Genomic DNA, 52978 nt, shown 5'->3' on the forward strand with positions numbered 1-52978 from the left:
TCCTCTCCAGCACTTTCACACTATCACTCTCCTCCCAAGCTCAGAGCCAGCCCTGTGGGCAGGTGGGAGGCCGTGCACCAAGTCTGCGTTCCAGGAAGAGAGTTTGGAAGCCTACACAAATACCTTCATTAAAACAACTCCTATAAACGGGGGAAAGAATAACTTTTCTCCAGCATATAATATCTTTAGAGTACTGTATTCTTCCTTGTACAATGAAGCAACATGGTAGTCTTTATCCTCAGTCAAGTCCTATATGATGCTGTGGTTGTTGCCAAGGTGCTTCATGCGGCTCCTTGGTGCTGCAGGCTGCTTTGGATTCCCCTGCATCTTGTAGTCTCAAGATTACAAAAGGGAAGTCCTCACAAGATGGCTGAAGCAACTGGTGGCTGCTGGTTCACGTATGGCAGAGGGAAAAGCATTCCGCAGCACAAGGGCAACAGCTGCCAGGGCTGGATTGTGAGGGAGAATCATAGAATAGTGGAGTTGGAAGGGGCCTCTAAGGCCATCAAATCCAATCCCCTGCTCAGTGCAGGAATCCAAGTTAAAGCATTCCCGACAAGTGGCTGTCCAGCTGCCTCTTGAATGCCTCCAGTGTTGGACAGCCCACCACCTTCCTGGGTAAGCTGCATTCATATGAATTATACACCAGATATCTGTGCCACTGCAATGTGAAAACTAGCTCAGATTCAATATGGAGGATTGGACTCAATGATCATGAGAGGTGCTCTCTAGCCCTATAATCACAATAGTGTTCTCTTTAAAAGCAGAACAGCAACAGCACTAGTAACAACACCCAGGGTTGATTTAGCAAGGGGAGAAGAGTTTCTCCCGACCCTTGGCTTGGGAACCAACAATGAGGGTTTATCCACATGGGAGCATATCTTCGTGCTAAAGATGCTGTTTTTACCTCCGTTTTCTGTTTGCACCATCTACAATAAGGGATCAATGCCAGCTGCAAACACAGTCTTTTCTAGTCACACTTGAGGGGAAGCATCAATCACACAGTTTCCTAAAAACCATGCCCTCTAATTTAATATTCCCTCTTTCTCTTGTTACCTGGCAACAGAGCATGCTGAGTTTGTTCTACCAGCAAGTTTCATTTAAAAACAAACAAACTGCAAGTGCGATTATTTGTATTTTCACTGGTACAATACAGATAAAATACAAATCTTTGTTTGAGCAGTGTTATGCTTTTGTGCACAAGTTAGGGGGGGAAATAAAATAAAGGCACTATTTGTAGCAACATAAAAGAAGCTTACAGAACGGGAGGGAGAAGCAGAAGTTTCTCTTCATCCCACAGGAAATGAAATGAAAGAAGGGAAGAGGAGGGAGTGGGCATGGAGAGGGGAAAGATTGACACACCCACCTAAAAGCATCGGAGCACAGCATCTGCAAGCCCTAGAGATACGGAGTGGAGATGTTCTTTCCATCCCTTTTCGGATTATCAGAGGATTGGGTTAGTACGGATTTACAGGGGGGAAACTGTGTGATAGCTTCTGTTTGCCAGTAACGTCATGTGAACCATGCAAATGAAAAGGGAATGCAAGTAGCACCAGACACACAGTAAATCACCATTTGGATAAGAGTTTGTGACATGCCGAGAGGATGGAGTGATGTGGCCCTCAAAGACATGCAGCCACCTAGATCAACCTGGCCACTCTAGTTGGATTGGCTTATTTTAATAAATATAACCTTTTCCCCATATACCTTGTCTCACGTCTCCTTTCAGAGGATGTATGAGCAAAACCTTTTACTGTCATTGATCAACAGCAGGGCCAGCGCCAAAAGGCAGCCAGGTCAGGCCCTGGCTGAGGGCCCCTGGGGCCATAGGGGCTCCTGAGGGGGCCCTCAATAGGGTGGGGGAGTAGCGCTCCCCTTCCGTGATCCATGCAGGGAGGGAGCTTCCAAGCTGCTTGCCCATTCGCTGGTTCCACCTACCTGTCTCTCCTGTCTTTTGCGGCTGCGTGTGCAGGGCTGCCATTAACCAAGATGGCAGCCAAGGTTTTCCTAAGGTGCTGATGCCCCTGATGCCATCTTGGTTGATGGCAGGGATGCGCGCGCATACACAAACTCAGCCACCATCTTGGTTAATGGTAGCCCTGTGTGTGTAGTGCAAGCAGTGCACGCAGCCACAAAAGACAGGAGAGACAGGTAGATGGTGTGTGTGTGTGCATGTGTGCATGCATGCCAGGACCAGGGGCAGGCTGGTGCCCAAGGGCCCTGGCATCCCTGGCACTGGCCCCGATCAGCAGCCCTCAAACATCAACGTCTTTGGAGATTTTTTCACAAAGAGCTCAGATCCTGTGATTTGAGCTGCGTTCCTCCAAAAGCACAGGAATGTTTCTATCGGGAAATGCTTTTTGAAAGATCTGCCCTGTTTACTGCAGTACCCAGAAGAACATGCCATTTTTTTTGAGAAATCAACGCTATAGGGCACGTGTGAAATAAACAATTGAAAAAAGATTTTCCTCTGGCCTCAAAATTGACTGTTGGCAGCCCCTCCCCTGATATGACTGGTCTAGTCTGTTCTCAAGCCTTCTGGAGCCAGCATGCATATTCTAATATTTCCAAGTGAAATGATAGAACTGCCTTTACTATGGGTCTTCCCAATCCCATTCAGTGACAGTACAGACTTCCAGGGGACTCAAACACACAGGAGTCTTTGTCTTGTACAAGCACGCCTGACCTACATTCCGAAGTGAAGGCTCTTCGTTTCTACAGCACAAGCTGAGAATCCAGAGGCGAAAAAGAAAGAACAAACAAAAACTCAGAATGAAATAGAACACCAAGATCTGAACGGAATTGCATGGGCGGGCAGCAAAGATAAGCATCGCCAGCTTGGCTGTTACTCCAAAAACATGCTGCATCTTTTCCTTTGGCTTCTGTTATACTCCAGGCGCTTGGCAAATGAACTCATGTGAAGCTACCTTATACCAAGGTCAACCCATTGTAGGGCCTGGCTCCTAGCTCAGTGGCAGTAGAGCATCTGTTCTGCATGCAGACGGCCCCTGGCTTGGTCCCTGGCATCTCCAGATAAAGCTGGGAAAGACCCCTACCTAAAACCCTGGACACCCACTGCTAGTCAGAACACTTCCAAACAACATTCATCCCATTCTTAGGGAGGTTAGATGAGAAGATATTGCAGCAAAGCAAGCACTATCCTACACTTTACAGTGCATTTCCCTGACGCTTTCCTTCTCAAAAAACAGCCAAATCTTTTGAGGAAATGGGCTTTGTTGCGCAAGACCACCCAATCAACTATAATCGCACAATCTGAATTTGCCGGTGTCTGATTGAATCCCACCAGAAAATAGAAACAGTCTGGAAGTTCCTTCAGTGTAGATAAAGATGGAGCAATGTTCTGACTTGGTATCATGCACCTTCCTAAGCATTGGCCCTTCTAGCCCACTATTTCAATGCCAAATCATATGTTAGACATGAAAATGTGTAACAAAACTCCAATGGCCACATTCACACTATACACTTATTCCACTATTATTCCACTTTAGACAGTCAAGGCTTTCCTCCCAAAGAATCCTGGGAAATGTAGTTTGTTAAAAGTGCTGAGAATTGTTAGGTGACCTCTATTCCCCTCAAAGAACCACAATAAGGAGTAAGGACTGACTGCTAAACCACTTTGGGAATTGTTGCTCTGTGAAGGGAATAAGGATTCTCCTAACAACTCTCAGCACCCTTCACAAACTGCCTTTCCCAGGATTCTTTGGGGAAAGCCATGACTGTTTAAAGTGAAATAATAGTGGAATAAGTGTACTGTATGAATGTGGCCACTCTTATTGACAGTTAACTTCCAAGTGACTGGAACCTGAGCCAATCTGAGTCTGCTATCACCCAGACCAATCAGACTGAATTTACCTGATCCAGGAGGGCTGGCCTAATAAACTCTCAAAAAGATCATACCTCTCTTCTCAGAATGTATTAGTAAAAAGCCACTTCTGAGCAGGCTTGTAATATCGTGTTACGCACACCCATCTCTGAGTGGTGTGAGACTTCCAGAAGTTCCTGTGCTTACCCAGGGTTTGGTATCCTTGGAATGAAGGTCATGGAGACTGTGTTATCTTTAGGATAAGATGGAACGGTTCACAATACTAATAGTCCAATAGATTTTGCTTCCCCATTAGGCTTGAAGAGGAGTCTTTCCAGCCATAGCTTGGGGTTAAGCACAGATAGCAAAGCAAGCTTCTCTGTGTCTTTACACACACAAACTACTTCCTTGGGGTGGAGAGAATCACTCCACTGCCACAGTTCCTATAGCATCCTTTGGCATGAAAATCACCCACTTAACAGCCCATTGTCACACAGACTGGCCAGAAACGAAGCAGGAGAAAGACTTATTGAATTCTGTGAAGCCAATAATTTGTTTCTTGCGAACACATTTTTTGAACAACTTTTAAACTCCATCGCGATGAGAAAAGCTTCACCTTTAAAATGGAGTTCAGCTCTAGTATGAACCAGCCCTAAGAAAGGGCAGCTGCCTTTGGAGTTGGTGAGAGTTGGTCCATATCAAAGCAGGGTTGGCAACCCCCTGCCTGGAATGCCCTGCCACTACCTTTTGACATGGCTGCTACAAACCTCTTTACAGATTTGCCTCTTCACTTCAGAAAGAGGTTTGAGAAATTAGTAAGAGTAAGAAGATTCTCTACCCTTTTCTGTCTAACTTGTGGGCTCTACAAACTCACTTTGACCACATTCACGCTGTACATTTATTCCACTATTATTCCACTTTAAGCAACCATGGCTTCCCCTTAAAAATCCTGGGAAGTGTAGTCTGTTTAGGGTGCTGAGAGGTGTTAGGAGACCCCTATTCTCCTCAGAGAGCTACAATTTTCAGAGTGGTTTAATAGCCAATCCCTTGTCCCACTGAACTCTAGCAATTGTAGCTCTATGAGGAGAATTGGAGTCTCCTCTCAGCACCCTTCATATACACTTCCCAAGATTCTTTGGGGGAAGCCATGACTGTTTAAAGTGGAATAATAGTGGAATAAATGTATAGTGTGAATGTGGCCTTTGACAGCCAACTCAATTTCAGTGAGAAATAATTAACAGGGAGAAAACACACATGGTTTGGTCTACCTTCCTAGGCAGCAGCTTAGGAACAACAACAATTGCTGCCACACTTCCCAGTATGTGAATTCTATTTTACCCCTATTGCAACTAACAAGGTGTATCATCAGTGGGTTTAAGGGGGTTGAGCTGAGCGCATGGAACCACTGTTGTTGCTGGATGTAAGGGAGTGAGGTCAAAGCTAAATTAAATGCAAACAGAAAAAGAAAAAGAGTGATGATTTCCTAAATGCAATACCATACCAGCCACAACAAAATTCCTATGAGTAAGGCAGAAAACTCAGCTTCCTACAACCAGTCAGGATTCCTAACCAAAAACCAAAACTAAAAAAATCCTGGCAGCCAATTAGCCAAGGTCACAGAAATTCCCATGCAGCACAATCTGACCCAGGGGTCTGCAGATAGTGCAGAATGCTGTGGCACAATTGTTGACAAGAGTGAGACCCTGTCAGCACATAATACCTCTGCTCTGAAATCTGCACTGGTTGCTGATTTGCTACAAACCTGAAAGGATGTGTAGAGCAGGCAGCTACCAGCTCATTTAACAGAAGTTGTGGGGGCAGTGGCTGACGTTTTGGTGTGTATATCGTGAACCAGACCATCTACAAACTTAATATTTTTTAAAAATGAAAGTTGAGAGCGCAGAGATGAAGGTGACTCACCCAGAGAGCACCCCAAAAATCCAGAGTCTCTGGGTGACAACCGGAGACCTGGCAACCCTACTCCCCATCCCTCTCATGTCCCCCCCTTTTAATTTTAATTTTTTTAATTGGAGTCCCTCCACACTTTTTAATTTCCCCCCACTCTAATCATTATTTTTTGTACTTCTACAAACTGTTCTCCCAAGTCTGCTGAAACTGGCCTCTTGTACCATTTTGGTATACAATGGTGCCATTTTACAAATAAATTTACAAGTTACAAATAAACTTACAGGCTGAAGAGAATCATAGTATAGAAAGGAAACTACTGGAAAATGCCACAAAGAAACATAAAAAGGCTGCGTACACTCCCTACATTTGAAGCAGATTTAAAGCACATCCCCTCCCCCAAAGAATCTGAGGGAATCTATAGTTTGTTATGGGTAAATTACAGCTCCCAAGTTTCTTTTGGAGAAAAAAAAGTGTTTTAAATGTATTGGTTTGTTTATAGCCTAAATGGGATTGGGGGGGGGTCAACAAAGGTGAAGAACAAAGCCTATTAAAATAAGGGAAAGAAGTTAAATTCTTCATTTAGGCCTCATCACCGTATAATCAGCTGTCCTTCAGAAAAACAAGCTTCCTCATACCAGTTGCCTTCTTTCTAGACATACAGCATATTATTTTCAGCGTAACCTACCTGACAGGGTTGTTGTGGAGATAAAAAAGGGGGAAGAACCATGTCCACACTTGTAAGAAATTGTTCTTTTAGTGTGGCAGCACCAGCTCTTTGGAACTCCCTGCCTATTGACATGAGGCAAGCGCCTTTGGTTTATTCTTTTTATTTATTTATATACTGCCCCATAGCCAAAGCTCTCTGGGCTGTTTATAGCAATTAAAAACATTAAAACAAATATACACATTTAAAAACACATTTTTTAAAACACAATTTAAAAAAAATTAAAAACAATTTAAAAACACATGCTAAAATGCGTAGGAGAAGAGGAAAGTCTTGACCTGGCGCCAAAAAGATAACAGTGTTGGCGCCAGGCACACCTCATCAGCAAGATCATTCCATAATTTGAGGCCCCTGCTTAAAACTTATTTTGTTTAGGCAAGCCAATCCAGATGCATTGATGCTGATTACTTTAAATTTTTTTCTGGTGTTTTAAATTTCTTTTAAATGTTTTAATTACTTGTTTTAACTGTTATATTGATGATTTTAATGTCTTTTGTAAACTACTTGCAGGTTTTTTACAATCAAGCGGCATATGCATTTAAATAAGTAAATACTTGTTTAGAATATTTTTATACAGTTTTCAGGCAATTGAGCCTTACAATAAAATAGACACATATGCCTATAAAATAAAATAACAACAAACACTAAAAATATCAGTGTTAACATCATAAAAAGAAACAAATCAGCAGAATAACAGCATAACTGGTGTCTAAGGCCACAATCCTCCTGGTACTTATGCCAGGCCAACGGGATTCAGGATGCGGCGTAGCTGCATAGGAGGAGGGTGGGTGTCGGTGTATTTGGGCTGCACTGGCAAGATCCCCCACCCGTGTGCACCTGGAGAACCCACCACCTGGGTGCAACCAAGGCTTGGCCGGCACAGCCAAGTACAATGCAAGGCCCAAACATAGGGCATTTCAGGGGGTATCAGGGTGGAGGGAGACTTACACGGCATCCTGGCCTCATTCAGCTCTATCCTGCGGCCCCCAGTCCTGGCAGATGCTATGCCAGAAGAAAAGGCAGCGGAAGAAAACATACATTTCTTTTCCTTCCATTAACCTCTGCTGGCACAGCCAGCATGCTCTCCTCTCCAGGGCTCCTGAACAGAGGTAGGACATGGTGGCCCCTTCCACCAGCTCCACTGCCACTGGCCTCCTCCATATTGGATTGCATCCTAACTCATTCCAATAAACTGAGTCTTAATCCTAGCAAGATAGAGGCACTGTGGGTTGGTGGTTCCCGAGTTCGGATAATTGGTCAGTTGCCTGCTTTGGACAGGGTCATACTCCCTCTGAAAGAGCAGGTCCATAGCCTGGGGGTGCTCCTGGATCCATCTTTGTCACTAGAGGCCCAGGTGACCTCAGTGGATAGGAGTGCTTTACCAGCTTTGGTTGGTGAGACAGCTGCAGTCGTTTCTGGACCGGGATAGCCTGACCACTGTTGTCCATGCACTGGAAACCTCCAGGTTGGATTACTGTAATGCGCTCTATGTGGGGCTGCCCTTGAGGTTGGTCCAGGTGCTGCAGCTGGTGCAAAATGCGGCATTGAGACTGGTCACTGGAGCAGGGTATCGCCAACATGTCACCCCGCTGCTGAAAGAATCGCACTGGCTGCCCATTTGCTACTGGGCCAAGTTCAAGGTTTTAGTTTTGGTGTACAAAGCCTATACAGCTCGGGACCAGGTTACCTGAAACCAGAGCCTGGAAAAGTTACTTTTTTGAACTACAACTCCCATCAGCCCAATCCAGTGGCCATGCTGGCTGGGGCTTATGGGAGTCGTAGTTCAAAAAAGTAACTTTTCCAAGCTCTGTGAAAGGCCGTCTTATCCCTTACATACCCAGTCAATCACTGCGCTCTGCAGGTGAGGGCCTCCTGCAGATACCATCTTATCAGGAGGTTCGTTTTGTACAATATAGGAAACGGACCTTTAGTGTGGCAGCACCTACCCTGTGGAACTCCCTCCCTTTGAATATCAGGCAGGCGCCATCTCTGCTGTCTTTTCGGTGCCTTTTGAAGACTTTTCTTTTTCAATAAGCCTTTTAAGTTGAGAGCTTTCCCAGTCTGTCGCTGTGTCAGATTTGCTTAATATGTTTTTAATAATATTTTTAACCTTTTAAAAAGGTTTTTAAATGTTTTTAATGCTGTTTTGTCTTAATGTATTTTAAGATTTGTCTTTATGATGTTTAAAAGTGTTTTTAATGCCTTGTTTGCCACCCTGGGCTCCTGCTGGAAGGGCAGGATACAAATTAATTAAATAAATAAATAATATGTGACAGCTAATTAATCCCCAAAAGCTGCAATAAAAAGCAAGTCTAAGGCACATTTAAAGCTAAGAAGTGGCTTGAATAATCACATTTTTAATGGAGCTCCATAATTGGTGTTATGCATGAACCCAGCATCCTTCCTTAACCATGGTTGGTTTGGCCAGTGTATCCCAGATACCAGGCTACAAAGGCATGAAGCAAGAGCAGCTGGAAAACAAGCCAAAATTTGGAGAAACAAGCTATGGTTTGTCTGATCATGTGGGAGACAACTTGTGGTTTGTTAAACAAACTATCTCTTAGCATTATGTGTGAATCAGACCAGCATCTACCAAAAACTGCAGGCCTTCTGTAGAAATCGCTTCAGGCTTATTGAAGGCGCATCCTACCTCTAAAACCATGTACTGTCTCCTCTAGTTACGTGGGCACACGGAGCAGCGCAGTCACAATGGACTGGGAGATGTTCCAGCTTGCATGCCCAAAGGCCCCAAAGCAGTAGGAATCAAGGCAGCTTCCCGAGCATTCTTTATTTAGGAACACTGCCTCCAGACTGTCACTATTTTGCAGGAGGGATCAAAACACAAACCAGGATTTTAGGTTTGTGCAATTTTATTTTTTAAATTTTATTTAACAACATGTTTATACCATTTGATTGTAAACAGAACCAATAAGCTGTTTACAAAAAACAAAAAACATTAAAATTGACAGTAAAAGACAAAGTTAAAACAGATATTAAAAAAATTCAACTACAGTTTAATCCGATTAAAGTGAATTAAAGCGCTTGTGCAACAAATCCACTTATAAAAGACTTGCTGCAATTAGTAAAGCGCTGGGGAAATGCTCTGAAAAGTGTGGGGTGAAGGAATGATTAACAGGAAGTTACATAAACACTGTACAAGCAAATCAGGATGAATGCTCATTGTCATACAACCACCCCGCAAACAAATCAGACCAAATGTCCAATAAAGACTGGACAGAGCCTGACTTTTGTGCAAGCAATCAAGGCAAATGCTCAATACACGGCTCATCTGGAGGAGCTCATGCACAGACCCAGCAGCTGGGACTTCATAAACAGACTGACACACCCTAGCCAAGTCTAACTGGATTAAGGAGGAAACCACACCAAGGCGGAGGAAAGAGTTGCATTCCAGGCTTGCTCTTAAAGTGGCAGGTCTACCTACTGCAAAGGGAGCCATACCCAGAGTTGCCTTAGGGAACAAACACGCCCCAAAAACAGTGAGTCGCTGCAAGCAGGGACAGGTTGACCCAGTCTCCTGGGTACAAAAAAGAGAGAGTTATACTGAGTAAACAGAGCAGGAACAGAGACGCCTCCGGTAAAATGTAATGAAACAGGATGCCATTAAATGTGAGTGGCACAAAGAGAAACAGAAGAAAGACAAAGGAAATAACAAGAAAACACACTAAAAAGTTCTTGGGCTTTGTTTTTGTAGTGGAAGAAAAATAAGTATGCTTGCCTACCTACATGGTTATTAAGCCAGTTGTAGAGCTAACCATGTTGCCGTTTGTCAGACAAATAAAACTGCAAAGGGAGATCCCCACTACGAAATTGCTGAACTAGAAATTGCCGGTGAGTTTGATTGTGTTTGTCTAGGACTCAATCAAGACAATGTCTCTCTCTCTCTCTCTCTCTCTCTCTCTCTCTCTCTCTCTCTCTCTCTCTCACACACACACACACACACACACACACACACATATATCCACCACTACAACAGGTGTTAACTAAGTACATCAAAGCCAGGAAGATGGCATTATCAGCAATTACTGCTGTTGTGGATCATCACTGCCTTGTATACTTTTGAGCTTTGCCTGGAAATGCCACAGACTCACTGTATATTTTGAATGTCATTGCTGTTTGGGCCCACTGTTCACAATATTATTCAATCTGTGTGTGTCTATATATCATTGAGTATAACACTTTGTGCATGAGAGGAAATGGAATCTAGTCTACAAAAGCTGAAGCTACCATAAATCGCTTACTCCTTGAAGCAGGGGTACGTCCTTTTCACTCTCTCTCTGTTTCTGCCCTCTCCCTTTCTCCCCCACAAGATGTGTTAAACAGCAAAATGAAGAATACTGTGCTATCACCAAGTGCTGTGAATGGTCACTGTGCTTATTTTGTATACATTTTAGGTTTAGGTTTGCACAGAAATGTCATAGTCTTCTTTTACATTTCAAGGCCATTTGGACCCTCGGTTGACATTTTTTCTCCTGCTAGCTGAGGATACCATTGCACAACTCCAATAAAATGGAAATGAAATCTTGATAGCCATTTCATAAATAATTATTTAATTTTCTGTACAAAAAACACAGTATCAAAAATGTATGGAACACTTTCACAAAACTAAGAGAACAGAGGATGCTGCCTTATACCAGGCCAGAATAAACCTACGATGTGTGAGGATCCAAGTACAATAAGAAAAATAAAGACCCACAATATGCAAAAGGTTCTGAATTGAACTCTGCAATAATAATATAAAGATACAAAATACAAAGAAGTCCAAAAGAAATAAAGTCTATAAAGTAGTTATGATTTAATCATGAATGACGGCACTCTAGTAGGGTACAAATCCGTTTTCAAAGACAATACATTCATAACAAGATCTGAGGAAGCCATTTAGTCGAAATGGATTTGTATCTGCTAGTGTGCCTAGTGTGCTATTCATAATTAATTAATGACTCCTTTCCCCTAATAAATGCATTTTTGTAAACATTGCTTGGTTGGAAAACTGCATTGCAAAATTCGGATAAGTGTGAATTTTGAAGGACGGCTGCATTTCGGTTCCCATATTGTTTCAGAAAGTGCAGATTTGATAAATTCTCCTTCAAATGCAAACTGAATCAAGTTTCTTCCTCATCTATACTCTGTATACAATAATGTCATATAATTTCCAGGCAACTTGTGTGCAAACAAGTCAGGATGAATGCTTGATGAACAGGCCATCTGGAGGGACCCACAGATTCCATTTAATCGTTGGAAGTAGCCCTATGAAGGTTTCAGAAGTGGTGAAAATTTTTAGCAAAACTGGAGACAGCAGAAGTGCTACGGTTCTGTTTCCCCAAATCAGCTGGTCCTCTTACACCATGAGTTATGAGATCATCCGTTTGTTCATCCACGCAGATGCGCCAGTAGAGCTGAACACCTTTCCACATGGACCTGATATGATGGGGGACATTCAAAGAGTTTTCTTGTGCTCCTTCATGTTCCTTTGCTTCTAAGCAAGGCTGCTTTGGGGCGCCCACAGAACAAGTGTCCATTCTCCAATGACTTTTTCATTTTCATTCTTGTAAAAAACATCAGCTTAGCCAATTGCCAACAAAGTTCTTCCACTGCTTTTGAGCTAGAAACTCTGCTGTTCCCAGGGTGGAATGTGTAAATTCATAAAGTGGGCTGTCCTACGCTGCATGAGACCTGCCTCCAGCTGCAAGCAAATGCCAGTGTTACAGATGGATGGCGGGGGAGGCAGGGAGGAGAGAGGGTTGCAACGGCAGTGTTCAGGCGATATATCTCATGCAGATTAAAGTCTACTGACTGGGAGCCAAGGGCTTCCTCAGTTCAGCCAGGAGGGGAGGGGAGGGGAGGGAAGTGTGTCAACTTCATCTCATTCTCTGTTGCTCTTTCCTTTTCACCTTCCGTTCAGCAGAGCTTGGACAGAGCCTGCAAGAGGCAGTATACCAGTTGCATCCAGGGTACTGGGGTCTGAAGCCAGATGATCTCAGCCATGCTGGATATGTACACAATTGTTTTGGGGCTCCTGATCCTTCTGCCCCTCCTGGGGAATATTTTCTTCCCCTATCTGTGGCTGGACCTGGTCTCCCTCTTCTCTGTCATGCATGTGGGATACAGATGCCAGAAGTGTCTCCAACGCAATCCTCCCTTCACCTTACTGGACTTCTTCTTGGCCAAAGCCCAGAAGCACCCAGAGAAGCCCCTGGTTCTCTTTGGCGAGGAAATCTATTCCTACAGAGATATTGACAGACACAGCAGTCAGCTGGCCAGAGTGCTCCGGGAACATGTGGGACTGAAAGAAGGGGAAACGGTAGCTGTTTTCTTGAAAAACATCCCTGCCTATCTCTGGGTCTGGATGGGCCTGGAGAAGATTGGCTGTGCCATGGCGTGTGTCAACTATAACATCCGAGCCAAGTCTCTCTTACATGTGCTCAGTTCCTGTGGGGCCAGAGTCCTACTGACAACTCCAGGTGAGCTAGACTGTGTGGATATTTATGCTACATATTTAAGGCCGTTTGGTCACGGATTTCTCCAGTAGAACTGAGGAAGGAATTAAATTCAGTTCGCATTTAAAGGTGAATCTATCAAATTTGCACACTCTCTGAAACAATATGAGAACCAAAACAGCCATCCTTCCAAATTTGCATGTATCCAAATTTTGCGATGCAGTTCTCCATCACAATGTTTCCAAGGTGCCTATAGTAGCAGGAAGTGTGCATAAAAATGAATATATTAGTGAAGATAATGTACAAGAGAGAGAGATTAGGAGAAATTGCTTGCAAAAGTGGGTATCTTAGTCAAAACTGCACACAGACTTGTGTTTTATCTGGAGAAATTTGCACTAAAATGCTGATGAACTTTCATGAGGATTTTTAAAAAAGAATCACACATTGCTGCAGAAATGTGGAGGACTAAATTGAAGATTGAAAAAATGAGAAATTAGAGAAGTGAAATTCAGCTTCTTCCATCCCTCCTGGCCAGTGGAAAGAATAATCGGAAATTATCTTGCACTATTGTTCCCTCCTTTTTAAAATAAACCTAACATGTCTTTTTCAATCTGTGACAAAATACCAGGAGCAGCATGTTCTGTCGCACTTTGACTCCTGATTACATCTCCACACTCGTGTTAGTTAGTAGCATGGCAGGTCTGATCAGCAGGGTTATATAAAGTTACCTAGCAGGGTCATAAACACTAGCCTGCAGCAGAGTTCTTGTCCAAGGGAAAAGAGGGAAAGGGGACTCTGAATTGTATTTAAGTGCAGAGTTATTTCATTGTACTATGATTACAGTGTGATCACAATAGCTGTATTGGGAAAATTGCATAAAGGAATGTGAGTTCATTAATTTCAGTACATCCGCTTTCTGAGGAAGACTTAGGCTGCATACACATGATACATTTAAAGCACATTCTCTTCCCCCCCCCCCAAGTATCTTCGGAACTGTAGTTTGTTAAGGGCACTGGAAATTATAGTTCTATGAGGAGTAGACTACGGTTCTTAGGATTCTTGGGGGTGGGGGAATGTGCTTTAAACGTACTTTAAATGTATGATGTGTACGCAGCCTGTGTTGGATTTCACTCTTGGTTGACAAACCCACCATCTATTAGACTAGTGGCCAGCTCAGGACGGCACCTCCAAAGTTGTGGAATTACTTGCTGAAGCCTGGAGGGTGCATGATCGTAGCCTGTTTAAATGGCACATTTTTATTTAGACAAACTTTCATCAGCTAATCTCTCTCTTTTTTTGTCTCTGACGGTTGCATGGTTTCTGCTCGCATTTTTTTAAAAAAATTGTGTTGTTGACTTGTAAAATCTTTTGCTCCCCCTTCAATTACCATTCCTCAGCACATGACTAATACATCTTGTAAGTTGAAAACAAACACATTTTGCTCAGTCAGTATGAACTTTGAACACGGGGGCGGGAGAAGTGGGTGGAGGATTAGAAAGTGCAGGGTCAACTTCCTGAGAAAACATTATTACTGGAGTAAGTCGAAATCATTGGTGTCACTTTTGCCCTAAAAGAGAAATAAGCAACTCATTTCTTCACTCTGGAGTGTATTTTCCTAGTGGCATCACCCTGAGTGTGTGGCCTCCCAAAATAGGGACAGTTTAGTGATAATAGTGTTAGAACAAGGTAACAGCAATTGTTGCTGATGTTTGTGGGAAAGAAAAGGAGGGAAGAGAAAGTAGTAACCTCTAGTGGGAGGAATATTACAACTTGACTCCAATGGTTACACATTACTTCAGTGCAATTTCCTAGGCAAAGCTGGAGGCACTTTGCAGTTCCAATCTCAATTGTCCTTTGCAACTTTGCAACAACTAGACCACTTGTGTCAGTAAATCAGAGCTTGGAAAAGTTACTTTTTTGAACTACAAATCCCATCAGCCCAATCCAGTGGCCATGCTGGCTGGGGTTGATGGGAGTTGTAGTTTAAAAAAGTAACTTTTCCAAGCTCTATTATGACCCTTTTACAAATGATTCATGGAGGCTGAGAGTGTTTGACTTTCCCAAGGTCAGTGAGTCTGGGATTGAGGTGGGATTTCAATCCATGATATGACCAGAGCCAAAGCAAACACTTCGTGTGCAAATAATTGTTTCGCTGGAGCAAAGAGGAAGAGATTCCCCCTTTAATACTATCAGCATACTATCTGACCCAACACCAGTAACTTGATAACAGTGTAATGGGAGGAGACAAGGAGAAAACCTCACCGCAGGAGGGAAAAGCCTGTTGCAGCTGCTCCCCTGAGACAGACATTAATTGTACCACAATATGAGCACCTACAGATCTAGGCACTTTCACGCCTGTTTGTTTCTTTTAAGGGGAAAATTATGTGGATATGTAGATAACTCCATCCTCTCCCCACATTGTTTCATGCAGTTAAGTGTTTTTTTGTTTTGAAAACTGCTGGGACCCAGGTGGTAGTGGTGGAGAATCATCTGTGTTGAGTGTCATAAGCGTCATAAAACAAGTGGATGCAAAAACTGTGCCAAGCACACACTTCTTTGAGCAATCCTGGCCACAGGTCTGTCGTTTCAGGTTTTCCTAGGTATTGCCCAAATCACTAGGATCATCTGCAAAACCAGTTCGATCAGAAGCCATGGTGTAACCTCCAAACAAGTATGTACCAAAGGCAACATCTAAGGCTGTGCAATAGGGTTGCCAGGTCCATGGCCTGAGACTGATCCTGTATCTTTAGGAGAAGAGAAGATCAGCCAAGTGCAGGTGTTCTTGAAACTCTGAAGTGGGAAAAACCACAAGGTGGAATTCTCCCTCCCCCCTCCACAACTTTTAAAGATACAGAAGACCTCTTGGAGGCCTGGCCTGGCGACCAAGAGATCTTCTGTATCTTTAAAAGTTGTGCAGGGGAAAGGGAGAATTCCACCTTGTGGTTTTTCCCATTACAGAGTTGCAAGAACACCCAGCGGCGTCACTGGTGGGAGTGCGGGGGGGTGCGGACCTCCAGCGCACGCCCTCCCAGGTGCATGGACGGAGGTGGCTGGCCTTGCGTGCGCATGTGCACACTCACCACATGCTCCAGGCTGACAGTGGAAGGCCCGTCCCGGCTTCACCGCCAGCAAGCGGGTGTCTGCTTTTGGTCTCACCCACCCACCTCCGAGGAGGAGTTGGCTGCGCCGACCCGGAGCGCTTCTCGGCTCCTCTGCCAGGCAACGGCGTGGGGCGGGGCAGCTCTAGGTGTCACCCCCCTCATGGTGTCACCCGGGTGCGGTCCGCACCCTCCGCACCCCGGTAGTGACGCCCCTGAGAACACCTGCACTTGGCTGACTTTCTCTTCTCCTAAAGATACAGGATCAGTCTCAGGCCAAGAACCTGGCAACCCTACTGTGCAATCATAGATGAAAACAGGTACAGCATTGAATACCATTTGGCGGAAAGACAGGAAACAAATTTAACAATGTTTTAAAACTTACAAACAGGAGCGGATGCAGGTTTTTCTGCTGTGCGCTAAGCACTGCTTCCCCCTTGCTTTCACTTCTCAAACAATTCAGATCCATACCATACATTTAAAGCACATCCAACTAGAGTTGCCAGGTTTATGGGCTGAGACTGATCCTGTATCTTTAGGAGAAGAGAAAGTCAGCCAATGCAGGTGTTCTTGCAACACTGTAATGAGAAAAATCACAAGGTGGAATTCCCCCTTCCCCCTGCACAACTTTTAAAGACTGCACAACTTTTAAAGATACAGAAGACCCCTTGGAGGCCGGGCCTGGCAACCAAGAGGTCTTCTGTATCTTTAAAAGTTGTGCAGGGGAAAGGGAGAATTCCACCTTGTGGTTTTTCCCATTACAAGAAATTGGTACTTTTTGTTGTTGAAAAGTACAAATCTATCCATTTGTTACTCATGGCGGTGATGGAAAATTAAACCCTATAGGTTCCAAAAGTAATGCAAATGCCTTCCTCAAATGCTACTGTCATTATACATCCTATGCATACCAAACTGCAATGTCTGCTTATTCACAATCAACCCAAATCACTCTCAATTTCAGAATCTGGGCAGAAGTAGGCTGCCTTGCAATAGTGGGATTTCCACAGCTAAGGTGATGAAATGCAGCCCGCTCAAAGGTCTTTCCTCTTTTCTTCCTCTCTTGAAGATTTCAAAGCTGCTATTGAGGATGTCCTTCCTACTCTAAACAATGAAGGGGTACGAGTTTTCTACCTGAGTGATGACTCCCCAACTGAGGGCACAGAAGCTTTGCTGGGACAGATGAAATGCAGCTCAGATGAACCTCTGCCTGCTTCCTTTAGAGCCAATGTAAATTCTAAATCTACATCTTTGTATATTTTCACCTCTGGGACCACAGGTGAGGAGAGAAAATGTCAAAGTGATGGGTGAGGGAGGGGTATGGATGGGGAGAAATTTGATTCAGTTCATTTTTAAAGCTAAATCAATCAAATTTGCATTTTCTATAATCGAAACTTTCTGAAACACAGCCATCCTTCTAAATTCACCTGCTTCTCCTTCTCCCCCCATCCCTGAACTGCATGTTTAGTCAGGTTTTTAAAACCTATTTAAACACTGTGCAAGCCCCTGATTCAGTGTGGGGCCCGGTTTGGGTGGGGTTGGCCCCAGATCATCCTGGGACAGATTGCAGGCACTGCAAAGTGCTGGATCAAGGAGGGGCTGTGCACAGCCCTAGTATATACCCCTTGTGTTCCATCCATACACACTAGTGGATGTGTGAGCTAGCCATGTGGTTGGAGAAGGGGCCTAATGCACCATTTTTAACAATGTCCCTCCCATCAACCTTTTTTAAAAAAAATTAAAATGATCGTGACTGCTTCCAGTCTTTTCTGCAGAACGTGAGAAGGAATTGGTCTGGGGATTAACTGACTTTGAACACTGTTTTCAACTGTTTTTAAAAAGCCAAACTGGCTTTTTAATATTAGGGGGAGGGGAGGAGAGAAGAATCAGGGAACAAGTTTCACAGAGGAGGCTGCAATGGGTTGCTTCCCTTCACTCTCCTAAATTGAGTCTTTTAAACTTTCCACACCCTTTCATCTTTTTTTTAAATTGTACACTTGCATTTTTGCTGAAGTCTTGCCCCCATTCCAAAAGCAAAAGGCTGAGAGAGGCCAAGTCCTGAAAATGGCTGGTGGGGAGAGAACCTTGCCTCTTTTCCAAAAATCTTTAGGGTAGCAGGGGTATTGCTGGGGTGAGGTAAGATTCCTCCACCCCCACTGGCCATTTTTGGGGTGAACAGTTTCTTTTTTCCTCTGTGCAGGTCCAAGGACTGGAGAGATCACTCACTCCATTAACTTCCATAGTGGGAGGGAGAGACAAGCTGAGCCTTTAGAAATGGGGGCTGGTGGTGGTAGGGGGGTACATTACACACACACACACACACACACACACAAGGACCCTGTTACCTCATCATACCACCAGCTTCCATAGTCACTAGCCATCATTGTTCCTAGCAATAGGAGCTCTCCCAGCATTCCAAGCTCCATTTTGCTGTGAATGTTGGAAAGGGACAAGGAGAAGGGGGAGGATAAAAAGTGGCCACCTCCAGAAAAAACAACAGTCAAGCTGTGAGGAAAGAGCTGGGGCATCTCCAGCCCATCATCCCTGCTTTATGGACCACTCCTCTGTTGAGGTGCTTCTATCTCATCTTTTCCTCTCCAGGAGAGATTACACTCTGGTTCCACATTTTCCCCACACTGCATTTTTGTGGTAGGGGAAACAATAGCACAAGCACCTGGAAAAGGAAAAGGTGGGAGGGGAACAAGAGAATCACTGTGTTGTGTGGATGCCTCAAACAGCCTTTCCCAACCAGTGTGCCTCCAGATGTTGTTGGACCACAATTCCCATCTTTCCTGACCATTGGCAATGCTGGCTGAGGCTGATGGGAGTTGTGGTCTAACAGCAGCTGGAGGCACACTGGTTGGGAAAGGCTGCCTCATAACAAGGGTGTGAATGAGGAGTAGCAATTTGACTGTAAATGGCTGGTCTAGAAGCACCCAAGGTGACTGTGATGCTTCCTTCCCTGGCTCTCCCTGTCAGGTTCCTACCTGCTCGTGGTTACTGCCTGTCTCTAGGCACCACCAGGGACTCCACCAGTCCGGACCGCACTCTCTTATGGTTTACCTATCCACTCTAGCACAGATCTCAACAGATCCTCCTGCTAGGCAACCACCAGTAACGTCCCAATACTAGTATTCCCAGAGACTCTGAATACTGGTATTGTTATTCTCTTCACCGCTGCCACCATCTGTTACAGTTCCCCTTCAGCCTTGGTCATTACCTTACCCTCCCTTCTGGTCTGTGAAACCCCAGCCAAGGATCAGGCCTTTGGTAAACCAAATTAAGTATTTATTACAGATAACAAAGCTAACAAGATTAACAAGATTTCTTCTTAAGGCACATAAGCATATGGTTTTACTCAATACTAATCCGAACTCCACCTCCCTCCTGGCAAACAACTCTCTAAACCCCACCAAGCAACCCACTCAGTTCTCTTCTCCCCCCCCCAATTCCACTCTCACTCTTCCTTTTATACATTCAGCCATTTTAAACACTCAGCCAATCATCTCGCATTCTACTGCCCATTCACTCCCCCTCCTCTTTCACTCCACTTACCATGTATCTTCTAAAACAACAACACTTACCACATATACATTAATATAGGAACATCACATTTCCCCCCCCCTTAAACAACAGCAGAGTATTATTCCTGTTCCAGGATTTATACGTCGCGTTAACAAATAAAAGTCTCTATGGGGAAAATGTCTTTCTTTGTTCCTCTGTCTGGGCATGTCACTGCAGTCCCAGCCACTTGCCTGGAAAGTCCATCGGCCAGTACATTGTCCTTGCCTTTTATGAACTGGAAGTCCACTTGATAGTCCTGTAAGGCCCAGGACCACCTCTGCAGCATAGTGTTATGGTTTTTCATAGTCTGCAACCATAACAAGGCCCGATGATCCGTAGTCACTGTGAATCTTCGTCCCCACACGTATGGGCGCAACTTGTTCAGTCCCCACACGACCGCTAGGCACTCCTTCTGGACCGACGAATAGTTTTTCTCCCTCGGCGTCAGCTTGCGACTCAGGTACGCCACTGGATGTCTGGTGCCTTCTCTCTCCTGTAGCAAGACGACTCCCAGCGCCAGGTCCGACGCATCTGTAGCCACAATGAATGGTTTCTCATAGTCTGGTGCTATTAATATGGGTCCTTGGCACAAGGCTTGCTTCAGTAGATCAAAAGCCTTCTGACATTCATCCGTCCATACCACACGCTCAGAACACTTCTTCTTGGTTAATTCATGCAAGGGGTTTGCTATTTCCCCAAAATTTCTCACAAACTTCCTATAAAATCCAGCCACACCCAGAAATGCCCTTACTTGTTTTTTGGTTAAGGGGATCGGCCACGCTTGTATTGCCTCCACCTTGCTCCATAAGGGGGTGATTTTCCCACTCCCCACCTTATGTCCTAAATAGATTACTTCCTTTAGTCCAAACTGGCATTTCTTAGCTTTTATTGTGAGGCCTGCTTTTCTTAAGGCCTCCAATACTGTTGTCAGGTGTTGGACATGCTCAGGCACCGACTTGCTAAAAATGGCCACGTCATCGATATAGGCCACTGCAAAATCTGACATGCCTCGCAACACAGTATTGATTAGCCTCTGAAATGAACTTGGTGAGTTCCTTAGTCCCATGGGTAAGGTCACAAACTCATATAACCCATCTGGTGTACTGAAGGCAGTTTTGGCTCTGGATTGCTCGTCTAGTTCCATTTGCCAAAATCCTTTACAGAGATCTAGTGTAGAGATAATGGTTGCTGTCCCCAATAACTCTAACATAGCGTCTACCCTAGGCATAGGATACGCATCTGGGACAGTAATTTTATTGATTAGCCGATAATCAATGCAAAACCTTGTCGTTCCATCTTTTTTCGAAACCAGGACAATACTTGAGGCCCAGGGACTGATGGATTCCCTGATCACTCCTAATTCCAGCATATCTTCCACCTCCTTTTTGATCTCATTCAAAACTTTCCCATTCACACGGTACGGAACAGATCTGATTGGGGCATGATCTCCAGTATCAATGGAATGTATAACTATACTGGTTCGGCCAGGTTTGTTGCTAAAGAGATTCCTATAGGTTTTCAAAACTCTCAGAATCTCTTCTTTTACTTCCTCCTCTACCTCCTCTGACCATTCCACTTGATCTACCCCTCCTTTGTCTTTGCTTTCCTGTACCAAATCTGGAAGTTCAGGCCCACTTCCCTCAGGGAATAAGGTAACTTGCAACACCTTTGCATCCCTGGTATGGTAAGGCTTTAACATATTTACATGAACCACTTTGCTTTTGTTTAATTGGTCTGTGGTGATTACATATGTCACTGTGTCAAGCCTTTCTCTGATGGTATATGGTCCTTCCCAGTTAGCCTGTAATTTGTCATGTTTCCTGGGTATGAACGCCATAACCATATCTCCCACATCATACACACGTTCTCTGGCTGTTCTGTCATACCAGTAACTTTGCTTCTCCTGTGTATGACTCAAATTCTCTTTCACTACTTCCATCATTGATGTTAATTTATTGTGGAATTCCAATACAAAATCTACTACAGAAGTTTTGTACTCTCCCAGAGTTCCTTCCCATGAATTTTTTAATAGTTCCAAAGGTCCCCTCACTTTTCTAGTGAACATGAGTTCAAAGGGTGAGAAGCCTGTTGACTCCTGAGGGACTTCTCTGTATGCAAACAAGAAGCATCCCATCATGCCCTTCAAAACTCCATTAAATCTGGTTCTGTATTTGCTAGGTACTATCAATTGCTTCTCTGGTTCACATTCATCCTTTCTCTCAGCAGGCATCCACAATCTATATAAAATCCCATTCTCACACACAACTTGATTCCTCAGTTTGTCAGTGAAAGGAATCTGTTGGGTCAGGGCTTGTTCCTTTATCTGCTTCAAACTTATATATTTATGCAGCTCTTCCCTGAATTGCTCTGCTTCTTTCCCAGAGACCACTTGATACAATTTGTCTCCTTCACCAGGCCTGCTAGTGGTTGCTATAGTGACCTGAGGCTGGCTAACAGATTCCACCGTGTTTGTTTCAGCCCCCCTTAATATGGCTTCTTTTTCTCTGCCAATTTGCTGTCTGGTCACTACATAGATCTTTCCTTGGGCGCCCATTACATCCCTTCCCAGTATTACTGGTTCTTGTTGCTGGGCATTAATGCTTACTTTATATCTGCCCTCTCGGCCTCTCCAAGTCATTTCCACCAGGGCCACAGGCAAACTTTCTGGTTGACCCCTCACTCCTTGGATAGTCACAGTTTCCTGAGGTAATATTACCTCAGATTTTATTAAATCTGGCCTCAGTAATGTCTGAGCGGCACCAGTATCAAGCAATGCCCAATAATTTGTCCCTTGTACACTCACTTCCTCTCTCAGACTTGAATCAAGGTCTGTTACTTCTGTCCAGTTTATCTGGCAGAACTGAACCTTTTTCGCTGTTTCTAAAGCCTTGGGCTCTGTTTTCACTGTCCTTGTCTGAGCAGGATTACTAATGGGGTTGGCAACCTCACATTGAAAACGTAGGTGCCCCGGTCTACCACATTTGTAGCATAATTTCTCCTCACTTTTAGGGTACACAGATCCACTCTGGGGTGTCCTGTGCCCTTCAGATTTTAATGGAGGACTCACTCGCTGTGGTACCACATCCCTTCTGCCAGCACTATATGGTCTGGGTTTAAACTCTCTTGATGTTTTCCCCACCCAGCCAGTTCTATTGGAGGCAAAGTGATCCGCCAACTCTGCGGCCTCCTGCACAGATGTTGGGGAACGGTCTTTGACCAGGAGCCTTATTTCTGGTGGTAACTGATGGTATAATTGATCCAGTATCATGAGGCTTTTCACCTCTTCCACTGACTGAGCTTTGGCACTACTCATCCACTTTCCAAATATATCCATCAACTTTGCTCCCAGTTCCACAAAAGACCTCCCTGTCTGTATCTGGCAATTTCTGAAAAGCTTTCTAAAATAATCAGGCCCCAGTCTGAATCTTTTAAACACTGCTTCCTTGAATTCAGCATAGGTGACGGGCCTGTCTGAGGGGAAATATTGGTATACCTCAGCCAATTCCCCTTTAATCAGGTTTGATAAATACTGCATGTATTTATCTTCAGGTAGCCCCCACAACTGAGCTACTTTTTCAAAGGTGCTGAGGTAAATTTGAGGATCTTGACCAGGCTCATAGACAGCAAAGTCCTTTGGAGTAATTTTTATTTTTGCTCCATCTCTGTCCTTTCTTGTTTCATCAGAATGAAACTTCTCTCTTTCAAATTTTAACTTTTCTACTTGTAATTCGGCATCCACTGCTCGTTGCTTCTCCCTCTCCTCAAACTTCAATCTCATTCTCTCAGCTTCAATCTTCAATCTCTCAGCTTCCAACTCTCGCTGTTTATCTTTTTCCTCAGCCTCAAAGACCCGCTGCTTTTCTTTCTCATCAGCCTCCCTCCTCAATCTTTCAGTTTCCAACTCATGCTCCCATCTTAACTTCTCTCTCAAATACTCTATATAAGCGGGATTGGTTGAGTATCCTTCTGGGGTCTCTTCTCTGACAGGTTGTTTTTGCTGGGCAGTTGCAAATCCTATTAGTGCTACCCTCAATTCATCTACCCCTTTACCCTCGTGTGGTAAATTGAATGTTACGCACTTCTCCACCAGCTCCTCTCTTTTCATTTTTATGTATTCAGCCATGGTGTTTGAGTTCACTCACTCTTTGCCACACACTCTTTGCCAGTCACTCTCACAAGAAATCTTGTTTTGTTATTTCTGTTTGCCACACCACTGTTCTGGATTCTCTACTATTCGTATCTGGATTCTCTGTTGTTCGTATACCACCGCTACTGACACCACATGTGACGTAGTCTCCTTTGTCACCACGTGTCTTTGGGATTCTCTTTGGTTCGTATCCCACCGCTACTGCCACCACATGTGATGCTTCCTTCCCTGGCTCTCCCTGTCAGGTTCCTACCTGCTCGTGGTTACTGCCTGTCTCTAGGCACCACCAGGGACTCCACCAGTCCGGACCGCACTCTCTTATGGTTTACCTATCCGCTCTAGCACAGATCTCAACAGATCCCCCTGCTAGGCAACCACCAGTAACGTCCCAATACTAGTATTCCCAGAGACTCTGAATACTGGTATTGTTATTCTCTTCACCGCTGCCACCATTTGTTACAGTTCCCCTTCAGCCTTGGTCATTACCTTACCCTCCCTTCTGGTCTGTGAAACCCCAGCCAAGGATCAGGCCTTTGGTAAACCAAATTAAGTATTTATTACAGATAACAAAGCTAACAAGATTAACAAGATTTCTTCTTAAGGCACATAAGCATATGGTTTTACTCAATACTAATCCGAACTCCACCTCCCTCCTGGCAAACAACTCTCTAAACCCCACCAAGCAAACCACTCAGTTCTCTTCTCCCCCCCAATTCCACTCTCACTCTTCCTTTTATACATTCAGCCATTTTAAACACTCAGCCAATCATCTCGCATTCTACTGCCCATTCACTCCCCCTCCTCTTTCACTCCACTTACCATGTATCTTCTAAAACAACAACACTTACCATATATACATTAATATAGGAACATCACAGTGACCTATGCATCTGTCCAGGCATAGAGATGTGAAGGCCCAGGAAAAAACTGGAAAAATATCCAGGGTTTTTTTGGGGGGCGGTGGTGGAAATAATGTTTTCCCCCCAATTTTCCAGTTTTATTTTTCCAGGCCTTCACATCTCTATCCAGGTGCTCACTATTGATGGGCAACTTCAAAGTCCCTCCTGCTCTCCTTCCTTAGGATTCTTTTGCTTTAAACCAGATTTGAACTGGACAGCCTAATAGAGGACTGTCCCCTGTAAGTTGTCCATATGGGCATCCTATTGCTGTCAAAGTCAGATTTTGAACCTACAGTCAAATATGCCTGCTTTTATCCCACTTATGTCACACAACTAAAAGCCCATCATGTGTCATGTTTCTAGCTCTCTGCTGGCTACCAAATAAGCTGTAGGCTGATAGAAAAAGAATTAGCAGATCTGCTGTGTCTATCCCTCACGACAGTGGCTGAGGACATGGATAGTATTGTATTTGTGGGCTTGGGAATGAAATGTGACCACTGCACATTATTGTTTGAGGGAGTCACTTTGGATCATTACAAACACTCCTTCCCTTCCTTTTACTGCCTCAAGGGCTCCCGAAAGCAGCTATCATCACCCAAAGAAAACTGCTTTTTGTGTCCAACTTGTTCCGCCTGTGTGGAGTCTCTCCCAAGGATATCATCTACATCCCACTCCCACTGTACCACTCAGCTGCCCTTCTTCTGGGGATTGGAGGGTGCTTGGAGGTTGGTATGTATAGAATGTTTTCAGTGAACTGGGAAGTATGTATTCATAAAGTTTGTGGGCAGAATTTACGCTCAGACTGTGAATGTGCATGCAAAAATCCATCATTGCATTTATAGCCCAACTGGTGATTCCATGCAGGCAAGTGGCAGACTGGCATCCCCCCTCTTCACCCACCATACAAACCATGTGGGCTGCCAAATGGGAGGGAAGCCCATTCTTCCTTGCACATCACAGAAATGCAGTGAGCTACTGCATGAGGGCTAGACCTCTCTGCCCTTCCTCTGCCAACCTTTGGCACACTAGTAGAAATGTCTGCAGGCCAGTAACTTTTATGGGCTTATTTACAAGGCTGCACAAACATGGACTTGAACATCTGAAATGTGAAATTTGAATTGAGTGAATTTACGTTGATTTTGTGTGTGCGTGTGCGTGCTGTATGCAAAGTTATGTTATTAGTGCCCCTCTTGTTTTTTTTAAACAAATACATAAGGTTTCTGGAGAAAACTGAATGTTTTCCCCTTAACTTCTAAACCACTCTGTTAGAAATTTTTGAGCTAATTGCTGAAACAGAGAGTGTAAACGCGGGGGGGGGCAAACTGATATTTTATTGCAGGTGTTTCTGCAACATGTTCTTGACACAATTATAGTGCATTAGTAATGGATTTATTCTGTTTTATCAGTTGTTCTGCAATGCTTCCCCTATACTACTATATTATTGCTGTCTTGTGGGGCAATAATGCAATGACAGTAGGCCAAAACCCAACAGTCCCAGAATATTTGTGGATGATATGAAAAGTTTGGATTTTCCCAAGAAGGGTTCTACAGGGCGCACACTGATTGGAAATAAAGTACTGTCCCAAAACTTTTGCAGGCACAAACAGTATTGAAAGTGGGATTGTGTATAATGGTGCCGATACCGTCATGAGCACAAATCACAATGAATATGCAATGAAAAGACATTTAGAGGGGCCCACATTCTGTTAATAGTTTGTTTAATTGATTGATTGGTTTTAAAAAGATTAATAAGGTACTTTTCAAGCAGAAGTCCCCAAATAAAACTGTACAAATATACCAGCTCCACATACAGGTTTTATGCTGGAGGCATTCAAGAGGCAGCTGGACAGCCATCTGTCGGGAATGCTTTGATTTGGATTCCTGCATTGAGCAATGGGTTGGACTTGATGGCCTTATAGGCCCCTTCCAACTCTACTGTTCTATGATTCTATGATTCTATTTACATAGTCTTACTATATAATAAAAATGTAAACAGCACACTGCAATTTGCTTGGCCACAGACAGATGGAGCAGCAAACTAAAGTGTGATGACCTGCAGCATCCCATGGTTGCAGCCAGGCCATGTGTGACAGGAGAGGGAATGTGCAAGGCATGCAACTGACAGGTGTGTGTATGTGCACACCGAAGGATGGTGAAAGAAATGGAAGCATGGTAGAATAAAGAGGGGGTGGGTGGGAAGGTTTAGTGGAGGAGAAACATGGAGACTGGCAGTTGGGGGCAGCAATGGCAGAGGAACAGGTGAGGCAACCAGGCAAGGAGCATGAGCAGGCCCATGGCATCGAAAGAGCACCAATACCTGGAGGCACTGGAAGGTTGGCAAGGGGAGTTGGGAAGGGAATTAGGGTGTCTGGCAGATGGTGGGGATGACATGCAAAGCATACAGGGGTGAAGCCCCTAGTAAACTGAATAAATACATAGCAATGCCCACACACAAACGTTGTCACTGATAATTCTTTGACAGGAAATTAATGATCATCATATGCATCCAAATACAATCAACTATATATGAGTATCGAAAAAGGTTTGGCATTTTTGGCTGAAGCCAGTGCAGAGCCAGCCGCTGATCTGATGATGATGTCCTGCTTTGGACTGGCCAATAAAAAGGCAGTTCTTAGAAAGTTGACCCAATGAGATTGCTGCTCTAGTTGCTGATGGAGAAACTGAAAATGAACAGTGAACATCACATACGTGAGTCGGGCTTTTTGTCCCCAGCACATGCCACGCAAACAGAACCAGGAAGCAAAAGGAATATTTCTCCATCAAGGTTTTGCGCTCTGAGCATTGTATAGTGAAAGTAGACGAAGATCCGCTAGGTATGATTCAAGGTCATGTTTGTATTTAAACTTAGCACATCATGTGGTGATTTACAGTATGAAAATAAAAAAGAGACTGCCATTCCAGTATGGGGGGTAAAAGAGTAGGGGCAAACTGGAGGGCTGAGTTGTGTTTAACATTGTGATCTCACACCTGCCATTTTAGCTGCTATGTTAGACTCATCTCTTGGGTGAGAGACATGCTATGAGCTCCATTTTGCCGTTGCATCTGTCTTCACCCTACCAGCATGCACAATAACCCAGTCCTAAGCAACTTTCTTTCTCTTTCTTTATGTTCCACAAGGAGCCACATTTGCCTTGAGGTCTAAGTTCTCTGTTTCCCATTTCTGGAATGACTGCAAACGCTACCGTGTCTCTGTGATCCAATATGTGGGAGAAGTGATGCGCTACCTCTGTAATGTACCAAAGGTAATTGAGAGAGGCTAGTGGGAAGGGGGAATTTTGCACAGAAGTAAAATGGATAGTTCTATTCAGTACTGAATCCCTTACAGCAGGGGTGGGGAACCTCCGGCTGGAAGGCCAGACTTCACCCACCATGCCTCCCCAATTGGCCCCATTTTCTTGAAACCATGCCCATGTGCCCCACATCATATGTGATGACAGGTGCGGAGCAGGGAGAGACATGTCTGCAAAAAGCAGGACTAAGCAACAGCTGATGAGTGGGAAGCTCAGTCTTGCTTGGTTCGGGCATACCAGCCAGTTCTTGGCTTGGGGACAGGCTAGCATGCCTGAACTCTGCAAAAACCAGGATTGAACTCCTCACACATCAGCTGGTACATGGAGAGTTCAATCTTGCTTGGGCAGTTATCTCTCCCCACCCCCAAGGGCCAACTTTGGCAGGTGAGCAGGACAATCCATCTGTCAATCATGTGACATCAATATGACACCAAATGATTGATAGAGGGTGGTCCCATCCACCTGTCAGAGTTGGACTACTGGAGAAAGGGAAGATAAAGATTTGGTCTGATGGGCCAAAAATGTTCCCCATCCCTGTGTTACAGTGGAGCCCAACCAACACAGATGGGATCTAGAGAACAACAGATCCCAGGTTATATCATGAAGTCATAGGCTCAGTTCAGGGTCAGCACATCATGAATGTGCTTCTTGCTGCTGTGCTCTGAAGGACCATAGCCTGTTGACAGAACACAATCTTTGCATGCAAGAGGCCTCAGGTTCTATTACGATGATGATGATTAGATTTCTTAGACACCTAATGCCGAAGCCTCTGATAGACACAGGGAGGGGGTTCCACAAGTGAGAGGCCATTACCAAGAGAAGGTCCGTTTTCTGGTAGTGCTACCCACCTCGGAAAGTGATGTCCTCCGATGAAGATCATAGAATTTGGGTGAATTCATATGGGAGTAGATGATTCTTCAGATGCTCTATTCTCAGACTGCTTAGGGCTTTATAGGTCTAAAACAACTCTTTGAATTATTCCAGGAAACAAACGGGGAACTAGCAGATTATCTCAACCCATTTCGACCTGGCTCAAGGCTTCTGGAACTGAAATAGCTTTAGTTGTTCTGATGGATGACCTTATTGGGAGGAAGACAGGGGGAGTGCAGCCACGATCTTTGAGCAACTTTTGATACCATACTGGGCATACCATATCTAGGACTGGGGGAATGGATCTGGACAGTGGGCCAGATCCTTAAGTCACCTGTCCCCGGTGGCCAATGATGATAGCTGGGTGGCCCTACCCACCTATTGGTGTTCAAAGGGGCTTGCTGTAACCACCAATCAGCTGACATATGATGTCAGGTGCAGGGAAAGAGAGCATGGTTTGAGGAAAACAACCATGTGGGCCACATTAGGAACTATGCCAGGCCTAATTAGGCCCATGGGCCAGAGATCTCCCGTCCCTGCCATTGATCATAGTATCCTGCTGGAGCAGCTCTGTGGGTTGGGAGTCCGAGGCACAGTGTTTTGATGGTTCTACTCCTACAGGGTCAGTTCTAGAGAGCAGCGTTGGGGGATGCTTGTTGGGACCCATGGCAGTTATGCTGTGGAGGTCCCCTAAGATTCCATTCTGTCCCCTCATGCTCTTTGACATCTATATGAAGCCAATGAGAATGGTCATTAGGAGATTTGAGGAGCGATGTCATCATAATACATGGGTATTAATAAAGCTTATTTCAAACTGCAATGATTTCCTTGCAGACGGGCAACGACCGAGACCACTGTGTGCAAATGGCAATAGGCAACGGCATGCGCATGGAGGTCTGGAAGGAGTTCCTGCGTCGATTTGGACCCATCCAAATCTATGAGTTCTATGGAGCTACAGAAGCGAATGTTGGATTTGTTAACTACACTGGGAAAGTTGGAGCCGTGGGAAGGACAAATTTCCTCCACAAGGTAATGAGGGCTAAACAGGAAGTCCTTAGGATGTGTTGATCATGAATGTCTAAATAATGCCTTATGGAACCCTGTGGTCAGCATGGTTAAACACTTAAGGGATTTTCACTTCAAAAGCTCATTGAAGTAAACCAGCAGGGAGAGGAAATGGAATGGAATATCGTCGAAAAGGGCATGGCTGGCTGGAGTCCTGAACTGGGGCACTTCATGGGTTCACAGTGCAACGTTACTGCTGCTCCCACTTTGTTAAGCTGAAAGGAAAAAGCAGGTTCTGAAGTCCAGGGCAACTGGATGTCAAATATGTTGATATCCACAAGCAACTGTGTAAAGTGAGGGCAGGTTGCATAAGTGTTTTGATCCAGAGCAGAAAGGTTCAGTCAGTCCTGAACTTTGAACTACTATCAGTTGAAAAGTACACATTACTAGCACTGAACAGCAAAAAGCTGTCCACTCTATTGACTTTGTTCATTATCTGCTCCACTAGAGACCCACTGAGGTAAATTGGCTAGACTAGTGCTGAACTTATTCCAGGGCACCTTTGTCCAGCATTGCATAAGTGGCCACCCTCCCACTGGTCTCTCCTGAGAGGAAAGGCTTGTGGCAGAAGTGAGTGTTATGTTCTGCTGGCCAGAAGAGCTCAAGATCCCTTGCTCCAGAGCTCTGAAATCCCCACTTTCTATCGGCGGTGCTGAGGAGAACAGCAGTGCCAAGGAGGAGAGGTGGCCATAAGCCAGGTGAAAGATGCTGCAACCTGGCTCTGACCCACATTACCCATTTCTGTTTAGGGTATTCATAAAATACATTCTGATCCACCGACAATGCAGTTGCCTTAAATTTCTGCCCTAAGGACTCATGTTTCCCTTCCTATCTGTTCTGCTTCAGAAACTGGTAAACTTCAAACTTGTTCAATACAACGTTGACCAGGATGAACCAGTGAGGGACGAGAAAGGGCATTGCATCCCGGTGGCCGTGGGTGAGCTAATAAAATAAGCATTCAGTCACATCCACACTGGACATTTAAAGCACTGTTTATACCACTTTTAACAGTCATGGCTTGCCCCAAAGTATCCTGGGAACTGTAGTTTGTTAAGGGTGCTGGGAATTATAGCTCTGTGTGGGGTCTCCTAACAGCTCTCAGCACCCTTAGCACCATCAGAGTTTTGCTTTCTCACTTTGGAATGTGTGCACTTTCATCTGGCATCACATACATGCACAGATTTTATATGCCAATACCCCAGTCTAAGAAACGCTTGTGCACATCACAGGAAGTGTATTATTTAGTATTGTTTATAGAATATCTGGGGTGACTTTTTTACGGAACTCAAGGTGACTTAGAAATGACTGAATAAATATAAATATCATAAAGCTAATTTTCAAAGCCACAGTCAATTGCCCCCCTAATATAAATCAAATGTTCTGAACCAACTCAGAAATGGCTAAATCAAGAGTAAAAGGGTGTTTTTTTCTTAAACACTTTGAATAATTTATTTTGGTCAAAGACCAGCATAAACAACTATTCAGTTTACTTTAATGCCAACAATGTTCCTAAGGGTAAAATCATATCTGTTAGTCACAATAAAGTGACCTGTGTGGCACAAAAGATTTACAAATTGATTGTGACAGCTGCTGGGGTGTAGTGGTTAGAGTATTTGTTGTAAATTGTGGAGAACCAGGTTTAAATCCATGCTCAGTCATAAGTCTCACTGAGTGGCTTTGGGCTCACTGGTATCTTTTAGTCTCACTTACCTCACAGGGCTGTTGGGAGAAATCTCTTCAGCGGAAGAACTGGATAAAAATGCAATAAATAAATTATGGTATAATCTTTCATGGGCCAGAGACTAATTTGTCAGATGAACCTGAGAAACAAAGCCCTGGACAATAACACTCATGTCACAATACATTTGTAATGCACGAAAGAGCCTTCATATTGCACTGGAAAGAGTTATGAGGGCAAATCTGTACCACATGTTTAAACTGGTGTAATACTAATTTCTCGTAGAAGTCTGGGAACTACCTTTTTTCAGGGTGGAGAGAGGAGGTAGCAATCTCTGACAAGAGAATTCTCAGCACCTTCAACCAAACTACAATTGCCATGATTCTTTGAGGGAAGCCATGACATTGAAAATGGCAAATAATATTCATATAAGTTATGTGTTATAGGTATGCCCCCCCCGCCAAATGAATCCTTTTCCTCTTGCAAATGTCGTGGTCTCAGCTGTATACTTGTGACATTTTGGAGGCTTGGAGGTGATACAGGCTATCCTTGCTGATGAGACATGGCCATTTTTCTGTCCAGCTATGGTCTGCAGTCAAACCAGTTTTGCTGGCTTTTATAGACTATGTCAGGGAAAATATTTCTAAAGCAGCTTCTAGGAGTGCAACCAACATTGACACTGGTGTGCGTGTGTGTGTATCTGAACACACACAGCTCGGGGGTTGGAGGGAGGTGGCACAAACCTACCATCCCACTCAATATTGTTCTTCCCTTCAAGCAATTTATTTATTATTATTTTTAAAAAAATCATTTGTATGCAGCTTTTCCACATAAATGTGCCCAAAGCGGCTCACAGCATAACAGCAAAAACATGCTAATCGCCAGTGGCATCGCTAGCGGGGTGCGGAGAGTGCAGACCGCACCCAGGTGACACTATGAGGGGGGTGACACCCAGAGCCACCCCGTTGCGGGGCAGGGCGCCCGTGCCGTTGCCCGGCAAAGGAGCCGAGAAGCGCTCCGGGTCGGCATCGGAGTGGCCAACTCCTCCTCAGAGGCAGGCAGGCGGGCGGGCGAGACGGGGAGCAGCGTCGGCGGGGTGAGGGAGGCGCGCCGGCATTCCCAGGCCTGCTTCTCCGGCTGGGTGCCCCTCTGGCGCGTGCCCTCCCAGGGGCATGGGTGGCTGGCCTTGTGCGTGCGCGCTCAGCAGGACATTTGGGGGCTCGCCAAGGAGTTACCGCACTGGGTGACACCAACCCTAGTGACGCCACTGCCAATCGCAACATCATTACAATAATGGTCTAAATCAAAACATAATATAACAATCCAGTTTCAAAATATGGATATTATAGTATCAGTCAGTCAGTCAGTTTTATAAACTATCAGTCATTAAAACATATCACATATCACATTAAAACATAACACAGTTGGTTAAAATGTATAAGCCAGAGTTAGCTATCACAAACATTTCCGGTAGAGATATTAACAATAGTAGATTATATTATCCAGTACATAGCAGTACTCTGCCAAATGGTATAAAAACGAATGGATAAAGTGCATAAACTTTTTTCCCTATGGAGGCTAAAAATTAAAGTGCACACAGATCCTAGCAGCTTGACAATCCACTATAAAATGCTCAAAAATCAACTGTCATTAATCCTGAAAAGTCACCACTCTTTGGGTGACAATAGATAGCTTCAGTCACCTCCTTCAGCCTGACCTCTCACCCCAGAATCCAATTAAAGCCATCAATAACCACAAAATCTTGGAATGTACATATGAAACCAAGTTGCCTCTCACATGGAGAGGTTGTACCCAACAACCCTACCTCTGGCTCTCAGCCAGAGCAGGGGTTCCATAACTAATTCAATAAACACAGTGTCTCCCACCCCATGTTCCTCTCCTAAAGGGATGACCCAAAGGAAGAATCCTCATTGGGGTTGCTCCTTTGAAGTCTTCTCCTGCTGGGGTCACCCCACCACTCACAGGTGTACATCCTTTTATCCCTGACCCAAGGAAGTGCTCAGAGTGGTTGGTGGGCAGCACAGTGTATATGTGTGTTGTTCATAATAATCTATTTTTATACAAAAGAAAGTCGGGGTCCTGAAGAGCCCTTTGGGAGAAGAGATAATAACGATAATGCAATAATAACAAAAAAGTTTCGTAATATATAATGGACAAATGGAAATCCTGTGGCTGACATACATCTTAATTAAGGAAAAAATTACGTAAAATAGGGGGAGGATTTCAGGGGGGGAAATCTTGCCGATTGTAGTCGCAGCCACAAAATCCGTGCTGATCCGTGACCTGCCGCAAGAGATCGGTGCCATACCGAAGGAATAGCAACCTAGCGAATTCAGTCAGGATCCAGTACCAGGTTTGATTTTTTCAAATATTCTTCCCCATCCCTAGTAGACACCATGCATTGAAAGCACATGGCTTCCCCCAGAGAATCCTGGGAACTCTAGCGCTACAATATCCAGCCCCTTTAACAAACTACAGTTCCCAGGACTCTTTGGGGGAAGTCCTTTGCTGTAAATATATGGTGTGCACTGCACACAGCCTTAGTCGTACACAGGTCTCCTTCCATTCCAAGCTAAAGAATGAGGCCATTGCAAATGCATATGTACCCAAAGGGTATAAAGGGGAGACTCCAAAGATGTGGCAAGGTTAGGGGCTTAGGGCCAACCTCTTGCTTGCCATTCAGATGCTGGAGGAAGAACCCTTCCATTTGTGTGTGTCTTAATTGATAAAAATAAGTAAAATGATAGTCCTGCTTGTTTGTTTGATTGATTATTTATTGACACCATACTCCACTTTTCCTGTAAGAGCAGACCACATCAAAACAGTTTACAATTAAAACAACTAAATGCAGTCATATAAAATTGTGCCAAAGCACAATAGAAACTCCTATAACGAGGATGGGGAATTTGTGGTCTTCCCAGATGTTGTTGGATTCCAACTCCCATCACCCCAGCCAGTATGGCCAGTGGTCAGGGATGCCAGGGGGTGACTTTCATATGCACAAAGCTTTTTAGACAAGCTAATGTTACTATGTTGGAGTTTATGGTGCAGATCCCCCCCCCAGCACCTAAATGCATGCTACTGATTTGTTATGTCTTAAAATCTTTACAACTATTCTGGTAAAAATAATTTCTAAGGAAAACTCTGAACTTGTTTGAACATAATATTTAAACCATAATAACTGTGCTTTTTTATCCCCCCCCCTTCAGTGTAATCAAATACTTCAATTCCACTATAATTTCACTATTGGCAAACACACACACACAACCAAACAACCTTTTCAGATATTTACAGTGCAATCATATGTGTCTACTCAGAGTTCAGTGGGGTTACTCTCAGGGAAATGAGTACAGGATTATACAGGATGTGAAATAAACATCACAGACTTTTTAAGGCTTTGCTTACTAAATGCATGTTAATTCAGACCTCCATTGAATTCTCCAGAATATTTTAAAGAAAACACCATAGGAGGTGATAGCCTTGTCCTTGCTTCTTTGGCTGAGGATGAACGTTAATAGATTCCATTTTCACTTCCCAGGTGAGACAGGTTTACTAGTGGCCAAGATCACAAAGAATACCCCATTCAATGGCTATGCAGGAGACTGCCAGAAAACACAGAAGAAGATTCTCCGGGATGTCCTGATGAAAGGAGACTGCTACTTCAACAGCGGTGACCTCCTGATGCAAGACCACCAAGGGTTTTTGTATTTCCAGGATCGGATAGGAGATACTTTCCGGTGAGTCTCACCATACTAGGTGATTTGCTGCCTTGTCCTTTGGGAGTCTGATGCTGCAGTGGCAGCTGATATACATGTAGCTGTGTGGTTGGTGTTATGAGATGTATAATAATAATAACCAAATGCCACATTCACCATACATTTATTCCACATTAAATGGTCATGGCTTCCCGCAAAGAATCCTGGGAATTGTAGCTTGTGAAGGGTTCAGAGAATTGTTAGGAAACTCCTAGTCTCCTCACAGGGCTACAATTCCAGGAGTGGTTTCACAACCCCTCTTCCCAGAAAACTCTAGGAATTGCAGGTCTGTGAGGGGAATAAGGGTCTTCTAATAATTCTCAGCACCCTTTACAAACTATGCTTCCCAGGATTCTTTGAAGAAAACCATGACAGTTTAAAGTGGAATAATAGTTGAATAAATGTACAGTCTGAATGTGTTATGTTAAGGTTTATTTCTAGGCCGCCTTTTGGCCAAAAAGCCTCCCAAGGAGGCTTACACACAAATAGAAAAACACAAATACAAAATACAAATAAAAACAATACAATTTACAAAAATTTAAGCCAACAAAATCCTAGCATTTCTAAAAAGCAATGACAGCTAAAAACCAAAAGCATTCACCTTCCTGGTAAAGGACAGTCCCCAGAAAATTGTCACTAAGAGTAGGGGTGAGGGGGCAAGGCAGGTGGAAAACTCTTGGTCGAAAAGCTTGCCCCTCGATGTTCCCAGCACAGTCTCACCCCTGCAGAAGCACATCTCAGTCTGCAGCTCCTCCTTAGAAAGGTCCAGGCAGAGGGGTGGGGCAAGGCAGGTGGAAAACGCTTGATGGAAAATGTGATCAAAATGACATGCACAGTGCAATCCTATGCATTTGGGGCACAGGCCTACATGACACAGATCTGCATAAAATCAGCGTATGCTAATTCATATAGAGAGAGATATACATTTAAGTTTGGCTGGGGTCTCACTATACTTTGTAGATGTGCAGCAGCCCACTAATCAAACATTTTTTTAAAGGAGAGTAAAAGGGACAGAAGACCCCAGAACATCTGGGGGCCAATGCAAAAGACCCAGAGTTCAGACCCCTCCCTGCCACCCTTTAACAATATCCATGCTTGGAAGTAAGTCCCACTGTGTTCAACTGAATTTTCTCCTCTATAAGTGTGGACAGGATTGCAGCCAGAGTCAGGAATCTGAGTTCTGTTGGATTGGGGTAATATACACAAATGTAGAAGGCTGATGTAAGAGGACTGGGGAAGCATGGATGCTTTGAAGAGACGTGGTATCCCTTGTTACCTATGCCATAGATGAGAAACCTTTTTCAGTCCAAGGGGCACATTCCCTTCTGGACAGCCTTTTGGGGGGGGGCACATGCCAGTGGTGGGTGGGTCAAAGACAAAAGTGGACGGAGCAACAAATGTAGATTTGCCTGTTGTGCAGTAGGCTGGTTTCTCTGTCCTCTATCCAGACAAGCAAGAAGCATGATCTGAGTTCAGGGACACCTCCCAGCCCAGCATAAACATTCAAGGAGGGTGCAAAGCAGTGCTGGGGAGAGGGTGTGGCCTGGGGAGAGTCCTGAGGGCCACAGAAAGAGAGGCGGAGAAACCAGGAGGGTCGCATGTGGCCCCCAAGCCTGAGGTTCCCCATCCCTGACCTGTGAACAGAACTTTCAGCCTGTGAACTCCCCATGGCAAGACTAAAGTGATGTTCTGACAAGGTCCCTGCAGAGGAGAAAGAGAACAGAAACAGAGGTATTGTTAATATTGCATGCGGCATGACATGAGAATGCTGTTATAGACTTTTGTTGTTAAAACTAATTAAAAAAAGTAAAAGAGAGAAAATAAGCTACCAATCAGGAAGCCTCTGGTTTGAATCTGCTGTGATGCAGCACCGGCGTCACCGGCTGGCATTGTCAGATGCCTGCTGAGGTCCATGCCCTTGTAAGGAGTCTGCTTCCAATCCCTGGAGCCTCCCGGCTCCTCCTCCTTGCTCTCGCTACCTGTTCACTTGCCCACTCTGAGCGAGCAAGCAAGCAAGTGGTGGGTGTAGGAAGAACCAGTAATCTGTGCAAGCCTCCGTCTCTTCAATCTTTTATAATGGAGCTTCAATAAACACACACAGAGGGGAGAGCATGCATGAGTGAGCTAGCTCGGCTCCCCTTTCCTGTTGTCCTCAGCATGTTGAAGTACAACTGTCCGCCATGGAGAAGCCTCCTACGCTCATAGGGCTCTTGCATGCAGGAGCCTCCGCAAGTGTGAGGCTCCCCTGCTGCTCATATAGGAAGCTGCCTTATACCTGGTCAGACCACTGGTCCATCTAGGTCACTATTGTCTACCCTGACTGGCAACAGCTCTCCAGGGTTTCGGAGAGTTTTCCCAGACCTACATGGAGATGCCATGGATTGAACCTGGGATCTTCTGCATGCACAGTAGATGCTCTACCGCTGAGCTATGGCCCTTCCCCTGTAGCCAGCCTTGAACATATAGAGGATGCTGGGCACAGAGTGGTGGGGGGCAGAGCAGTGTGCTCATGCGTGCTGTCTCCTCCTTCTGAGTTTATTGAAGCCATATTTTGAATGCCCGAACAGGACTTTTTTCTTCTCTTTTTTCGGGGAAGTGGTGCCAACTGAACCTAAAGGTAGCAGCAAGTGAATGGGCAGGGATGACAGCAGCAGAGGAGGAGGTGGACACCCTCAAGGAGAAGGCCCATCTTGGTCAAACCCCCTGCCCCCCAAATCTGGAACCAACACTTCATGAATTTAGTAGGGGCTCCTCTAGACAACTTGTTTATTGAGCATTCCTCCTTTGCTTACACAAAGCTTATGCAGGGGTTATACCACCTCTGCTCTTTATTGAGTATTTGTTCTGATTTGTTTATGGGAAGGTTATATGACACAGTGAGCACTTGCTTGCCCAGAGGTTATACATCTTCCAATCAGAGCTTGGAAGTAATTCGTTACCAGTAACATATTACTTGCAATTCGTTACTTTTTTGAGGAACGAGTGGGTAATTCCTTTACATTTTGATTGTAATAGAACTAGGAGTAATTTTATTACTTTTGTGGTGTAATTGTAATGTTTCCAGCATTACTTTTGGGCATTACTTTGGGGGGGAAGCAAGGGAAGTCTTCTGCTCCTCTGATTTGTAGATGAAAATCATGTGCCTCAAACTGGGCTTCTGTGCAGCGTCGCTCTTCCCTCATGCTCTGTGGGTGGGGAGGAGGCGATGAGGGAGGAGGCAGAGAGTGAGACGGGGTGGAGTGGAGAAAGCAATTGTTTAAAAAGATGGATGGTGGTGGTGAAGAATGGAGTGGAGGGAATAAGGAGCCGGACGGCAAGAACATGGATAAAGGAGGAGAAGGAGGCAGCAGCAGAATGGAGATAAAGAACTGTGGAGGTGAAAGATGATAACATGTATGTGTGAATACTGTGTTTCCACTTGGCATACAAAGTGGCCACCACCACCCTCTCTGGCTACTGTGCTGCATTTGCAGTATTTTAACTTTTTTGCATCTCAGGGGAAAATGTTGCTTGGGTGAGTGTCCCTTAGCTGGTGACAGGGCAGGGTCCAGGAGGTGGTTAAGTGAGAGAGATTATGCTTGCTGGCTGAGTGTGTGTGTGTGTGTGTGTGGCACTTGGTTTGACGTGCAAAGATCTGAGTAGTGGCCTCTGCCTCCCTCCCCACCCCCCTTACTAGCAGAGAGACCAACATTGCTATCTTATGGATAAAAAGAATTATTCTACTACCTCTGTATGTGTGTGTTTATTTTTAATGTTGTTTCAGATGTGCAGAAGCCAAGGCCAGCACCTTGTAGGCCTTTTTTTTAAAAAAAGTAATTGAAATGTAATTGTAGTGATTGCTTTTGAGGAAAAGTAATCAGTTACTTTCAGAGCAATTGTAAGGGCAATCACTACTTTTTGGGGCCATGTAATTGTAACTGTAATTTATTACTTTTTAAAAGTAATCTTCCAAGCTCTGCTTCCAATCAATCAGTCATTAACCCCAAACACATTTCCCAGTCACTTTCCTAATCAGAAAGTCTGTCTGTATTTTGTTTTTTTAAGTGAATTCGTTGTGCCAGAATGGTGGTCATTTGCCTCTATCAAATCCAGCTCAAAGGTTAATGATCCCCTTTTTGTTGCAGCTGGAAAGGGGAGAATGTAGCAACTACGGAGGTTGAGACAATCCTGGCAATGCTGGAGCTGATTCAGGAAGTCACTGTCTATGGGGTACCGGTCCCAGGTAGATCTGAAACATCATTCTTAATCTTAGATTTGTGAAGTCACACTTAACATCTGAAGAATTTGCTCATCAGGATCTACTCTGTGGTAGCATGGTAAGGGAAGAGGTTAGGATGGTCATTGTTACCTGCTATCTTTTGGCACACTAGTCATCTGCTATGCCATTTCCAGTCACAGTTCAAAGTGCTTGTGACACCAGTTCCCATTAGCCCCAGCCAGTACAGCCAATAGTGAGAGATAATGGGAGCTGTAGTCCAGCAACATCTAGAGGGCCACAGGTTCCCCATCCCTCATCTGAAGGATTACTTGCTCCCGTATAGGGATGCCAAAGAGCAGGCTACTTACCTCCAAAATAATTTGGGGACCCGTCAATGGCTGAATGTAACACTTAAACTGCACAAGGGTGATTTTGATGTTCAGTTGGGCCACTTGAGGAGCGTCTGCTTAATCATAGGGACAGCCCTTACACATGAGCTGTGTGACAACGCTGGGTCCGTTGACACATGCTGTGTCCTCACCGCTTGGCCGAGGCCTGGACTTTTGGGGTTGGCATTCTTGAGGACTGGGGAAGTGGTAACTCCACTTCCTCCTCTACAGCTCCAAAGGTTCTTTAGGAGGCCTCTGCCTGGAGGGCCCCATCAGGGGATCCTCAGCACTGGTTCCAGGGGACCCTGCTTGCTCTTCAAAGTCCTTAACCTGTGGGGTGTCTGGTTCATCATCTGAAGACTCTGCCTGGTACCAGGGCCACAATTCACACCATACATTTAAAGCACTGTTATACCACTTTAACCAGTCATGGTTTTCCTCAAAGAATCCTGGGAACTAGCTTGTTGAGGGTGCTGAGAGGAGACCCCGATTTCCCTCAGAGCTACAATTCTCAGAGCTCCCCGGGGAGAGGGATTGATTGCTAAGCCGCTCTGGGAACCACAGCTTTGTGAGGGGAATAGGGGTCTCCAAAAACCTCTCAGCATCCTTAACAAACTACAGTCCCCAGGATTCTTTGGGGTAAACTCTGACTGTTTAAAGTGGTATAGTAGTGCTTTAAATGTATGGCGTGAATGTGGCTCAGGTCAGAGCTTGGCATAACAGTTTACTCAAACCATTTCCTTCCCTTTGGGCTGTCTCTCCTGTCTAGGAATTAACTTCTATTATTTTAACACTTGGAAGGAGAGCCTGCAGCCCTCCAGATGTTCTTGGACTCCCACCAGCCCCTGCCAGCTTGGCCAGGCTGACAGGAATTGTAAGCTCAACAATATTTAGACGGCTGCAGGTCCCTCATCCCTGCTTTAGCCCTCCTCTTTCCAAGAAGCATTGCCTCCAGATCCTCTTCTTTTCTCTCTCCCCCCCCCCTCCGCAAATTGCAGTGGTGGTGGTGGTGAAACCATGATCAGGAATGCAGTGGGGAGTGCAGGAATGCAGTGTTTAATTCTTTCCCCACACCCAGTGGTCCTGACAAAAATCCCCCCCCTCCAAAATCTGGGGCCGGGGAAAGGGGGAGCTGCCCACTTGGCTACAGAGTGTTAGACATTTTGATCAGAGTTGCTCTTTTGCTTCCAAGTTAAACCACAACAACAGTGGATGTTGCTAAATCCTCCAGGATTTGATTTCACTTGCTTGTGTGCATTGTGTAGTTCCACTCTTAAAATACACCCATTCCCACCTTTCTGGTTTGTTCCAGGGCATGAAGGAAAGGTCGGGATGGCAGCTATATGCTTGAAGGAGGGGCAGCCCTTTGACGGAAAGAAGCTGTATGCCCATGCCAAGGATTTTTTGCCAACCTATGCCATTCCTCGCTTCCTTCGCCTCCGGGTGAGATGCCTCTCTGTTGCATCATGCTGCTCTGCTTTGCTTGTCTCAGGAAGGGCCACATGAGGCATGGCATTATTAATGTCATTAATGTCATTTTTTCTAATAATAATAATAATAATATATATATAGGCATGGCTGGGGAGTTGGATTGGGGTCATGGCATTTTGGGAGGGGGGCTTTCTCCCTTAGCCCCTGCGGTGATCCCGATTGGCTTATCAGGGGACTGCCACCCACCTTTCCAAAATGTGTTCCACATGGGTGGCAATGACCCTCAAGAACCCAAGGGTATGTTGGTGAAGCAAAAAAACACATAGTGGCAGAAATGAAGCATTGCAGCTTAGCATTGGAATCAATCCCCCAAATGTAAGCTGAGGCAAAAAAGCACCTAGTGGCAGAAATCAAGCATTGCAGCTTAGCACTGGGACACCAACTAAAGGGGAGAAGCCACCCAGAGAGGATACACAGTGTGAGGCAAGCAAACCACAAGGAGGGGGGGATCCAGGCACCTGTATCATGCCTCCTTTGTTTCCTGTATGGTAAAAGGCTTGCAGTCTGAGCCACTGCAGGGCCCAATCAGTTGTATCCATTCTCTGCCTCCAACCCCAAAACAGCCTTGAATCTTGTTGCAAGAGGGTGCTAGGAAAGGCATATTTATGGCAAGGAATACTTCCTGGGCATTAAGGTCCATGGAGAAGGGTGACTCACTTCAGCATCCTTTAGGGCCCAGCTGTTTATGCGCTCCAAGGTGGAGCTACAGATCAAAAGTTCCCAACAGAGGCCAGCAGCTGCAAGATTCAGTCATGGACCCCTTGCATCACGTGTGGTTTGGCTTTTGGCCACATCATCTCTCTCATCCCCCTGAGATGTCCAGCTTCCCTGGTTCCCCACAGCAGGGCCCAACGTCTGTACCTGTATGGCAATCCTGCCATTCACAGCACTGTCCCCCTTGGCTTCCTCTAACTCTTAAGGTGGATTGACTCGAGTGCATTCATGCTTCTGTACTCACCACAGTGCTCTTTTTCACACAGGAGGCCCTGGAGATCACAAGTACTTTCAAACGGCTCAAAGGTCAGCTGGTGAAGGAAGGATTTGACCCAGCCGCAGTCAGTGACCTCCTCTTCTTCCTAGATGACTCAGAAAAATCTTATGTGCCAATGACTCAGCAAATGTTCAGCTCCATTGCAGAGAAGAAATTGAACCTATGAATGTCTCCTTAACCATCCTAGTGCTACAATGTGGAGCATCTACAGTGTGGAACAGCTACAGTGTGGAGCATCTTGGCTTCTATGTGAGAAGGGCATCCCTGTGCTTGTATTCTTGAGAATCCTGCACAAGTTAGTTTAGGAGATTTAATTTCTTTAAGTGTCTTTTGTTTCACTTTTTTCCTGTATACATTGGCTGTGTACATGTGCTTTAAATGTGTGGTGAGTATGATTTTGCCCTGCAATGTATATATTTCAAAATACATCTATGAGGCAGTAACCCAGGGTCATCTGCTGCCCACCCACTGGAATGCTTTTGCTTGCTATCATACATATGGTTGTGCACACATGGGCAGATATGGTCCAGGGCTTAATGTTAAGCAGGAGGCAATCTATTTTCAGAAAACAAGGGTGGCCTGATCTTTTCCCAGTTGGCAATATTGTTTAATGCAGGGCAATATCTGTGTGTCGTTCATAGGGCTCTTCCAGGTGACCTGTTTATGGAGCATTCAACCCAATTTGTATTCACAAAGTTTCTGTGACGGTTACATAAGGTCCATTGTTTCTTGAGCATTCATTCTGATTTGTTTGTACAGAGGTTATGCGACACTGTATCAAGCAGCTGTTATCCTGCATTTACCTGTCACTTTCCTTACCAACACTCGAGTAGTTTTTGGGAAAAATCCAGTGTGCATCAGGCTTGCTGCACACGATTGCCAAGTCTGCTTTAATTGTGCAACCTAAATATGCTGGTATTTTGATGGAATCTCACCTGCAAAATAGCGACAGTCTGGAATTGATGGCCACTACTGATGGCACCACATTTAAATGTTGCCATTTAAACTCAGGTGACTCAGCCTCCAGCCTCAGAAAGCATATGCACCCAGAGTGGTACCTCTTGAACCTTTACTAGCCTCCACATTGAGGAAATATCACATTGTCTTCTAATTAGTTTTATATGATCAGATAGTCCCACACCCAGAATAATGGAGGAATTAGAATCAGTCCTTCATTTTAAGAGGGCTCCAGTTCATGGTCTCAGAATCTGGGTTAAAAGTGATGTTTTTCCAGAATGCGAGGAAATGCCCCTGTCATCTCAGAGCATCCTTCCGGATAAGTACACAAAGGATTACAGCTACAACCAGGCATCAGTATGTGCTAGTAATTAGTACAAGGAACAAGAGAAGGCCCTGAGGAGCATGCATTATTCCCCAAATGGTCATGCAGCTTCAGCCCTGGGACAGAGGTATGGCTACCTGGAGAAGCTGCTTCCAGGCCCCATGAGGTGGAGTAGCAGGAGTGTAGCATAGAAATATACGGGGGGTGATGAGCACAATCTTTCAGCAGGGCGTAACTAGAACTAGATATGGCCTAGCTAGTGGACAGAGCAGTGGAGTAATGGTGGCCATCAACTTGGATGGCTTTAAAAGAGGATTAGACAAATTTATGGAGGATATCAATGGCTTCTAGCCACAATGGCCACATTCTATCTCCTCTGAATGCACTCAAGTCCTGCTTGTGGGCTTCCAATAGGCATCTGGTTGGCCACTGTGAGGATGCTGGATTAGATGGACCTTTGGCCTGACCCAGCAAGGCTGTTCTTACATTCTTATGACCATGGGTTGTGCAAGATAACACAGAGCAGTGGTGTAGTGGAGCCTGAGCAGAGTGTAATGCAGTGTAGCTCCGGGATAGCCACCAGCCCAGTCCACTCCACCCCACCCCAAGCAAGAGTGATAACATCATTTGCCAAAGCACCAGAGTGACTGACAGCCTCTCCTTGCTCTGGCAAGTGAATAATGAGGCTTTCGTGACAGATAAGCATAATAGATCAATGCAGCTGCCTGTATTTCCCAACTGTCCTTGGAAATGTGGCTATGGATTGTCCTTAGAGCAGCCTTGGCCAACGTGGTGCCTTCTAGATGTTTTGGATTCCAGCTCCCATCAGACCCATGTATTGCCTGGTGGGATAACAAAGATAAGGTGCGGGTGTTGCAATATATTTAAAGGAGGATTGGTAGATTTTTTGGGGGGGTACAAGACATGGCATGAGGTGTAGCTGAGGCTGCTGCATCTAGTTGGAGCCAGCAAGGAGCAGTTAGGAAACTGCCTTATACCACTTCCGGGAAGGGTGACTTCGCTTGTGCCTGCTTTTGGGACGGGCTCCCGCCTCAAAAGAAGCTTATTCAGATATAAATCAGTCAGAACATTTTTTTTTGACTGATGAAATTTCTCCCGGGCAGGGAGAAACGTAGAGATCAACCTCAAAAGCCTGTTTTTGTTGGGAGGACTGGATTTCATTAATTTATGAGATAAGGTCCAGCCAACAATGCCGGACGGACTTCCGAACAAGCTCTATCTGTTTAAGCGATACGTTTATCTTTTCTTTAAAGAGAGAACGGACTAACAGGCAAGCACCCTTCTTTCTATTATTTTTTTTTGCTTGGTTTAAATTGTTGCAGCAAAAGGAGATTTGTCAGATTGATCGGCTTTGGACAACTTCTGGGTGAGCTATAACTCTTCTCTGTTATTCACGAAATTAACAGCTTATCTCTGTTTCTGTCGCAAAAAGCTGTCCTGGAAGTGCATTCTAAAGATGTAAACAGAAGAGGGATTTCTATTCCTGATTTCTATTCCGAGGAATATTATATTGTCTGGGACTATTCTCTTTTTGGTCTATTTTATTTTGACGAATCTGCTTCTTCACGACGCCACTAACTGTTTTGATGCTGGGAACTAAATTTGTTTTGCATTCTTGAACATAGAGAGATAAGGCAGGCTGCTCTGTTTATACTGTGATGTCATCAAGCCTGGAATATTAACCCAATTGTTGCTGAAATAAGAAGTGGTTCTTCTTTATTTTTGTTTTGCTTTGTTTTCGTGGTTTTAAAAATGGCAATCAAGAAAGTGGCTGAGAATCTGGAAGTAACTATGTTTCAGAAAATAATGGATGAGATTGAGATAACGAAACAAACCCTGCGACAGGGTAGTAAGGAGCTGAAAATTGAACTGAGCAAAATGACGCAGGAGCTTAAAGAAATAGGGGATCCTGTGAGAGAGGAGAATGAGATCAGAGATGAGAAAAGAAAAAATAAAGGGAAGATACAAGCCCTGGAGATTGGAACAAATGTGGAATTGGAAAAAGATCTGGAGTTTATGGATTTTAGAAATAAAATCTACTGTTTGGAATTTAACGTTATCTCTGAAGAAATTAATGAAGATATTAGAGATAAAGTTATCAATGGCTTGGATAATCTTTTGGACTGGAATGACGTGATGGAGTTTGATATAGAGAAAATCTATGGAATTAACTGCAGCCATGTGACAATGGAAAAACTCTCAAGAGATGAGCCAGTGCATTTTGTAAAAAAGAAGAACAGAGATATGACTTTACAACAGTATTTCAGCAACTTATTCAGAATGGATGGCAAGAAAATATTTGGGATAGAGGAAATTCCCATCAGACTCTTATTATATGACTATGGCTACGACAGCAAGATTATTATGGAATACTGATAATGGAAGATTGGACACTGAAATTACTGGACTTAACAGGACTATTGAAGATGGAAGATGGAACTAATAGGGATAATGGAATAATGGCTATTGAAATTATTGAACCTAACAGATTTTGATGAGATGGATTAATCGAAATGTTTATTTGGACTATGGTTATGACAATAAGATTATTATAATTATTAACGAGATGGATTAATCGACATGTTTATTTGGAGAAAAATTGATAGATATATTTCTTAAAGAATTGAAACCTCTCTTTGACTTTTTGTGGAAAGAATAAAGTAATGTTTATGAGATTTGATGATTAATTAAGATAACTACTGGAGGAAAGTGATTTTATAATATGATTTAAGAGACAGGATTGTTATATATTGTAGACCTATAACTGATTTGATCTGTGACAAATGGGAAGTCAATATTTTATTTTATTTTGTTTAATTATTTTTGTTTTGTTTTGTTTTTTGTCTTTGAATGTTTTATGATTTTGTTTTGTATGTTTTATGAAAATTTGAATAAAAATTATTGTAAAAAAAAAAAAAAAAGGAAACTGCCTTATACCAAGACAGACCATTGGCTCTTCTAGCAGTGTATTGTCTACAGTGACTGGCCGCAGCTGTCCAGAGTTTCAGACAAAAATCTCTCCCAGCCCAACCTGGAGATGCCCGAGACTGAACCTGGAAACTTCTGTGTGCAACACAGATGCTCTGCCACTGAGCTACAGCCCTTCCCCTAGATCACTCGATGTAGGAGGGGCCATCTTCTTCCATATGTCTATGCAGGGAGTGTTTAGGGGGTCATGGGAGAGGACCACTGTGGCAATCTAAGAGGCCTCCTGTAAGTCTCTTCTCTGGGGCCCATAAAAACCTGGTGCCAGTCCTGCAAAAGCATTCACCCTGCAAATAATTTTTAACCACCGCCCCTAACAAAAAATGGAGTATATTCTATGACCAAGCTTTGAGTTGAACGAGAGAGGACAGGGTTTTTCAAAAGATCGACATGGGCACTCTCCTACCTGTCTGAACAATTCAGCACAGAAATATGCTGCCTGTAAAGAATGAGATAATTCATTATTGTTGAGTGGGACTTGAATTAGTGGAATATGAATAGGATTTTTTTTAACATAAGCTTTAGAAAGACCATGAAATGGTATGGATATGAGGAACAGATTGTGAGAATTGTCATAAATGACATCACAGGTGCTAACCTGTTGCTGCCTGATATATTTGTGCAACTTTGGCAGACCTTTCAAACTCCAAGTGAGACCTTGCAATGTGTGAAAATGTTTTAGTGGGATTGGGATATCTAAGCTCCCTGAGTGGGGTGTTTTGGTTTACTCTCAGTCTAGCAGCAATTGTCACATACACATGTATTGAAAAAATGAGAGCTTAAGTCTTATGGGGAAAGCCACGCCATCAGTCAAAACCACAACCCCATTACCTTTGGGGTGGGGAGTGGGGACACATACACAAGGTACCCAAGATGTCTCCCATCCAGGTATTGACCAGACCCAGAGCTCTTTAACTCTAGCAAAGTGGCTGCCCCTGAGCACCAGTACTTCCTGCTGGCTGGAATCATGTTGGGTGTGATTGGCAGGGGACAGGTCAACAGAGATGATAACTTCAGGTAGCCTCTCTGGAGCTAGCTAGATCAAGGGGATCTCCGGTGATATGCAGAAGTTTGCTGAGTCTCTAAGAAAGCCTTCAAGGAACAAAGGGCTACTTGAGTGCAAGAAATCCTACTGAGAGCCTGGTGAGTTTAGGGACTGTTTTAGATTAGGGCAAGTGGATTGTGTTTAAACAATTTAATTTGTTTTTGCTCCAAAGGGATATTCTGGATTTCTGTAATTTGGGGGTATTGCATTTCTTTCTCTATATCATTTGTTTGGCTTGGACTCTACATTTTTTTCTTTCTTAGTAAACAGTTTTTAAAAACCCTGTGTGGCCTCTTCATTATACTATGCTACCTTAGGAGGCTTCAGAGAAACCTCAGGGAAATTTGGAGGCTGTTTGATAAGGGATAGCCTTATGAAATTATTTAAACCCTTTCCTGGTGGTGATGAGTATCTCAAACAGGGAGAGGAAGGGTACAAGAGCAGGATACACTCTATTGTGGCCATCTCTCCTTTCCCTACTTGGCCAGGGACCCAGGGTGGCCGGGTGGTGGCCATCACAGCATTCAACCTGATTTGTCTGCAGGGTGGTTAGATGGTGTTGCTTCAAAACAAGTGTTATCCCACACTAAGGTTGGGGGAGAAATTCATTTCAGTTCACATTTCAAGCTGAATTTATCAAATTTGCACTTTCCAAAAAAACATAAGAACTAAAGCACAGCCATCCTTCAAAATTCACACTTACCGAATTTTGCAATGCAGTTCTCCAACCAGTGTTTGCAAAAATGCATATATTTACGGAAAGTGTGTATAAAAATGAATATATCTGTGAAAATAACATACCAAATGAGATACATCACTCGCAAAAATGTGTACAGTAGTCAAAACTGCTTACAAAAATGTATTTATTAGGAGAAATTTGCACTAAAATGCTAAAGAATTTTCATGAGGATTTTTTTTAAAAAATTGCAAATTGCTGCAGAAATGTGGAGAACTGATTTTTGACATTGGAAAGATAAGAAACTGAGAGAACAGAAATAGACAGATCTTTCCATCCCTACTCCAGATGCCCTTTTGATTGTGCGTTCATGATGGTTTGTGCTCATGATGGTATCTGGATGGTTATATGTGATTCCACTTTTAGTACTCTTTGCCCCTGCAGAAGCCTGGAGATGGACATACTACATTTCCAGTCAGTGCATGGCCTGTAACCTCCTGCTGAAATCCTGTAACCTTTCATACCACAAATGTTCAGAGGGGGGTTGACCTGCTTTAGTTGCTCTTTAGTGCAAAAATGCCCTTCCAGATGGCAAAAATGCAGTAACCTTGGGGAAGCATAGCAGAACAGCTAGTAAAGCAGAATGATATGTGGACAGTACACTAGAAATCCACCACTAATGCACTTACGATACGTTACAGAATAGACCTGTAAAAAACCACCAGTCCGGAGGGCCCTTAGATTATAAGACTGCAGGCAGGAGCCATCTTATTATTGTTCACCGTGAGCCACTCTAGAAGCCTTTTTTAGGTGAGTATTAGGGTAAAAATTACTTTGAATAAGTAAGTAAGTATATATGACCTGCAGACTCAAAGGAACAGGGGTATTTGTATTTTTAAAATAAAAACATTGGCAACGCTCGTACAGAGGCCAAAAAGATGCTCCCAGGTCCTGTGCCAGTTGGTGATGTGGGAGGCTAGATCACATCACCACTTTCCTATATTCCTGCTGATGAATGACTGGTGAGCAGGAAGAGTGGTCTAGGCATTATGATGACATTGGCTGTGGTGGTTGCTGAACGCCACCATGCAAGGCTGATATGCCATTTGCCAATATCTAGAAAAGCAGACATGAAATGACCCATTAACAAGAGATGACTGAAGGATGACCACTATTCCTTTTTGTAAAACAAGTGAGATATAGATTTAATTAGCAGAATGCTAAAGTTGATTGGGCTGGCTGCCATCATAGCCAATCCCCAGAGACTGATGGGTCTGAGAGACTCAATGCCCCAGGAGACCTTCCAGTTGGTATGCCTAAAGCTTCTATTGAAGTCCTGGTCTTGCTGTGGAATGGGAAGATGGAGACGGACAGTGACATGATGGCTCCTAAATTCCCTTTCCAGCTCTATGGAGCCTGATCTATTACTTGGTTTTCCAAGGAGCTTCAGGTGATAACAAGCCATGTTGAACCTGTACACAGCTGTGATGGGGCTCCTGATCCTTCTGTCCCTCCTTGGAAAAAAGTCATCCCCTACCTTTTGCTGGGCCTGGTCTCCTCCTGCTTTGTTCAAATGGGATTCAGATGCCACAGGTGTCTCCACTGTAACCCTCCCTGCACCTTTTTGGACTTCTTCTTGGCCAAAGTCCAGAAGCACGCAGAGAAGCCCCTGGTTGTCTTTGGGGAGAAATCTATTCCTACCAAGACATTGATGGGCACAGCAGTCAGCTGGCTAGAGTGTGTCTGTACCCTCAAATACAAAAGGCAACAGCACAGGCAAGAGTTCATGATCACTTTTCTAACGTAGGTTTTATTTCACATTAAGAAAAATTACACACACACACACACACAAGTTTGTAAGCGTTTAAAAATCTTACTCTGGTAATTTCAATTCTACCTGTAGATGGACAACAGTTCTGCCTTTGAGACACAAAAGAAAGGTAGACCTGGAATACCCTTTTCTCAGAGTCCTGATCTATGAGATCTCAGCACAACTGAGTCACCAGATCTACCAGAAATGGTAAACCTGTTCTCTGATGCCAGTTGGGTTTATTTGTTTGGAGTACTTACTCTCTTTTCCTCAGCCAAAAAAATCCTTGATGCCCATGAGAGCTGTAGTCCAACAATATCTGGAGGGCCAAAGTTTGCCCAATGTGTACACAATGTGTTGTTTTATCTATGGGACGGGGGAGGTTTTTTTTAAAGTGCAACATAAAGAGTGGATGTTGAGGTCCTAAGGTGAACTTTTAGATTCAGTTCCAAGATGAGGATTGCAAACTCTGCTATGCATTACAGGTATCAGGTTACACAAAGCTGGACTGTTGCCCAGATACATCCCATGCCATCAGCAAAAGACATCAGTTTCTGGTTTCACAGAGAGCAGAAATAAAGAGAAATGTGGCAGTTTTTATTTTAGCAAAACTGAAGATTAATTTGGGATGGAGTACTAGGTAAAAGAGTCAACTGAAGTGTAATATTACCTAGTGGTTGGATGGGATATAACCCTCCAAATTCAAAGCCCCCTGTTTTACCTAGAACATCATCCAAAATTAATCTCTGGATTTGCTAATGGATAGACTCTCTGTAATAATGGGGCTGTGTCATAAAGCTGGCACAATCTAGTATTGAAAAAGTGGAAATGGACTGCCTTCAAGTCAATCCCGACTTATGGCTACCCTATGAATAGGGTTTTCATGGTAAGTGGTATTCAGAGGGGATTTACCATTGCTTCTCTCTGAGGCTAGTCCTCCCCAGCTGACTAAGGCCTGCTCAGCTTGCCACAGCTGCACAAGCCAGCCCCTTCCTTATCCACAACTGCCAGCTTGGGGGCAACTGGTCTCCTTGGGACTATGCAGCTTGCCCACGGCTGCACAGGTGGCAGGGCACATAACCCTGAGCCACTCACTGTAGGGGTGATCTTTAGCTGGCCCTTGACACCCAGGAGACACAAGCGGGGATTTGAACTCACAGACTCTGGACTCCCAGCCAGGTTCTCCTCCCCACTGTGCTATACCAGCTGCTAATCTAGTATTAAGAGGTTCATAGATGAAGACCAAACAAGAGATGGATTGATTCCATATAGGAAGCCACAGACATGAACTTACAAGATCTGAGCAGGGTGGTTTATAACAGATGCTATTGGAGGTCACTGATTCATAGGGTCGCCATAAGTCGTAATCGACTTGAAGGCATATAACAAAGTTATGGAAAATGAATCCTGAGGATCAACATTACAAATATATGCAAAATATACAGATACGTATGCAAATGTATACAATTTACTTACATATGTACATATTACATATTGCATACATGTTACATGGGCTTCTTTGGAGGAAGAACGGGGTATACATTTCATAATAAATAAGTAAGTAAATAAATAACATTCCAAAAAGAGATAAGAAAGTGTGAACTGCATTTCTTATAATTTGATTTCCCCTTCCTTACACATGAAACAGTGAGAATATGTTTTGTTACACACTGATTTTTTTAAAAAAGTTAAACCTCTATTTAAAATTTGTAGGTTTTTAAAGTTAGTGTAAGTAGCTTTGAGTGCAAGGAGAGGCTGGAGGGGAAGTCATGGAATCATAGGGTTGGAAGGGATCCTGAGGTCATCTAGTCCAGGGGTTCCTAAACTGTGTTCCATGGAGTACCAGTGGTCTGTGAGCTTTGTTCAGGTGGCCCATGGTGTGTCTGTGGATTTGCTGTTGAAGATGGCACATCCATTGCATTAACTATTTATACTGATTTCTAATTGTATTTTTATTGTTTCTTTTATTTATTTCATATTTTATTGTATTACCATTAGTTCTATCGAATTCAATGGTAATACAATAAAATACAAAATATAAGAAACAAAAGAAGCAATACACGCACCGTTAACATCATGTAGCATCTGGCACACCGCATTACAATTGCTACAACTGCCTGCAATTTTCAAGTGGTCCATAGGGAAAAACCACTGGTCTAGTCCATCCCTCTGCTTCAGCATCTTTGAGATATTGATGTCCAGCCTCTGCTTAAATTCTTCACCCGAGACAGTCTGTTCTACTGTTGAACAGCTCTTACTGTTAGGAAGTTTCTTCGAATGCTTTCTTGAAATCTGCTTTCCTGCAGTTTCTGTTTAAAATAAATATAATTCATTAAATACATTTTGGCAGGGGCACCGGCGATTAAATAAAATTGCTACAGTGGCGTCTGGTCTAAGCCTACAGGCAGCTACTTGTCTGCTGCTGTCTTGCTGAACATGAAGGTGGGTTAGGAGCACCTGAGCCTACAGCATCGCCTTTTTCAGCCTAAGGGCCACATTCCATCATGAGCAAGTTTCTAGGGGCCACAGGCCAGTGGTGGGCTGGCCTAGAAGCAACAGATGTGACTCTTAGCTTGGTAGAATAGAAATGTCTGACTTGTGATGTGGCGTTTCAGCCACACAGAAGCCACAGTGTTCTCTTCTACACCCATACACATCCCTCCATCCAGGCAAGGAAGAGGCCATTATGACATCTTAAGGATATGTTTCAGCCAGGCAAAAGCTTCGAGGAGGACATGGGGCAGGGGCAGGGAGAGCCAAGGCCTGAGAGCCAGA

General features: G+C 44.2%; 1 protein-coding gene across 2 annotated transcripts; it reads left to right on the forward strand.

Moving 5' to 3' along the window:
• The first annotated feature begins 12304 nt into the window (after nt 1-12304).
• Nucleotides 12305-45640, forward strand: SLC27A5 (solute carrier family 27 member 5). Of its 2 annotated transcripts, XM_061589091.1 has the most exons (10): nt 12307-12934; nt 17075-17284; nt 25186-25344; nt 27754-27878; nt 29631-29825; nt 30708-30798; nt 35099-35297; nt 39440-39537; nt 41215-41345; nt 42374-45640. In XM_061589091.1, exons 1-10 carry the CDS (start codon nt 12445-12447, stop codon nt 42548-42550), a joined length of 1875 nt encoding a protein of 624 aa, XP_061445075.1. In that variant the 5' UTR covers nt 12307-12444; the 3' UTR covers nt 42551-45640. The 2 variants fall into 2 exon arrangements, with proteins under 2 accessions (XP_061445076.1, XP_061445075.1); XM_061589092.1 differs by lacking the exon at nt 41215-41345 and having other exon boundaries at nt 12305-12934; nt 42374-42522.
• Nucleotides 45641-52978: the final 7338 nt, after the last annotated feature.

The sequence above is a fragment of the Rhineura floridana genome, chromosome 11 (assembly GCF_030035675.1).
Source record: "Rhineura floridana isolate rRhiFlo1 chromosome 11, rRhiFlo1.hap2, whole genome shotgun sequence".
Lineage (NCBI taxonomy): Eukaryota > Metazoa > Chordata > Lepidosauria > Squamata > Rhineuridae > Rhineura > Rhineura floridana.

What these genes read in the sequence shown, in the direction of transcription:
- SLC27A5 (XM_061589091.1), top strand. Translation starts at nt 12,445, where the DNA reads ATGATCTCAGCCATGCTGGATATGTACACAATTGTTTTGGGGCTCCTG. An exon ending in TTTCACCTCTGGGACCACAG is followed by an intron (nt 17,285 to 25,185) that starts GTGAGGAGAGAA and finishes TACTGCCTCAAG; the next exon opens with GGCTCCCGAAAGCAGCTATC. An exon ending in CTATGGGGTACCGGTCCCAG is followed by an intron (nt 39,538 to 41,214) that starts GTAGATCTGAAA and finishes GGTTTGTTCCAG; the next exon opens with GGCATGAAGGAAAGGTCGGG.